The sequence below is a fragment of the Triturus cristatus genome, chromosome 1_2, assembly GCF_964204655.1.
Source record: "Triturus cristatus chromosome 1_2, aTriCri1.1, whole genome shotgun sequence".
Taxonomy (NCBI): domain Eukaryota; kingdom Metazoa; phylum Chordata; class Amphibia; order Caudata; family Salamandridae; genus Triturus; species Triturus cristatus.
The window spans coordinates 993,705,476-993,777,564 of NC_140580.1; positions in this window are offsets into that span (position 1 = coordinate 993,705,476).

A 72,089-nucleotide genomic window follows, 5' to 3' on the forward strand; every position below is an offset into this window, starting at 1 on the left:
CGCCAACAGGCCTGCTTTCATCCACTAGGACCAGAGCAGGTAGCCACAGCTTTATTAATCTACTGTTTTCTGTGTGGTCTGTTGAATTTAGACTTCATTTAGGGCATGGATGGCATTGGATTGAGTTGGGGAAGTGTGCTTTTTGGGGGTGGCCTTTCTGATGTTGTTGGGCCTGGCCATGTGGCTGGTGGCCATTTTGAAGCCTAGGCCTGCAAGCTTGCCTGGCCTTGTCCACCAACAGGCCTGCTTTCATCCACTAGGACCAGAGCAGGTAGCCACAGCTTTATTAATCTACTGTTTTCTGTGTGGTCTGTTGAATTTAGACTTCATTTAGGGCATGGATGGCATTAGATTGAGTTGGGGAAGTGTGCTTTTTGGGGGTGGCCTTTTCGGTTGTTGTTGGGCCTGGCCATGTGGCTGGTGGGCATTTTGAAGCCTAGGCCTGCAGGCTTGCCTGGCCTTGTCCGGCAACAGGCCTGCTTTCATCCACTAGGACCAGAGCAGGTAGCCACAGCTTTATTAATCTACTGTTTTCTGTGTGGTCTTTTTAATTTAGACTTCATTTAGGGCATGGATGGCATTGGATTGAGTTGGGGAAGTGTGCTTTTTGGAGGCGGCCTTTCTGATGTTGTTGGGCCTGGCCATGTGGCTGGTGGCCATTTTGAAGCCTAGGCCTGCAAGCTTGCCTGGCCTTGTCCGCCAACAGGCCTGCTTTCATCCACTAGGACCAGAGCAGGTAGCCACAGCTTTATTAATCTACTGTTTTCTGTGTGGTCTGTTGAATTTAGACTTCATTTAGGGCATGGATGGCATTGGATTGAGTTGGGGAAGTGTGCTTTTTGGGGGTGGCCTTTCTGATGTTGTTGGGCCTGGCCATGTGGCTGGTGGCCATTTTGAAGCCTAGGCCTGCAAGCTTGCCTGGCCTTGTCCACCAACAGGCCTGCTTTCATCCACTAAGACCAGAGCAGGTAGCCACAGCTTTATTAATCTACTGTTTTCTGTGTGGTCTGTTGAATTTAGACTTCATTTAGGGTATGGATGGCATTGGATTGAGTTGGGGAAGTGTGCTTTTTGGGGATGGCCTTTCTGATGTTGTTGGGCCTGGCCATGTGGCTGGTGGCCATTTTGAAGCCTAGGCCTGCAAGCTTGCCTGGCCTTGTCCGCCAACAGGCCTGCTTTCATCCACTAGGACCAGAGCAGGTAGCCACAGCTTTATTAATATACTGTTTTCTGTGTGGTCTGTTGAATTTAGACTTCATTTAGGGCATGGATGGCATTGGATTGAGTTGGGGAAGTGTGCTTTTTGGGGGTGGCCTTTCTGATGTTGTTGGGCCTGGCCATGTGGCTGGTGGGCATTTTGAAGCCTAGGCCTGCAGGCTTGCCTGGCCTTGTCCGGCAACAGGCCTGCTTTCATCCACTAGGACCAGAGCAGGTAGCCACAGCTTTATTAATCTACTGTTTTCTGTGTGGTCTTTTTAATTTAGACTTCATTTAGGGCATGGATGGCATTGGATTGAGTTGGGGAAGTGTGCTTTTTGGAGGCGGCCTTTCTGATGTTGTTGGGCCTGGCCATGTGGCTGGTGGCCATTTTGAAGCCTAGGCCTGCAAGCTTGCCTGGCCTTGTCCACCAACAGGCCTGCTTTCATCCACTAGGACCAGAGCAGGTAGCCACAGCTTTATTAATCTACTGTTTTCTGTGTGGTCTGTTGAATTTAGACTTCATTTAGGGCATGGATGGCATTGGATTGAGTTGGGGAAGTGTGCTTTTTGGGGGTGGCCTTTTCGGTTGTTGTTGGGCCTGGCCATGTGGCTGGTGGGCATTTTGAAGCCTAGGCCTGCAGGCTTGCCTGGCCTTGTCCGGCAACAGGCCTGCTTTCATCCACTAGGACCAGAGCAGGTAGCCACAGCTTTATTAATCTACTGTTTTCTGTGTGGTCTTTTTAATTTAGACTTCATTTAGGGCATGGATGGCATTGGATTGAGTTGGGGAAGTGTGCTTTTTGGAGGCGGCCTTTCTGATGTTGTTGGGCCTGGCCAAGTGGCTGGTGGCCATTTTGAAGCCTAGGCCTGCAAGCTTGCCTGGCCTTGTCCGCCAACAGGCCTGCTTTCATCCACTAGGACCAGAGCAGGTAGCCACAGCTTTATTAATCTACTGTTTTCTGTGTGGTCTGTTGAATTTAGACTTCATTTAGGGCATGGATGGCATTGGATTGAGTTGGGGAAGTGTGCTTTTTGGAGGCGGCCTTTCTGATGTTGTTGGGCCTGGCCATGTGGCTGGTGGGCATTTTGAAGCCTAGGCCTGCAGGCTTGCCTGGCCTTGTCCGGCAACAGGCCTGCTTTCATCCACTAGGACCAGAGCAGGTAGCCACAGCTTTATTAATCTACTGTTTTCTGTGTGGTCTTTTTAATTTAGACTTCATTTAGGGCATGGATGGCATTGGATTGAGTTGGGGAAGTGTGCTTTTTGGAGGCGGCCTTTCTGATGTTGTTGGGCCTGGCCAAGTGGCTGGTGGCCATTTTGAAGCCTAGGCCTGCAAGCTTGCCTGGCCTTGTCCGCCAACAGGCCTGCTTTCATCCACTAGGACCAGAGCAGGTAGCCACAGCTTTATTAATCTACTGTTTTCTGTGTGGTCTGTTGAATTTAGACTTCATTTAGGGCATGGATGGCATTGGATTGAGTTGGGGAAGTGTGCTTTTTGGGGGTGGCCTTTCTGATGTTGTTGGGCCTGGCCATGTGGCTGGTGGCCATTTTGAAGCCTAGGCCTGCAAGCTTGCCTGGCCTTGTCCACCAACAGGCCTGCTTTCATCCACTAAGACCAGAGCAGGTAGCCACAGCTTTATTAATCTACTGTTTTCTGTGTGGTCTGTTGAATTTAGACTTCATTTATGGCATGGATGGCATTGGATTGAGTTGGGGAAGTGTGCTTTTTAGGGGTGGCCTTTCTGATGTTGTTGGGCCTGGCCATGTGGCTGCTCGCCATTTTGAAGCCTAGGCCTGCAAGCTTGCCTGGCCTTGTCCGCCAACAGGCCTGCTTTCATCCACTAGGACCAGAGCAGGTAGCCACAGCTTTATTAATCTACTGTTTTCTGTGTGGTCTGTTGAATTTAGACTTCATTTAGGGCATGGATGGCATTGGATTGAGTTGGGGAAGTGTGCTTTTTGGGGGTGGCCTTTTCGGTTGTTGTTGGGCCTGGCCATGTGGCTGGTGGGCATTTTGAAGCCTAGGCCTGCAGGCTTGCCTGGCCTTGTCCGGCAACTGGCCTGCTTTCATCCACTAGGACCAGAGCAGGTAGCCACAGCTTTATTAATCTACTGTTTTCTGTGTGGTCTTTTTAATTTAGACTTCATTTAGGGCATGGATGGCATTGGATTGAGTTGGGGAAGTGTGCTTTTTGGAGGCGGCCTTTCTGATGTTGTTGGGCCTGGCCATGTGGCTGGTGGCCATTTTGAAGCCTAGGCCTGCAAGCTTGCCTGGCCTTGTCCGCCAACAGGCCTGCTTTCATCCACTAGGACCAGAGCAGGTAGCCACAGCTTTATTAATCTACTGTTTTCTGTGTGGTCTGTTGAATTTAGACTTCATTTAGGGCATGGATGGCATTGGATTGAGTTGGGGAAGTGTGCTTTTTGGGGGTGGCCTTTCTGATGTTGTTGGGCCTGGCCATGTGGCTGGTGGCCATTTTGAAGCCTAGGCCTGCAAGCTTGCCTGGCCTTGTCCACCAACAGGCCTGCTTTCATCCACTAGGACCAGAGCAGGTAGCCACAGCTTTATTAATCTACTGTTTTCTGTGTGGTCTGTTGAATTTAGACTTCATTTAGGGCATGGATGGCATTGGATTGAGTTGGGGAAGTGTGCTTTTTGGGGGTGGCCTTTTCGGTTGTTGTTGGGCCTGGCCATGTGGCTGGTGGGCATTTTGAAGCCTAGGCCTGCAGGCTTGCCTGGCCTTGTCCGGCAACAGGCCTGCTTTCATCCACTAGGACCAGAGCAGGTAGCCACAGCTTTATTAATCTACTGTTTTCTGTGTGGTCTTTTTAATTTAGACTTCATTTAGGGCATGGATGGCATTGGATTGAGTTGGGGAAGTGTGCTTTTTGGAGGCGGCCTTTCTGATGTTGTTGGGCCTGGCCATGTGGCTGGTGGCCATTTTGAAGCCTAGGCCTGCAAGGAGAGGAAATGGAGGGCGTCCTATTCAGCTTCCTCTAAAGTGATTTACAAAGAAGAATTAAAACTTTATCATGCAAACTGCAAACGTGCTAAGGCCTCCTACACTGTTTCCGCAATCACTTCAGTGCAAAACTGTCCCCGAACTCTTTTTGCCACAGTTAAAAAACTCACAGGAGCTGATACTGTCCCCGCACTGCCGGCTTTAGATGCCACACAATGTAATGCCATTGCTGACTTTTTTGTATCTAAGGTTGAGGGCATCCATCAATCTCTTGCTTCCCTTCCCTCTCCAACTGATTTCTCTCTACACGGTTTGTATTGTAATACCTCCACCTTCCCCACTGAGTTTATTTACAACTGGACACCATTTGACGACTCTTCCTTCCTATCCTGCTTAAAAAGCATCAGGTCTGGATCTCCGCGGGACCCAGTCCCCATGAAGATACTCAAACAACTTGACCTTGAACCACGAAGATTCCTAATGAAGCTATTAAACGTCTCGCTCACCGAATCTCGAGTGGAACAGGATTGGAAACATGCCATGGTCGTCCCCCTGCTTAAAAAATCTGGTGCTGACATCACAAATCTTGCCAACTTCAGGCCTATATCCCTGCTGCCAGTCTGTTCTAAAATTCTAGAACGCCATGTTAACACCCAGCTTAATGAGTTTGTTGAAAACATGGGATATCTCCATCCGTCCCAATCAGGCTTTCGCGCCAATTACTCCACCGAATCCGCACTCCTAGGGGTAACTGAGCGACTCCGACACGGTATCGATGGCGGTGAGACCTTTGCGCTGATTCTTCTTGACTTAAGCGCTGCTTTCGATACCTTGTCCCACTCCATCCTATTGGAGTCTCTCGGTTCCCTCGGTGTTGCTGGATCTGCGCTCGCCTGGGTGTCCTCATTTCTTAATGAGCGCACCTTTCAAGTTTTCTCAAACAAAGCTGAATCTGCGATTCATTCCTCTGCCTTCGGCGTCCCCCAAGGGTCTATATTGAGCCCTCTGTTGTTTAATATTTACATCAGACCACTTGCTTCTATCGTAGAGGACGCCGGTCTGTCTATATACTCATACGCAGACGACACGCAGATTGTGTTCTCTTTGTCTAGCAGCAGAGCTCAGGACACCTCTGCCCTCAAAATCGGCCTCTCTCGCGTTGCAGCTTGGATGCAAATGCATCTGTTAAAGCTCAATGGAGACAAGACCGAGGTGATCATACTAGGCAAACAAAAAGATCTTTGGGGTCCACGACATTGGCCCAGTGACATGGGTCCTCTGCCTACCCCCGTGCCTGTTGCTCGCAACCTCGGTGTCCTAATCGACGACAAACTCTCGATGAGGCAGCAGGCAACTAAGGTTGCTGCGATCTGCTTTAACACTCTTCGCTGGTTGCAAAAGATCATATGGATGCTGCCTGAGTCCACTCGTAGAACTGTCGTACAGGCCCTTGTGATGTCCCATATCGACTATGGCAATGTGCTTTATCTAGGAGCAGATAAAGCTACAATCAATAAACTCCAGGTTGTACAGAACTCAGCCGCCCGCCTGTTGCGTAATGTCCCAAGGAGAATGTCCGCAATGCAGGCTCTATATGACCTCCATTGGTTAAAAATCTCGGATCGAGTGGCCTTCAAAACTTTGTGCATCCTCTTCAAAATTCGCCAAGGCTCCGCTCCGGCCTACTTGCACAATCTTGTGCAGCCATATCAGCCTGGCCGCCTTTTGAGGTCATCCAACAGTGGCAATCTTGTGATTCCCAGAATCCGACTGACAAAAATGGGAGGCCGTTCATTCGCATATCTGGGTCCCAAGATGTGGAATGCTCTCCCATTGGCGCTTAAAACAGAAACCAGTCTTCTGGTTTTCCGCAAAAAACTGAAGACCCTCCTGTTCTAGTTCCTGATTCCTCCGGTCTAGTGTCTCCCTTTTGCAATTACTTGTTTTTCGATTTCTCCTCCAGTCTATCCCTGGCGCCGGGAAACCCACTGCGGGTAGCTGCGCGCAATATAAGTTCAATAAAAAAAAAAAAAGCTTGCCTGGCCTTGTCCACCAACAGGCCTGCTTTCATCCACTAGGACCAGAGCAGGTAGCCACAGCTTTATTAATCTACTGTTTTCTGTGTGGTCTGTTGAATTTAGACTTCATTTAGGGCATGGATGGCATTGGATTGAGTTGGGGAAGTGTGCTTTTTGGGGGTGGCCTTTCTGATGTTGTTGGGCCTGGCCATGTGGCTGGTGGCCATTTTGAAGCCTAGGCCTGCAAGCTTGCCTGGCCTTGTCCACCAACAGGCCTGCTTTCATCCACTAAGACCAGAGCAGGTAGCCACAGCTTTATTAATCTACTGTTTTCTGTGTGGTCTGTTGAATTTAGACTTCATTTAGGGCATGGATGGCATTGGATTGAGTTGGGGAAGTGTGCTTTTTGGGGGTGGCCTTTTCGGTTGTTGTTGGGCCTGGCCATGTGGCTGGTGGGCATTTTGAAGCCTAGGCCTGCAAGCTTGCCTGGCCTTGTCCGCCAACAGGCCTGCTTTCATCCACTAGGACCAGAGCAGGTAGCCACAGCTTTATTAATCTACTGTTTTCTGTGTGGTCTGTTGATTTTAGACTTCATTTAGGGCATGGATGGCATTGGATTGAGTTGGGGAAGTGTGCTTTTTGGAGGCGGCCTTTCTGATGTTGTTGGGCCTGGCCATGTGGCTGGTGGCCATTTTGAAGCCTAGGCCTGCAAGCTTGCCTGGCCTTGTCCGCCAACAGGCCTGCTTTCATCCACTAGGGCCAGAGCAGGTAGCCACAGCTTTATTAATCTACTGTTTTCTGTGTGGTCTTTTTAATTTAGACTTCATTTAGGGCATGGATGGCATTGGATTGAGTTGGGGAAGTGTGCTTTTTGGAGGCGGCCTTTCTGATGTTGTTGGGCCTGGCCATGTGGCTGGTGGCCATTTTGAAGCCTAGGCCTGCAAGCTTGCCTGGCCTTGTCCGCCAACAGGCCTGCTTTCATCCACTAGGACCAGAGCAGGTAGCCACAGCTTTATTAATCTACTGTTTTCTGTGTGGTCTGTTGAATTTAGACTTCATTTAGGGCATTGATGGCATTGGATTGAGTTGGGGAAGTGTGCTTTTTGGGGGTGGCCTTTCTGATGTTGTTGGGCCTGGCCATGTGGCTGGTGGCCATTTTGAAGCCTAGGCCTGCAAGCTTGCCTGGCCTTGTCCACCAACAGGCCTGCTTTCATCCACTAGGACCAGAGCAGGTAGCCACAGCTTTATTAATCTACTGTTTTCTGTGTGGTCTGTTGAATTTAGACTTCATTTAGGGCATGGATGGCATTAGATTGAGTTGGGGAAGTGTGCTTTTTGGGGGTGGCCTTTTCGGTTGTTGTTGGGCCTGGCCATGTGGCTGGTGGGCATTTTGAAGCCTAGGCCTGCAGGCTTGCCTGGCCTTGTCCGGCAACAGGCCTGCTTTCATCCACTAGGACCAGAGCAGGTAGCCACAGCTTTATTAATCTACTGTTTTCTGTGTGGTCTTTTTAATTTAGACTTCATTTAGGGCATGGATGGCATTGGATTGAGTTGGGGAAGTGTGCTTTTTGGAGGCGGCCTTTCTGATGTTGTTGGGCCTGGCCATGTGGCTGGTGGCCATTTTGAAGCCTAGGCCTGCAAGCTTGCCTGGCCTTGTCCGCCAACAGGCCTGCTTTCATCCACTAGGACCAGAGCAGGTAGCCACAGCTTTATTAATCTACTGTTTTCTGTGTGGTCTGTTGAATTTAGACTTCATTTAGGGCATGGATGGCATTGGATTGAGTTGGGGAAGTGTGCTTTTTGGGGGTGGCCTTTCTGATGTTGTTGGGCCTGGCCATGTGGCTGGTGGCCATTTTGAAGCCTAGGCCTGCAAGCTTGCCTGGCCTTGTCCACCAACAGGCCTGCTTTCATCCACTAAGACCAGAGCAGGTAGCCACAGCTTTATTAATCTACTGTTTTCTGTGTGGTCTGTTGAATTTAGACTTCATTTAGGGTATGGATGGCATTGGATTGAGTTGGGGAAGTGTGCTTTTTGGGGGTGGCCTTTCTGATGTTGTTGGGCCTGGCCATGTGGCTGGTGGCCATTTTGAAGCCTAGGCCTGCAAGCTTGCCTGGCCTTGTCCGCCAACAGGCCTGCTTTCATCCACTAGGACCAGAGCAGGTAGCCACAGCTTTATTAATATACTGTTTTCTGTGTGGTCTGTTGAATTTAGACTTCATTTAGGGCATGGATGGCATTGGATTGAGTTGGGGAAGTGTGCTTTTTGGGGGTGGCCTTTCTGATGTTGTTGGGCCTGGCCATGTGGCTGGTGGCCATTTTGAAGCCTAGGGCTGCAAGCTTGCCTGGCCTTGTCCGCCAACAGGCCTGCTTTCATCCACTAGGACCAGAGCAGGTAGCCACAGCTTTATTAATCTACTCTTTTCTGTGTGGTCTGTTGAATTTAGACTTCATTTAGGGCATGGATGGCATTGGATTGAGTTGGGGAAGTGTGCTTTTTGGGGGTGGCCTTTTCGGTTGTTGTTGGGCCTGGCCATGTGGCTGGTGGGCATTTTGAAGCCTAGGCCTGCAGGCTTGCCTGGCCTTGTCCGGCAACAGGCCTGCTTTCATCCACTAGGACCAGAGCAGGTAGCCACAGCTTTATTAATCTACTGTTTTCTGTGTGGTCTTTTTAATTTAGACTTCATTTAGGGCATGGATGGCATTGGATTGAGTTGGGGAAGTGTGCTTTTTGGGGGTGGCCTTTCTGATGTTGTTGGGCCTGGCCATGTGGCTGGTGGCCATTTTGAAGCCTAGGCCTGCAAGCTTGCCTGGCCTTGTCCACCAACAGGCCTGCTTTCATCCACTAGGACCAGAGCAGGTAGCCACAGCTTTATTAATCTACTGTTTTCTGTGTGGTCTGTTGAATTTAGACTTCATTTAGGGCATGGATGGCATTGGATTGAGTTGGGGAAGTGTGCTTTTTGGGGGTGGCCTTTTCGGTTGTTGTTGGGCCTGGCCATGTGGCTGGTGGGCATTTTGAAGCCTAGGCCTGCAGGCTTGCCTGGCCTTGTCCGGCAACAGGCCTGCTTTCATCCACTAGGACCAGAGCAGGTAGCCACAGCTTTATTAATCTACTGTTTTCTGTGTGGTCTTTTTAATTTAGACTTCATTTAGGGCATGGATGGCATTGGATTGAGTTGGGGAAGTGTGCTTTTTGGAGGCGGCCTTTCTGATGTTGTTGGGCCTGGCCATGTGGCTGGTGGCCATTTTGAAGCCTAGGCCTGCAAGCTTGCCTGGCCTTGTCCGCCAACAGGCCTGCTTTCATCCACTAGGACCAGAGCAGGTAGCCACAGCTTTATTAATCTACTGTTTTCTGTGTGGTCTGTTGAATTTAGACTTCATTTAGGGCATGGATGGCATTGGATTGAGTTGGGGAAGTGTGCTTTTTGGGGGTGGCCTTTCTGATGTTGTTGGGCCTGGCCATGTGGCTGGTGGCCATTTTGAAGCCTAGGCCTGCAAGCTTGCCTGGCCTTGTCCACCAACAGGCCTGCTTTCATCCACTAGGACCAGAGCAGGTAGCCACAGCTTTATTAATCTACTGTTTTCTGTGTGGTCTGTTGAATTTAGACTTCATTTAGGGCATGGATGGCATTAGATTGAGTTGGGGAAGTGTGCTTTTTGGGGGTGGCCTTTTCGGTTGTTGTTGGGCCTGGCCATGTGGCTGGTGGGCATTTTGAAGCCTAGGCCTGCAGGCTTGCCTGGCCTTGTCCGGCAACAGGCCTGCTTTCATCCACTAGGACCAGAGCAGGTAGCCACAGCTTTATTAATCTACTGTTTTCTGTGTGGTCTTTTTAATTTAGACTTCATTTAGGGCATGGATGGCATTGGATTGAGTTGGGGAAGTGTGCTTTTTGGAGGCGGCCTTTCTGATGTTGTTGGGCCTGGCCATGTGGCTGGTGGCCATTTTGAAGCCTAGGCCTGCAAGCTTGCCTGGCCTTGTCCGCCAACAGGCCTGCTTTCATCCACTAGGACCAGAGCAGGTAGCCACAGCTTTATTAATCTACTGTTTTCTGTGTGGTCTGTTGAATTTAGACTTCATTTAGGGCATGGATGGCATTGGATTGAGTTGGGGAAGTGTGCTTTTTGGGGGTGGCCTTTCTGATGTTGTTGGGCCTGGCCATGTGGCTGGTGGCCATTTTGAAGCCTAGGCCTGCAAGCTTGCCTGGCCTTGTCCACCAACAGGCCTGCTTTCATCCACTAAGACCAGAGCAGGTAGCCACAGCTTTATTAATCTACTGTTTTCTGTGTGGTCTGTTGAATTTAGACTTCATTTAGGGTATGGATGGCATTGGATTGAGTTGGGGAAGTGTGCTTTTTGGGGATGGCCTTTCTGATGTTGTTGGGCCTGGCCATGTGGCTGGTGGCCATTTTGAAGCCTAGGCCTGCAAGCTTGCCTGGCCTTGTCCGCCAACAGGCCTGCTTTCATCCACTAGGACCAGAGCAGGTAGCCACAGCTTTATTAATATACTGTTTTCTGTGTGGTCTGTTGAATTTAGACTTCATTTAGGGCATGGATGGCATTGGATTGAGTTGGGGAAGTGTGCTTTTTGGGGGTGGCCTTTCTGATGTTGTTGGGCCTGGCCATGTGGCTGGTGGCCATTTTGAAGCCTAGGGCTGCAAGCTTGCCTGGCCTTGTCCGCCAACAGGCCTGCTTTCATCCACTAGGACCAGAGCAGGTAGCCACAGCTTTATTAATCTACTCTTTTCTGTGTGGTCTGTTGAATTTAGACTTCATTTAGGGCATGGATGGCATTGGATTGAGTTGGGGAAGTGTGCTTTTTGGGGGTGGCCTTTTCGGTTGTTGTTGGGCCTGGCCATGTGGCTGGTGGGCATTTTGAAGCCTAGGCCTGCAGGCTTGCCTGGCCTTGTCCGGCAACAGGCCTGCTTTCATCCACTAGGACCAGAGCAGGTAGCCACAGCTTTATTAATCTACTGTTTTCTGTGTGGTCTTTTTAATTTAGACTTCATTTAGGGCATGGATGGCATTGGATTGAGTTGGGGAAGTGTGCTTTTTGGAGGCGGCCTTTCTGATGTTGTTGGGCCTGGCCATGTGGCTGGTGGCCATTTTGAAGCCTAGGCCTGCAAGCTTGCCTGGCCTTGTCCACCAACAGGCCTGCTTTCATCCACTAGGACCAGAGCAGGTAGCCACAGCTTTATTAATCTACTGTTTTCTGTGTGGTCTGTTGAATTTAGACTTCATTTAGGGCATGGATGGCATTGGATTGAGTTGGGGAAGTGTGCTTTTTGGGGGTGGCCTTTTCGGTTGTTGTTGGGCCTGGCCATGTGGCTGGTGGGCATTTTGAAGCCTAGGCCTGCAGGCTTGCCTGGCCTTGTCCGGCAACAGGCCTGCTTTCATCCACTAGGACCAGAGCAGGTAGCCACAGCTTTATTAATCTACTGTTTTCTGTGTGGTCTTTTTAATTTAGACTTCATTTAGGGCATGGATGGCATTGGATTGAGTTGGGGAAGTGTGCTTTTTGGAGGCGGCCTTTCTGATGTTGTTGGGCCTGGCCAAGTGGCTGGTGGCCATTTGGAAGCCTAGGCCTGCAAGCTTGCCTGGCCTTGTCCGCCAACAGGCCTGCTTTCATCCACTAGGACCAGAGCAGGTAGCCACAGCTTTATTAATCTACTGTTTTCTGTGTGGTCTGTTGAATTTAGACTTCATTTAGGGCATGGATGGCATTGGATTGAGTTGGGGAAGTGTGCTTTTTGGGGGTGGCCTTTCTGATGTTGTTGGGCCTGGCCATGTGGCTGGTGGCCATTTTGAAGCCTAGGCCTGCAAGCTTGCCTGGCCTTGTCCACCAACAGGCCTGCTTTCATCCACTAAGACCAGAGCAGGTAGCCACAGCTTTATTAATCTACTGTTTTCTGTGTGGTCTGTTGAATTTAGACTTCATTTAGGGCATGGATGGCATTGGATTGAGTTGGGGAAGTGTGCTTTTTAGGGGTGGCCTTTCTGATGTTGTTGGGCCTGGCCATGTGGCTGCTCGCCATTTTGAAGCCTAGGCCTGCAAGCTTGCCTGGCCTTGTCCGCCAACAGGCCTGCTTTCATCCACTAGGACCAGAGCAGGTAGCCACAGCTTTATTAATCTACTGTTTTCTGTGTGGTCTGTTGAATTTAGACTTCATTTAGGGCATGGATGGCATTGGATTGAGTTGGGGAAGTGTGATTTTTGGGGGTGGCCTTTTCGGTTGTTGTTGGGCCTGGCCATGTGGCTGGTGGGCATTTTGAAGCCTAGGCCTGCAGGCTTGCCTGGCCTTGTCCGGCAACAGGCCTGCTTTCATCCACTAGGACCAGAGCAGGTAGCCACAGCTTTATTAATCTACTGTTTTCTGTGTGGTCTTTTTAATTTAGACTTCATTTAGGGCATGGATGGCATTGGATTGAGTTGGGGAAGTGTGCTTTTTGGAGGCGGCCTTTCTGATGTTGTTGGGCCTGGCCATGTGGCTGGTGGCCATTTTGAAGCCTAGGCCTGCAAGCTTGCCTGGCCTTGTCCGCCAACAGGCCTGCTTTCATCCACTAGGACCAGAGCAGGTAGCCACAGCTTTATTAATCTACTGTTTTCTGTGTGGTCTGTTGAATTTAGACTTCATTTAGGGCATGGATGGCATTGGATTGAGTTGGGGAAGTGTGCTTTTTGGGGGTGGCCTTTCTGATGTTGTTGGGCCTGGCCATGTGGCTGGTGGCCATTTTGAAGCCTAGGCCTGCAAGCTTGCCTGGCCTTGTCCACCAACAGGCCTGCTTTCATCCACTAGGACCAGAGCAGGTAGCCACAGCTTTATTAATCTACTGTTTTCTGTGTGGTCTGTTGAATGTAGACTTCATTTAGGGCATGGATGGCATTGGATTGAGTTGGGGAAGTGTGCTTTTTGGGGGTGGCCTTTTCGGTTGTTGTTGGGCCTGGCCATGTGGCTGGTGGGCATTTTGAAGCCTAGGCCTGCAGGCTTGCCTGGCCTTGTCCGGCAACAGGCCTGCTTTCATCCACTAGGACCAGAGCAGGTAGCCACAGCTTTATTAATCTACTGTTTTCTGTGTGGTCTTTTTAATTTAGACTTCATTTAGGGCATGGATGGCATTGGATTGAGTTGGGGAAGTGTGCTTTTTGGAGGCGGCCTTTCTGATGTTGTTGGGCCTGGCCATGTGGCTGGTGGCCATTTTGAAGCCTAGGCCTGCAAGCTTGCCTGGCCTTGTCCGCCAACAGGCCTGCTTTCATCCACTAGGACCAGAGCAGGTAGCCACAGCTTTATTAATCTACTGTTTTCTGTGTGGTCTGTTGAATTTAGACTTCATTTAGGGCATGGATGGCATTGGATTGAGTTGGGGAAGTGTGCTTTTTGGGGGTGGCCTTTCTGATGTTGTTGGGCCTGGCCATGTGGCTGGTGGCCATTTTGAAGCCTAGGCCTGCAAGCTTGCCTGGCCTTGTCCACCAACAGGCCTGCTTTCATCCACTAAGACCAGAGCAGGTAGCCACAGCTTTATTAATCTACTGTTTTCTGTGTGGTCTGTTGAATTTAGACTTCATTTAGGGCATGGATGGCATTGGATTGAGTTGGGGAAGTGTGCTTTTTGGGGGTGGCCTTTTCGGTTGTTGTTGGGCCTGGCCATGTGGCTGGTGGGCATTTTGAAGCCTAGGCCTGCAAGCTTGCCTGGCCTTGTCCGCCAACAGGCCTGCTTTCATCCACTAGGACCAGAGCAGGTAGCCACAGCTTTATTAATCTACTGTTTTCTGTGTGGTCTGTTGATTTTAGACTTCATTTAGGGCATGGATGGCATTGGATTGAGTTGGGGAAGTGTGCTTTTTAGGGGTGGCCTTTCTGATGTTGTTGGGCCTGGCCATGTGGCTGGTGGCCATTTTGAAGCCTAGGCCTGCAAGCTTGCCTGGCCTTCTCCGCCAACAGGCCTGCTTTTATCCACTAGGACCAGAGCAGGTAGCCACAGCTTTATTAATCTACTGTTTTCTGTGTGGTCTGTTGAATTTAGACTTCATTTAGGGCATGGATGGCATTGGATTGAGTTGGGGAAGTGTGCTTTTTGGGGGTGGCCTTTTCGGTTGTTGTTGGGCCTGGCCATGTGGCTCGTGGCCATTTTGAAGCCTAGGCCTGCAGGCTTGCCTGGCCTTGTCCGCCAACAGGCCTACTTTCATCCACTAGGACCAGAGCAGGTAGCCACAGCTTTATTAATCTACTGTTTTCTGTGTGGTCTGTTGAATTTAGACTTCATTTAGGGCATGGATGGCATTGGATTGAGTTGGGGAAGTGTACTTTTTAGGGGTGGCCTTTCTGATGTTGTTGGGCCTGGCCATGTGGCTGGTGGCCATTTTTAAGCCTAGGCCTGCAAGCTTGCCTGGCCTTGTCCGCCAACAGGCCTGCTTTCATCCACTAGGACCAGAGCAGGTAGCCACAGCTTTATTAATCTACTGTTTCCTGTGTGGTCTGTTGAATTTAGACTTCATTTAGGGCATGGATGGCATTGGATTGAGTTGGGGAAGTGTGCTTTTTGGGGGTGGCCTTTCTGATGTTGTTGGGCCTGGCCATGTGGCTGGTGGCCATTTTGAAGCCTAGGCCTGCAAGCTTGCCTGGCCTTGTCCGCCAACAGGCCTGCTTTCATCCACTAGGACCAGAGCAGGTAGCCACAGCTTTATTAATCTACTGTTTTCTGTGTGGTCTGTTGAATTTAGACTTCATTTAGGGCATGGATGGCATTGGATTGAGTTGGGGAAGTGTGCTTTTTAGGGGTGGCCTTTCTGATGTTGTTGGGCCTGGCCATGTGGCTGGTGGCCATTTTAAAGCCTAGGCCTGCAAGCTTGCCTGGCCTTGTCCGCCAACAGGCCTGCTTTCATCCACTAGGACCAGAGCAGGTAGCCACAGCTTTATTAATCTACTGTTTTCTGTGTGGTCTGTTGAATTTAGACTTCATTTAGGGCATGGATGGCATTGGATTGAGTTGGGGAAGTGTGCTTTTTGGGGGTGGCCTTTTCGGTTGTTGTTGGGCCTGGCCATGTGGCTGGTGGGCATTTTGAAGCCTAGGCCTGCAGGCTTGCCTGGCCTTGTCCGGCAACAGGCCTGCTTTCATCCACTAGGACCAGAGCAGGTAGCCACAGCTTTATTAATCTACTGTTTTCTGTGTGGTCTTTTTAATTTAGACTTCATTTAGGGCATGGATGGCATTGGATTGAGTTGGGGAAGTGTGCTTTTTGGAGGCGGCCTTTCTGATGTTGTTGGGCCTGGCCATGTGGCTGGTGGCCATTTTGAAGCCTAGGCCTGCAAGCTTGCCTGGCCTTGTCCGTCAACAGGCCTGCTTTCATCCACTAGGACCAGAGCAGGTAGCCACAGCTTTATTAATTTACTGTTTTCTGTGTGGTCTGTTGAATTTAGACTTCATTTAGGGCATGGATGGCATTGGATTGAGTTGGGGAAGTGTGCTTTTTGGGGGTGGCCTTTCTGATGTTGTTGGGCCTGGCCATGTGGCTGGTGGCCATTTTGAAGCCTAGGCCTGCAAGCTTGCCTGGCCTTGTCCACCAACAGGCCTGCATTCATCCACTAGGACCAGAGCAGGTAGCCACAGCTTTATTAATCTACTGTTTTCTGTGTGGTCTGTTGAATTTAGACTTCATTTAGGGCATGGATGGCATTGGATTGAGTTGGGGAAGTGTGCTTTTTGGGGGTGGCCTTTTCGGTTGTTGTTGGGCCTGGCCATGTGGCTGGTGGGCATTTTGAAGCCTAGGCCTGCAGGCTTGCCTGGCCTTGTCCGGCAACAGGCCTGCTTTCATCCACTAGGACCAGAGCAGGTAGCCACAGCTTTATTAATCTACTGTTTTCTGTGTGGTCTTTTTAATTTAGACTTCATTTAGGGCATGGATGGCATTGGATTGAGTTGGGGAAGTGTGCTTTTTGGAGGCGGCCTTTCTGATGTTGTTGGGCCTGGCCATGTGGCTGGTGGCCATTTTGAAGCCTAGGCCTGCAAGCTTGCCTGGCCTTGTCCGCCAACAGGCCTGCTTTCATCCACTAGGACCAGAGCAGGTAGCCACAGCTTTATTAATCTACTGTTTTCTGTGTGGTCTGTTGAATTTAGACTTCATTTAGGGCATGGATGGCATTGGATTGAGTTGGGGAAGTGTGCTTTTTGGGGGTGGCCTTTCTGATGTTGTTGGGCCTGGCCATGTGGCTGGTGGCCATTTTGAAGCCTAGGCCTGCAAGCTTGCCTGGCCTTGTCCACCAACAGGCCTGCTTTCATCCACTAGGACCAGAGCAGGTAGCCACAGCTTTATTAATCTACTGTTTTCTGTGTGGTCTGTTGAATTTAGACTTCATTTAGGGCATGGATGGCATTGGATTGAGTTGGGGAAGTGTGCTTTTTGGGGGTGGCCTTTTCGGTTGTTGTTGGGCCTGGCCATGTGGCTGGTGGGCATTTTGAAGCCTAGGCCTGCAGGCTTGCCTGGCCTTGTCCGGCAACAGGCCTGCTTTCATCCACTAGGGCCAGAGCAGGTAGCCACAGCTTTATTAATCTACTGTTTTCTGTGTGGTCTTTTTAATTTAGACTTCATTTAGGGCATGGATGGCATTGGATTGAGTTGGGGAAGTGTGCTTTTTGGAGGCGGCCTTTCTGATGTTGTTGGGCCTGGCCATGTGGCTGGTGGCCATTTTGAAGCCTAGGCCTGCAAGCTTGCCTGGCCTTGTCCGCCAACAGGCCTGCTTTCATCCACTAGGACCAGAGCAGGTAGCCACAGCTTTATTAATCTACTGTTTTCTGTGTGGTCTGTTGAATTTAGACTTCATTTAGGGCATGGATGGCATTGGATTGAGTTGGGGAAGTGTGCTTTTTGGGGGTGGCCTTTCTGATGTTGTTGGGCCTGGCCATGTGGCTGGTGGCCATTTTGAAGCCTAGGCCTGCAAGCTTGCCTGGCCTTGTCCACCAACAGGCCTGCTTTCATCCACTAAGACCAGAGCAGGTAGCCACAGCTTTATTAATCTACTGTTTTCTGTGTGGTCTGTTGAATTTAGACTTCATTTAGGGTATGGATGGCATTGGATTGAGTTGGGGAAGTATGCTTTTTGGGGGTGGCCTTTCTGATGTTGTTGGGCCTGGCCATGTGGCTGGTGGCCATTTTGAAGCCTAGGCCTGCAAGCTTGCCTGGCCTTGTCCGCCAACAGGCCTGCTTTCATCCACTAGGACCAGAGCAGGTAGCCACAGCTTTATTAATATACTGTTTTCTGTGTGGTCTGTTGAATTTAGACTTCATTTAGGGCATGGATGGCATTGGATTGAGTTGGGGAAGTGTGCTTTTTGGGGGTGGCCTTTCTGATGTTGTTGGGCCTGGCCATGTGGCTGGTGGCCATTTTGAAGCCTAGGGCTGCAAGCTTGCCTGGCCTTGTCCGCCAACAGGCCTGCTTTCATCCACTAGGACCAGAGCAGGTAGCCACAGCTTTATTAATCTACTCTTTTCTGTGTGGTCTGTTGAATTTAGACTTCATTTAGGGCATGGATGGCATTGGATTGAGTTGGGGAAGTGTGCTTTTTGGGGGTGGCCTTTTCGGTTGTTGTTGGGCCTGGCCATGTGGCTGGTGGGCATTTTGAAGCCTAGGCCTGCAGGCTTGCCTGGCCTTGTCCGGCAACAGGCCTGCTTTCATCCACTAGGACCAGAGCAGGTAGCCACAGCTTTATTAATCTACTGTTTTCTGTGTGGTCTTTTTAATTTAGACTTCATTTAGGGCATGGATGGCATTGGATTGAGTTGGGGAAGTGTGCTTTTTGGAGGCGGCCTTTCTGATGTTGTTGGGCCTGGCCATGTGGCTGGTGGCCATTTTGAAGCCTAGGCCTGCAAGCTTGCCTGGCCTTGTCCGCCAACAGGCCTGCTTTCATCCACTAGGACCAGAGCAGGTAGCCACAGCTTTATTAATCTACTGTTTTCTGTGTGGTCTGTTGAATTTAGACTTCATTTAGGGCATGGATGGCATTGGATTGAGTTGGGGAAGTGTGCTTTTTGGGGGTGGCCTTTCTGATGTTGTTGGGCCTGGCCATGTGGCTGGTGGCCATTTTGAAGCCTAGGCCTGCAAGCTTGCCTGGCCTTGTCCACCAACAGGCCTGCTTTCATCCACTAGGACCAGAGCAGGTAGCCACAGCTTTATTAATCTACTGTTTTCTGTGTGGTCTGTTGAATTTAGACTTCATTTAGGGCATGGATGGCATTGGATTGAGTTGGGGAAGTGTGCTTTTTGGGGGTGGCCTTTTCGGTTGTTGTTGGGCCTGGCCATGTGGCTGGTGGGCATTTTGAAGCCTAGGCCTGCAGGCTTGCCTGGCCTTGTCCGGCAACAGGCCTGCTTTCATCCACTAGGACCAGAGCAGGTAGCCACAGCTTTATTAATCTACTGTTTTCTGTGTGGTCTTTTTAATTTAGACTTCATTTAGGGCATGGATGGCATTGGATTGAGTTGGGGAAGTGTGCTTTTTGGAGGCGGCCTTTCTGATGTTGTTGGGCCTGGCCATGTGGCTGGTGGCCATTTTGAAGCCTAGGCCTGCAAGCTTGCCTGGCCTTGTCCGCCAACAGGCCTGCTTTCATCCACTAGGACCAGAGCAGGTAGCCACAGCTTTATTAATCTACTGTTTTCTGTGTGGTCTTTTTAATTTAGACTTCATTTAGGGCATGGATGGCATTGGATTGAGTTGGGGAAGTGTGCTTTTTGGGGGTGGCCTTTCTGATGTTGTTGGGCCTGGCCATGTGGCTGGTGGCCATTTTGAAGCCTAGGCCTGCAAGCTTGCCTGGCCTTGTCCACCAACAGGCCTGCTTTCATCCACTAGGACCAGAGCAGGTAGCCACAGCTTTATTAATCTACTGTTTTCTGTGTGGTCTGTTGAATTTAGACTTCATTTAGGGCATGGATGGCATTGGATTGAGTTGGGGAAGTGTGCTTTTTGGGGGTGGCCTTTTCGGTTGTTGTTGGGCCTGGCCATGTGGCTGGTGGGCATTTTGAAGCCTAGGCCTGCAGGCTTGCCTGGCCTTGTCCGGCAACAGGCCTGCTTTCATCCACTAGGACCAGAGCAGGTAGCCACAGCTTTATTAATCTACTGTTTTCTGTGTGGTCTTTTTAATTTAGACTTCATTTAGGGCATGGATGGCATTGGATTGAGTTGGGGAAGTGTGCTTTTTGGAGGCGGCCTTTCTGATGTTGTTGGGCCTGGCCATGTGGCTGGTGGCCATTTTGAAGCCTAGGCCTGCACGCTTGCCTGGCCTTGTCCGCCAACAGGCCTGCTTTCATCCACTAGGACCAGAGCAGGTAGCCACAGCTTTATTAATCTACTGTTTTCTGTGTGGTCTGTTGAATTTAGACTTCATTTAGGGCATGGATGGCATTGGATTGAGTTGGGGAAGTGTGCTTTTTGGGGGTGGCCTTTCTGATGTTGTTGGGCCTGGCCATGTGGCTGGTGGCCATTTTGAAGCCTAGGCCTGCAAGCTTGCCTGGCCTTGTCCACCAACAGGCCTGCTTTCATCCACTAGGACCAGAGCAGGTAGCCACAGCTTTATTAATCTACTGTTTTCTGTGTGGTCTGTTGAATTTAGACTTCATTTAGGGCATGGATGGCATTAGATTGAGTTGGGGAAGTGTGCTTTTTGGGGGTGGCCTTTTCGGTTGTTGTTGGGCCTGGCCATGTGGCTGGTGGGCATTTTGAAGCCTAGGCCTGCAGGCTTGCCTGGCCTTGTCCGGCAACAGGCCTGCTTTCATCCACTAGGACCAGAGCAGGTAGCCACAGCTTTATTAATCTACTGTTTTCTGTGTGGTCTTTTTAATTTAGACTTCATTTAGGGCATGGATGGCATTGGATTGAGTTGGGGAAGTGTGCTTTTTGGAGGCGGCCTTTCTGATGTTGTTGGGCCTGGCCATGTGGCTGGTGGCCATTTTGAAGCCTAGGCCTGCAAGCTTGCCTGGCCTTGTCCGCCAACAGGCCTGCTTTCATCCACTAGGACCAGAGCAGGTAGCCACAGCTTTATTAATATACTGTTTTCTGTGTGGTCTGTTGAATTTAGACTTCATTTAGGGCATGGATGGCATTGGATTGAGTTGGGGAAGTGTGCTTTTTGGGGGTGGCCTTTTCGGTTGTTGTTGGGCCTGGCCATGTGGCTGGTGGCCATTTTGAAGCCTAGGGCTGCAAGCTTGCCTGGCCTTGTCCGCCAACAGGCCTGCTTTCATCCACTAGGACCAGAGCAGGTAGCCACAGCTTTATTAATCTACTCTTTTCTGTGTGGTCTGTTGAATTTAGACTTCATTTAGGGCATGAATGGCATTGGATTGAGTTGGGGAAGTGTGCTTTTTGGGGGTGGCCTTTTCGGTTGTTGTTGGGCCTGGCCATGTGGCTGGTGGGCATTTTGAAGCCTAGGCCTGCAGGCTTGCCTGGCCTTGTCCGGCAACAGGCCTGCTTTCATCCACTAGGACCAGAGCAGGTAGCCACAGCTTTATTAATCTACTGTTTTCTGTGTGGTCTTTTTAATTTAGACTTCATTTAGGGCATGGATGGCATTGGATTGAGTTGGGGAAGTGTGCTTTTTGGAGGCGGCCTTTCTGATGTTGTTGGGCCTGGCCATGTGGCTGGTGGCCATTTTGAAGCTTAGGCCTGCAAGCTTGCCTGGCCTTGTCCACCAACAGGCCTGCTTTCATCCACTAGGACCAGAGCAGGTAGCCACAGCTTTATTAATCTACTGTTTTCTGTGTGGTCTGTTGAATTTAGACTTCATTTAGGGCATGGATGGCATTGGATTGAGTTGGGGAAGTGTGCTTTTTGGGGGTGGCCTTTTCGGTTGTTGTTGGGCCTGGCCATGTGGCTGGTGGGCATTTTGAAGCCTAGGCCTGCAGGCTTGCCTGGCCTTGTCCGGCAACAGGCCTGCTTTCATCCACTAGGACCAGAGCAGGTAGCCACAGCTTTATTAATCTACTGTTTTCTGTGTGGTCTTTTTAATTTAGACTTCATTTAGGGCATGGATGGCATTGGATTGAGTTGGGGAAGTGTGCTTTTTGGAGGCGGCCTTTCTGATGTTGTTGGGCCTGGCCAAGTGACTGGTGGCCATTTTGAAGCCTAGGCCTGCAAGCTTGCCTGGCCTTGTCCGCCAACAGGCCTGCTTTCATCCACTAGGACCAGAGCAGGTAGCCACAGCTTTATTAATCTACTGTTTTCTGTGTGGTCTGTTGAATTTAGACTTCATTTAGGGCATGGATGGCATTGGATTGAGTTGGGGAAGTGTGCTTTTTGGGGGTGGCCTTTCTGATGTTGTTGGGCCTGGCCATGTGGCTGGTGGCCATTTTGAAGCCTAGGCCTGCAAGCTTGCCTGGCCTTGTCCACCAACAGGCCTGCTTTCATCCACTAAGACCAGAGCAGGTAGCCACAGCTTTATTAATCTACTGTTTTCTGTGTGGTCTGTTGAATTTAGACTTCATTTAGGGTATGGATGGCATTGGATTGAGTTGGGGAAGTGTGCTTTTTGGGGATGGCCTTTCTGATGTTGTTGGGCCTGGCCATGTGGCTGGTGGCCATTTTGAAGCCTAGGCCTGCAAGCTTGCCTGGCCTTGTCCGCCAACAGGCCTGCTTTCATCCACTAGGACCAGAGCAGGTAGCCACAGCTTTATTAATATACTGTTTTCTGTGTGGTCTGTTGAATTTAGACTTCATTTAGGGCATGGATGGCATTGGATTGAGTTGGGGAAGTGTGCTTTTTGGGGGTGGCCTTTCTGATGTTGTTGGGCCTGGCCATGTGGCTGGTGGGCATTTTGAAGCCTAGGCCTGCAGGCTTGCCTGGCCTTGTCCGGCAACAGGCCTGCTTTCATCCACTAGGACCAGAGCAGGTAGCCACAGCTTTATTAATCTACTGTTTTCTGTGTGGTCTTTTTAATTTAGACTTCATTTAGGGCATGGATGGCATTGGATTGAGTTGGGGAAGTGTGCTTTTTGGAGGCGGCCTTTCTGATGTTGTTGGGCCTGGCCATGTGGCTGGTGGCCATTTTGAAGCCTAGGCCTGCAAGCTTGCCTGGCCTTGTCCGCCAACAGGCCTGCTTTCATCCACTAGGACCAGAGCAGGTAGCCACAGCTTTATTAATCTACTGTTTTCTGTGTGGTCTGTTGAATTTAGACTTCATTTAGGGCATGGATGGCATTGGATTGAGTTGGGGAAGTGTGCTTTTTGGGGGTGGCCTTTCTGATGTTGTTGGGCCTGGCCATGTGGCTGGTGGCCATTTTGAAGCCTAGGCCTGCAAGCTTGCCTGGTCTTGTCCACCAACAGGCCTGCTTTCATCCACTAGGACCAGAGCAGGTAGCCACAGCTTTATTAATCTACTGTTTTCTGTGTGGTCTGTTGAATTTAGACTTCATTTAGGGCATGGATGGCATTGGATTGAGTTGGGGAAGTGTGCTTTTTGGGGGTGGCCTTTTCGGTTGTTGTTGGGCCTGGCCATGTGGCTGGTGGGCATTTTGAAGCCTAGGCCTGCAGGCTTGCCTGGCCTTGTCCGGCAACAGGCCTGCTTTCATCCACTAGGACCAGAACAGGTAGCCACAGCTTTATTAATCTACTGTTTTCTGTGTGGTCTTTTTAATTTAGACTTCATTTAGGGCATGGATGGCATTGGATTGAGTTGGGGAAGTGTGCTTTTTGGAGGCGGCCTTTCTGATGTTGTTGGGCCTGGCCATGTGGCTGGTGGCCATTTTGAAGCCTAGGCCTGCAAGCTTGCCTGGCCTTGTCCACCAACAGGCCTGCTTTCATCCACTAGGACCAGAGCAGGTAGCCACAGCTTTATTAATCTACTGTTTTCTGTGTGGTCTGTTGAATTTAGACTTCATTTAGGGCATGGATGGCATTGGATTGAGTTGGGGAAGTGTGCTTTTTGGGGGTGGCCTTTTCGGTTGTTGTTGGGCCTGGCCATGTGGCTGGTGGGCATTTTGAAGCCTAGGCCTGCAGGCTTGCCTGGCCTTGTCCGGCAACAGGCCTGCTTTCATCCACTAGGACCAGAGCAGGTAGCCACAGCTTTATTAATCTACTGTTTTCTGTGTGGTCTTTTTAATTTAGACTTCATTTAGGGCATGGATGGCATTGGATTGAGTTGGGGAAGTGTGCTTTTTGGAGGCGGCCTTTCTGATATTGTTGGGCCTGGCCAAGTGGCTGGTGGCCATTTTGAAGCCTAGGCCTGCAAGCTTGCCTGGCCTTGTCCGCCAACAGGCCTGCTTTCATCCACTAGGACCAGAGCAGGTAGCCACAGCTTTATTAATCTACTGTTTTCTGTGTGGTCTGTTGAATTTAGACTTCATTTAGGGCATGGATGGCATTGGATTGAGTTGGGGAAGTGTGCTTTTTGGGGGTGGCCTTTCTGATGTTGTTGGGCCTGGCCATGTGGCTGGTGGCCATTTTGAAGCCTAGGCCTGCAAGCTTGCCTGGCCTTGTCCACCAACAGGCCTGCTTTCATCCACTAAGACCAGAGCAGGTAGCCACAGCTTTATTAATCTACTGTTTTCTGTGTGGTCTGTTGAATTTAGACTTCATTTAGGGCATGGATGGCATTGGATTGAGTTGGGGAAGTGTGCTTTTTAGGGGTGGCCTTTCTGATGTTGTTGGGCCTGGCCATGTGGCTGCTCGCCATTTTGAAGCCTAGGCCTGCAAGCTTGCCTGGCCTTGTCCGCCAACAGGCCTGCTTTCATCCACTAGGACCAGAGCAGGTAGCCACAGCTTTATTAATCTACTGTTTTCTGTGTGGTCTGTTGAATTTAGACTTCATTTAGGGCATGGATGGCATTGGATTGAGTTGGGGAAGTGTGCTTTTTGGGGGTGGCCTTTTCGGTTGTTGTTGGGCCTGGCCATGTGGCTGGTGGGCATTTTGAAGCCTAGGCCTGCAGGCTTGCCTGGCCTTGTCCGGCAACAGGCCTGCTTTCATCCACTAGGACCAGAGCAGGTAGCCACAGCTTTATTAATCTACTGTTTTCTGTGTGGTCTTTTTAATTTAGACTTCATTTAGGGCATGGATGGCATTGGATTGAGTTGGGGAAGTGTGCTTTTTGGAGGCGGCCTTTCTGATGTTGTTGGGCCTGGCCATGTGGCTGGTGGCCATTTTGAAGCCTAGGCCTGCAAGCTTGCCTGGCCTTGTCCGCCAACAGGCCTGCTTTCATCCACTAGGACCAGAGCAGGTAGCCACAGCTTTATTAATCTACTGTTTTCTGTGTGGTCTGTTGAATTTAGACTTCATTTAGGGCATGGATGGCATTGGATTGAGTTGGGGAAGTGTGCTTTTTGGGGGTGGCCTTTCTGATGTTGTTGGGCCTGGCCATGTGGCTGGTGGCCATTTTGAAGCCTAGGCCTGCAAGCTTGCCTGGTCTTGTCCACCAACAGGCCTGCTTTCATCCACTAGGACCAGAGCAGGTAGCCACAGCTTTATTAATCTACTGTTTTCTGTGTGGTCTGTTGAATTTAGACTTCATTTAGGGCATGGATGGCATTGGATTGAGTTGGGGAAGTGTGCTTTTTGGGGGTGGCCTTTTCGGTTGTTGTTGGGCCTGGCCATGTGGCTGGTGGGCATTTTGAAGCCTAGGCCTGCAGGCTTGCCTGGCCTTGTCCGGCAACAGGCCTGCTTTCATCCACTAGGACCAGAGCAGGTAGCCACAGCTTTATTAATCTACTGTTTTCTGTGTGGTCTTTTTAATTTAGACTTCATTTAGGGCATGGATGGCATTGGATTGAGTTGGGGAAGTGTGCTTTTTGGAGGCGGCCTTTCTGATGTTGTTGGGCCTGGCCATGTGGCTGGTGGCCATTTTGAAGCCTAGGCCTGCAAGCTTGCCTGGCCTTGTCCGCCAACAGGCCTGCTTTCATCCACTAGGACCAGAGCAGGTAGCCACAGCTTTATTAATCTACTGTTTTCTGTGTGGTCTGTTGAATTTAGACTTCATTTAGGGCATGGATGGCATTGGATTGAGTTGGGGAAGTGTGCTTTTTGGGGGTGGCCTTTCTGATGTTGTTGGGCCTGGCCATGTGGCTGGTGGCCATTTTGAAGCCTAGGCCTGCAAGCTTGCCTGGCCTTGTCCACCAACAGGCCTGCTTTCATCCACTAAGACCAGAGCAGGTAGCCACAGCTTTATTAATCTACTGTTTTCTGTGTGGTCTGTTGAATTTAGACTTCATTTAGGGCATGGATGGCATTGGATTGAGTTGGGGAAGTGTGCTTTTTGGGGGTGGCCTTTTCGGTTGTTGTTGGGCCTGGCCATGTGGCTGGTGGGCATTTTGAAGCCTAGGCCTGCAAGCTTGCCTGGCCTTGTCCGCCAACAGGCCTGCTTTCATCCACTAGGACCAGAGCAGGTAGCCACAGCTTTATTAATCTACTGTTTTCTGTGTGGTCTGTTGATTTTAGACTTCATTTAGGGCATGGATGGCATTGGATTGAGTTGGGGAAGTGTGCTTTTTAGGGGTGGCCTTTCTGATGTTGTTGGGCCTGGCCATGTGGCTGGTGGCCATTTTGAAGCCTAGGCCTGCAAGCTTGCCTGGCCTTGTCCGCCAACAGGCCTGCTTTTATCCACTAGGACCAGAGCAGGTAGCCACAGCTTTATTAATCTACTGTTTTCTGTGTGGTCTGTTGAATTTAGACTTCATTTAGGGCATGGATGGCATTGGATTGAGTTGGGGAAGTGTGCTTTTTGGGGGTGGCCTTTTCGGTTGTTGTTGGGCCTGGCCATGTGGCTCGTGGCCATTTTGAAGCCTAGGCCTGCAGGCTTGCCTGGCCTTGTCCGCCAACAGGCCTACTTTCATCCACTAGGACCAGAGCAGGTAGCCACAGCTTTATTAATCTACTGTTTTCTGTGTGGTCTGTTGAATTTAGACTTCATTTAGGGCATGGATGGCATTGGATTGAGTTGGGGAAGTGTACTTTTTAGGGGTGGCCTTTCTGATGTTGTTGGGCCTGGCCATGTGGCTGGTGGCCATTTTTAAGCCTAGGCCTGCAAGCTTGCCTGGCCTTGTCCGCCAACAGGCCTGCTTTCATCCACTAGGACCAGAGCAGGTAGCCACAGCTTTATTAATCTACTGTTTCCTGTGTGGTCTGTTGAATTTAGACTTCATTTAGGGCATGGATGGCATTGGATTGAGTTGGGGAAGTGTGCTTTTTGGGGGTGGCCTTTCTGATGTTGTTGGGCCTGGCCATGTGGCTGGTGGCCATTTTGAAGCCTAGGCCTGCAAGCTTGCCTGGCCTTGTCCGCCAACAGGCCTGCTTTCATCCACTAGGACCAGAGCAGGTAGCCACAGCTTTATTAATCTACTGTTTTCTGTGTGGTCTGTTGAATTTAGACTTCATTTAGGGCATGGATGGCATTGGATTGAGTTGGGGAAGTGTGCTTTTTAGGGGTGGCCTTTCTGATGTTGTTGGGCCTGGCCATGTGGCTGGTGGCCATTTTGAAGCCTAGGCCTGCAAGCTTGCCTGGCCTTGTCCGCCAACAGGCCTGCTTTCATCCACTAGGACCAGAGCAGGTAGCCACAGCTTTATTAATCTACTGTTTTCTGTGTGGTCTGTTGAATTTAGACTTCATTTAGGGCATGGATGGCATTGGATTGAGTTGGGGAAGTGTGCTTTTTGGGGGTGGCCTTTTCGGTTGTTGTTGGGCCTGGCCATGTGGCTGGTGGGCATTTTGAAGCCTAGGCCTGCAGGCTTGCCTGGCCTTGTCCGGCAACAGGCCTGCTTTCATCCACTAGGACCAGAGCAGGTAGCCACAGCTTTATTAATCTACTGTTTTCTGTGTGGTCTTTTTAATTTAGACTTCATTTAGGGCATGGATGGCATTGGATTGAGTTGGGGAAGTGTGCTTTTTGGAGGCGGCCTTTCTGATGTTGTTGGGCCTGGCCATGTGGCTGGTGGCCATTTTGAAGCCTAGGCCTGCAAGCTTGCCTGGCCTTGTCCGTCAACAGGCCTGCTTTCATCCACTAGGACCAGAGCAGGTAGCCACAGCTTTATTAATCTACTGTTTTCTGTGTGGTCTGTTGAATTTAGACTTCATTTAGGGCATGGATGGCATTGGATTGAGTTGGGGAAGTGTGCTTTTTGGGGGTGGCCTTTCTGATGTTGTTGGGCCTGGCCATGTGGCTGGTGGCCATTTTGAAGCCTAGGCCTGCAAGCTTGCCTGGCCTTGTCCACCAACAGGCCTGCATTCATCCACTAGGACCAGAGCAGGTCGCCACAGCTTTATTAATCTACTGTTTTCTGTGTGGTCTGTTGAATTTAGACTTCATTTAGGGCATGGATGGCATTGGATTGAGTTGGGGAAGTGTGCTTTTTGGGGGTGGCCTTTTCGGTTCTTGTTGGGCCTGGCCATGTGGCTGGTGGGCATTTTGAAGCCTAGGCCTGCAGGCTTGCCTGGCCTTGTCCGGCAACAGGCCTGCTTTCATCCACTAGGACCAGAGCAGGTAGCCACAGCTTTATTAATCTACTGTTTTCTGTGTGGTCTTTTTAATTTAGACTTCATTTAGGGCATGGATGGCATTGGATTGAGTTGGGGAAGTGTGCTTTTTGGAGGCGGCCTTTCTGATGTTGTTGGGCCTGGCCATGTGGCTGGTGGCCATTTTGAAGCCTAGGCCTGCAAGCTTGCCTGGCCTTGTCCGCCAACAGGCCTGCTTTCATCCACTAGGACCAGAGCAGGTAGCCACAGCTTTATTAATCTACTGTTTTCTGTGTGGTCTGTTGAATTTAGACTTCATTTAGGGCATGGATGGCATTGGATTGAGTTGGGGAAGTGTGCTTTTTGGGGGTGGCCTTTCTGATGTTGTTGGGCCTGGCCATGTGGCTGGTGGCCATTTTGAAGCCTAGGCCTGCAAGCTTGCCTCGCCTTGTCCACCAACAGGCCTGCTTTCATCCACTAGGACCAGAGCAGGTAGCCACAGCTTTATTAATCTACTGTTTTCTGTGTGGTCTGTTGAATTTAGACTTCATTTAGGGCATGGATGGCATTGGATTGAGTTGGGGAAGTGTGCTTTTTGGGGGTGGCCTTTTCGGTTGTTGTTGGGCCTGGCCATGTGGCTGGTGGGCATTTTGAAGCCTAGGCCTGCAGGCTTGCCTGGCCTTGTCCGGCAACAGGCCTGCTTTCATCCACTAGGACCAGAGCAGGTAGCCACAGCTTTATTAATCTACTGTTTTCTGTGTGGTCTTTTTAATTTAGACTTCATTTAGGGCATGGATGGCATTGGATTGAGTTGGGGAAGTGTGCTTTTTGGAGGCGGCCTTTCTGATGTTGTTGGGCCTGGCCATGTGGCTGGTGGCCATTTTGAAGCCTAGGCCTGCAAGCTTGCCTGGCCTTGTCCGCCAACAGGCCTGCTTTCATCCACTAGGACCAGAGCAGGTAGCCACAGCTTTATTAATCTACTGTTTTCTGTGTGGTCTGTTGAATTTAGACTTCATTTAGGGCATGGATGGCATTGGATTGAGTTGGGGAAGTGTGCTTTTTGGGGGTGGCCTTTCTGATGTTGTTGGGCCTGGCCATGTGGCTGGTGGCCATTTTGAAGCCTAGGCCTGCAAGCTTGCCTGGCCTTGTCCACCAACAGGCCTGCTTTCATCCACTAAGACCAGAGCAGGTAGCCACAGCTTTATTAATCTACTGTTTTCTGTGTGGTCTGTTGAATTTAGACTTCATTTAGGGTATGGATGGCATTGGATTGAGTTGGGGAAGTATGCTTTTTGGGGGTGGCCTTTCTGATGTTGTTGGGCCTGGCCATGTGGCTGGTGGCCATTTTGAAGCCTAGGCCTGCAAGCTTGCCTGGCCTTGTCCGCCAACAGGCCTGCTTTCATCCACTAGGACCAGAGCAGGTAGCCACAGCTTTATTAATATACTGTTTTCTGTGTGGTCTGTTGAATTTAGACTTCATTTAGGGCATGGATGGCATTGGATTGAGTTGGGGAAGTGTGCTTTTTGGGGGTGGCCTTTCTGATGTTGTTGGGCCTGGCCATGTGGCTGGTGGCCATTTTGAAGCCTAGGGCTGCAAGCTTGCCTGGCCTTGTCCGCCAACAGGCCTGCTTTCATCCACTAGGACCAGAGCAGGTAGCCACAGCTTTATTAATCTACTCTTTTCTGTGTGGTCTGTTGAATTTAGACTTCATTTAGGGCATGGATGGCATTGGATTGAGTTGGGGAAGTGTGCTTTTTGGGGGTGGCCTTTTCGGTTGTTGTTGGGCCTGGCCATGTGGCTGGTGGGCATTTTGAAGCCTAGGCCTGCAGGCTTGCCTGGCCTTGTCCGGCAACAGGCCTGCTTTCATCCACTAGGACCAGAGCAGGTAGCCACAGCTTTATTAATCTACTGTTTTCTGTGTGGTCTTTTTAATTTAGACTTCATTTAGGGCATGGATGGCATTGGATTGAGTTGGGGAAGTGTGCTTTTTGGAGGCGGCCTTTCTGATGTTGTTGGGCCTGGCCATGTGGCTGGTGGCCATTTTGAAGCCTAGGCCTTCAAGCTTGCCTGGCCTTGTCCGCCAACAGGCCTGCTTTCATCCACTAGGACCAGAGCAGGTAGCCACAGCTTTATTAATCTACTGTTTTCTGTGTGGTCTGTTGAATTTAGACTTCATTTAGGGCATGGATGGCATTGGATTGAGTTGGGGAAGTGTGCTTTTTGGGGGTGGCCTTTCTGATGTTGTTGGGCCTGGCCATGTGGCTGGTGGCCATTTTGAAGCCTAGGCCTGCAAGCTTGCCTGGCCTTGTCCACCAACAGGCCTGCTTTCATCCACTAGGACCAGAGCAGGTAGCCACAGCTTTATTAATCTACTGTTTTCTGTGTGGTCTGTTGAATTTAGACTTCATTTAGGGCATGGATGGCATTGGATTGAGTTGGGGAAGTGTGCTTTTTGGGGGTGGCCTTTTCGGTTGTTGTTGGGCCTGGCCATGTGGCTGGTGGGCATTTTGAAGCCTAGGCCTGCAGGCTTGCCTGGCCTTGTCCGGCAACAGGCCTGCTTTCATCCACTAGGACCAGAGCAGGTAGCCACAGCTTTATTAATCTACTGTTTTCTGTGTGGTCTTTTTAATTTAGACTTCATTTAGGGCATGGATGGCATTGGATTGAGTTGGGGAAGTGTGCTTTTTGGAGGCGGCCTTTCTGATGTTGTTGGGCCTGGCCATGTGGCTGGTGGCCATTTTGAAGCCTAGGCCTGCAAGCTTGCCTATCCTTGTCCGCCAACAGGCCTGCTTTCATCCACTAGGACCAGAGCAGGTAGCCACAGCTTTATTAATCTACTGTTTTCTGTGTGGTCTGTTAAATTTAGACTTCATTTAGGGCATGGATGGCATTGGATTGAGTTGGGGAAGTGTGCTTTTTGGGGGTGGCCTTTCTGATGTTGTTGGGCCTGGCCATGTGGCTGGTGGCCATTTTGAAGCCTAGGCCTGCAAGCTTGCCTGGCCTTGTCCACCAACAGGCCTGCTTTCATCCACTAGGACCAGAGCAGGTAGCCACAGCTTTATTAATCTACTGTTTTCTGTGTGGTCTGTTGAATTTAGACTTCATTTAGGGCATGGATGGCATTGGATTGAGTTGGGGAAGTGTGCTTTTTGGGGGTGGCCTTTTCGGTTGTTGTTGGGCCTGGCCATGTGGCTGGTGGGCATTTTGAAGCCTAGGCCTGCAGGCTTGCCTGGCCTTGTCCGGCAACAGGCCTGCTTTCATCCACTAGGACCAGAGCAGGTAGCCACAGCTTTATTAATCTACTGTTTTCTGTGTGGTCTTTTTAACTTAGACTTCATTTAGGGCATGGATGGCATTGGATTGAGTTGGGGAAGTGTGCTTTTTGGAGGCGGCCTTTCTGATGTTGTTGGGCCTGGCCAAGTGGCTGGTGGCCATTTTGAAGCCTAGGCCTGCAAGCTTGCCTGGCCTTGTCCGCCAACAGGCCTACTTTCATCCACTAGGACCAGAGCAGGTAGCCACAGCTTTATTAATCTACTGTTTTCTGTGTGGTCTGTTGAATTTAGACTTCATTTAGGGCATGGATGGCATTGGATTGAGTTGGGGAAGTGTGCTTTTTGGGGGTGGCCTTTCTGATGTTGTTGGGCCTGGCCATGTGGCTGGTGGCCATTTTGAAGCCTAGGCCTGCAAGCTTGCCTGGCCTTGTCCACCAACAGGCCTGCTTTCATCCACTAAGACCAGAGCAGGTAGCCACAGCTTTATTAATCTACTGTTTTCTGTGTGGTCTGTTGAATTTAGACTTCATTTAGGGCATGGATGGCATTGGATTGAGTTGGGGAAGTGTGCTTTTTGGGGGTGGCCTTTTCGGTTGTTGTTGGGCCTGGCCATGTGGCTGGTGGGCATTTTGAAGCCTAGGCCTGCAAGCTTGCCTGGCCTTGTCCGCCAACAGGCCTGCTTTCATCCACTAGGACCAGAGCAGGTAGCCACAGCTTTATTAATCTACTGTTTTCTGTGTGGTCTGTTGATTTTAGACTTCATTTAGGGCATGGATGGCATTGGATTGAGTTGGGGAAGTGTGCTTTTTGGGGGTGGCCTTTCTGATGTTGGTTGTCTTAAAGACATGCTTTTTTTATGTGTCTGGTCAATGGTGTGTTGGTGTGCAATGCATGCACCCTGCAGAGCTTTTTGGGGCCTGTGAATGTTCGTATTTACATTTTGTTGCATTAAAAAGGTAGAGCAGTGTGCTTTAGCAGGCATCCTTTACCTGGCTTTTATAGGCCTTTTATCAGCTCCTGGTGTTACCCAGGCCCCCGGCTTGTTTGTGAGTTGTGTGTGTCCATGTGGGTGGTGGCCTTTTTTGGTGTTTGGACTGTGAGTTATTAGTGTCCTGCTTTTGCCATAGGCCTGCATGGTTTTCCTAATGGCTCTTTGGCTTACTGCTTCCATCCATCCACCCCCTTTGCCAGCAGCAGCTCCATGGATGCTGAGATGCTCAAATAATGCAATGGTCCACCCCACTTCCATTACATTTTTATTTTGTTGTTTATTATTAACTTTCCTATCCTTCCTGAGAGTGTAGTGTGTGGCTGTACACAGTACTAGTAGTATAACATAGCTCTAGTTAAAAAAAAAAGTCATAAATAGCTAGACTATCTTTTGTTTGCACTAGTACAGTACTAAGTAACTGAACCACAACAACAAATGCAACATTTCACTGATGTTCTTCTCCTGTCTTATTTGCTTTTAGGTTCACAAAAGACAGAGTAGGAGGTGTCATCAGCATCACCCGGCTACCCGTTGTACTGCCAGCCAGACAGAAGTCCTGCTGCGCATCACGTCCACGTGTGACCAGAACTTGTTGTGCATCTGCATCCTGCCTGACATCTGAAGAAGATGGCCCCAAAGAAAGGTACCAGGTCCAGTACCAAGAAAGTTGCCGGTGAGAAGAAGGAACAGAAAAAGGAAGTGCCATTAACCACGACTGGTGGTGTGCCGGCCAATGTTTTTTTTGGCACCAAAGCGTTGTCCGGGAACCAAGCTGGGAGCAGCACAGCGGTCCAACCCCACCAACCTAGGCCCAAGGGCTTTAGTGTCGCAGAGGTAGCCAGTCTACTAACGAGCAGCGATGTTGAAGAAATGTCATTACCGCAAAGTAGTACACAATCAAGTTCAACGCAGGCGCAAACTCAGCAGATCAGTGTCAAGCTGCCGCAACAAGAACAGCAGCAGCCGCCGCAACAAGAACAGCAGCAGCCGCCGCAACAAGAACAGCAGCAGCCGCCGCAACAAGAACAGCAGCAGCCGCCTCAACAAGAACAGCAGCAGCCGCCGCAACAAGAACAGCAGCAGCCGCCGCAACAGCTCACCATAGTAGTTGTTGCTCCTGACGTAGGGGCATTTCAGGAAATCGAGCTTCCTGCAGACAAAGTGGAGCAAAGTCAAACCACTGTTTCAGAAGATCCTTTGTCTTCCAGACCACCAGCAAGGAAAAGGAGGCTTAGTCCATCATCTTCTTCTTCAAGCCCCGCTTCTGATGATCGTGATGACACTTAGGTCCCACCAGCTCGGTCTGAGAGTGATATACGCCACAAGACAATGCTTCTGAAAAGGAAGGTCCCAGAAAAACTTAGAGTTATGGAGGTAGATGTAGAAGAGGGGGGTGATGATGTTGATGAAGACGAGCCAGTCATCACGCACATTCTCCCGCCCCAAAGGGATTGGAGACCGACATTCTCACCCTATCCAGAAAGGCTGCTACTGAGCGGGATGTACAGGGAGGTGGACAGGGTCACATATTTTCAAGCACCCCCTCAAGTTCATCTGGTGTTGAAAGTGGCACATCCAGCAGTGCCAGAAAGTTCTCCTCCCCAGTTTGGGACTTCTTTTCTGTTAGCGCCAAGGAGGAGAACGTTGCTATATGCTCAATTTGTCGGCAAGGTGTTCGGCGTGGTAAGCTTGGTACAAACTATGGTACCGGAGGACAAGCAAGTCATCTAAAAATACACCACACTATCGTGTGGGAGGATCACCTACTTAAGTTAAAAGAAAGTAGAAAAACTAAACCCATTGAAGTTGGTCAGGAATCAGGGAGTGATATTATTGTGGTGGCAGGTGAAGAACAGGGAGGCATTTCTAGCCCTGTCTCCAGTAGTGCAGTCACTGCAGTGGTAACGCCCACATCCTCCTCAGTAACATCAGAGTGGCACCGCAGTAAGAGCCATACTCAGAGTCTGGGTGAGACACCAAGGCGACCGGCGAGTACCTCAATGAGACAATCTGTGTCGTTGAGCCTTAGTGGGTTAATGAAAACAGCACCACTAAGGAAAGTAAGCCACCCTACCATTGAGAGCATGTTTAGGTTGGAGGGGCAGTTCCAACGCAACCACCCAACGGCACGATTGTACAATGCGAAGCTGGCTAAAATGTTAGCGCTGGACCTTCTTCCTTTTTCATTTGTGGAAGGGGTGGGTTTCCTTGAATTTGTGTCTGCCATCTGCCCGAAATGGAAAGTTCCCAGCCGGTCCTATTTCGCAAGAATTGCTGTTCCGGCACTACATCATGATGTGCTGGAATTGGTTGGTCAAGGTTTGCAGCAGAGTGCTGTGCACAATATCCACCTGACAACAGACATGTGGAGCATTTGCCAAGCCACAGATTACATGTGCATCACTGCACACTGGATCTCTTTTGTGGGGGTTAGAGATAAACTATCTGCACAAGGTGTTGTTGACACAGCTGCGATTTTTGAAGGTACTCGGAAACATGCAACTGTAGCCATGTTCGCCATGGAGAAATCTCATATGGCTGAAAACATTTTAGAAGAGTTTCGCACCAAGGTTTTGGAATGGCTGCGGCCCAGAGGGCTTGGTATTGGTTTTGTTGCCACAGACAATGGCAGTAATGTATTTAAGGCCTTGGAACTTGGTTCCTATTTCAGGGTTCCGTGTTTGGCACACTGCATAAACATTATAGTGCAAGACTTTCTGAAAAAAGAACCCATAGTCAGCAATTTACTGGCCATCTGCCGAAGAATATGCACTCATTTCAGCCATTCTTTTAAAGCTCGGAAGCAGCTGAGGATCATCCAACGTGAATTTAGGATGCCAGTCAAGGCTCTCATCCAGGAGGTGGCAACACGTTGGAACTCAACGTATTACATGCTTGATCGTCTATACGAACAGCACAGGTCACTCCATGAATATGTCTGGTACAGAAGCAGGGATGCTAGTGTTAAAGGCATGACCCTTGAGAGGGAGCAATGGACCCTAATTAAATGCCTGACTGACATGCTGTCTCCTTTTGAGGTCTTCACATGTGAAGTCAGCAAGGAGGACTGTACAATGGGCCAAGCTATCCCATTGTTGCAAATGCTAGAGCATGAGCTGAATAATGTGTCTGAATCCTACAAAGGTGTAGAGGACAGAAGGCAAGCCCATGACTTGGTGGAGAGCTTATCCAGGCGCTTAACTGAAAATGTAAGGATACAAAATAAAATTTTGTCACAAGAACATTACATTTGTGCCACAATTCTGGATCCACATGCAAAATTAGGACTAGTGAAGACATTCCTTGCTTTTTCCGACAATGATGTTGCCCGCTACAAAAGTTGTATAGCTGAAGCAGCCATTAAGTTTGAAAACGAAGGGCTGCTAATTAAAAGCCCTCCACATCAACCCACAACAAGTACTGATACTGAAGCAGGCCATGCAGAATCAAGTGCAACTTCGTCGGCTGAGGGCAGTGCGGTTTGCTCAGAGTCACAATCACAACACTCACCATCACTATCGACTACAGAAACAATAACTGGATCATTAGGCCGAGTACAATCATTACAGGATTGATATGTAAAGATGGGCCTTTGTAAGCACAGTGCTGATGCACAGAAAAAACAGCACAAAAGCTTACCAGCAGCAACCCTGACCATTGAGCGGATGGTGCAGGCCTATCTGGACGACCCAACAGAGGTGTACGTTGATCAAAACCCATTGCAGTATTGGTATAGGAAAAGGTCTGAATGGCCACAGCTCAGCAGGCTGGCGATAAGCTATCTGGCTTGCCCTGTCGCAAGTGTCTCTTCCGAACGTGTTTTCAGTGCTGCTGGTTCCATTGTAACATTGAGAAGGACCGGACTATCTCCAAAAAACGTGGTGAGGTTAACAATGATCAAAATGAATCAGCACTTCATACCACCGAATTACACAATACATGAATCAACAGAGGAAGATGAGGACAGCGGCTCAGGTGACGGAAGTATTGTGTCAGATGATTACCTACTACTGGAAGAACCCCCAGAGTTTGAGGATGAGCTATACTTCCCTGACAATTAGGCTCGCACTGTCTTCCTCCCTTTTTTCCCCCTTTGTTTATGTGTCTGTCGTTCCGGTTATAAACTTGTGAATCGCAACAAATCCATTATCACCGTCTTCTACTCTTCTAATTTAATATACAAGTTTCAGGTGTCTGCTATTTGACAGTACAATCCTCCGAATCCAGCTCCTCCGCTCCATCATACTGAATCTCCTGCTCAATTCCATTTCCCTCATGAATGATGATTGGATGATGGTAACAACAAATTCAAACTTTCCTCGTCCTTCCAAAAGAAGTGTACCATGAATCAGATGACTACTATAGCTATCCTCCTTTCAGATCCGAGAGAGACTGGCCATTAACTGAAAATAAGATGGAACAGGTAATGATTGATGCCATGCATTGGACGCAGAGTCGCAGACTGAATGATTTAGATTTTGTTGTGTTTGTTGTGCATGAATTTGTGTAATTGTGCACTGCCACTAATCAACTTCCTACAGAACACACTATATTTCCCCTTCTTGCAAATAAGAAATTTGTACTTCTCCTGCAGCTTGGTGATACAGTGCTTTTAATTCAATACAGAAAGGGGACTCACTCAATCTGCGCAATGCCTATGACTGTGACACAACAGCACCGTCCATGATGATGATGGCGAAATAGACAGCCCGTTAACAAGATGAGATGGAACAGGTAATAATTGATGCCATGCATTGGCCGCAGAGTCGCAGACTGAATGATGTAGATTTTGTTGTGTTTGTTGCGCATGAATTTATGTAATTGTGTACTGCCACTAATCAACTTTCTACAGAACACACTAATTTTCCCCTTCTTGCAAATAAGAAATTTGTACTTCTCCTGCATCTTGGTGATACATTGCTTTTAATTCAATACAGGAAGGGGACTCACTCAATCTGCGCAATGCGTATGACTGTGGCACAACAGCACCGTCCATGATGATGATGGCGAAATAGACGGCCCGTTAACAAGATGAGATGGAACAGGTAATGATTGATGCCATGCATTGGCCGCAGAGTCGCAGACTGAATGATGTAGATTTTGTTGTGTTTGTTGCGCATGAATTTATGTAATTGTGCACTGCCACTAATCAACTTTACAGAACACACTAAACTTAACTCAAGGTGAATTCAATTTTCCCCTTCTTGCAAATAAGAAATTTGTACTTCTCCTGCATCTTGGTGATACATTGCTTTTAATTCAATACAGGAAGGGGACTCACTCAATCTGCGCAATGCAAATGACTGTGACACAACAGCACCGTCCATCATGATGATGGCGAAAAAGATGGCCCGTTGACTTAGGATGAGAAGGAACAGGTAATGAATGATGACAATTAATGGCATGCATTGGACACCTGACTCTGAGCTATTGGTCTTTGTGTTTGCGTTGTTTGTTTGTTGTGCACAAAGTGATGTCAAAGTGTATTAGTAGTAATCTATCTTTCTGTACACAATAAAGAATGACTCAAGTCAGTAATATTTATATTTCTACTCTTGTTGTGTCATAAAAATTTTACTTATACTGCAGGCCGATCTTCACAGTCAGTCAGTAAAAGTATCAGAGATGATGATGAAGTCAGGAGGATGTTTCAGGAGTGGCATAAAACGGAAAAGCCTAAAGGTAAACACGTCAACAACAACCACAGCAGACCCAAATGTCTGTGTAGAAGTTGAATAGAGTGTAGCGGTGGGATGACTGCAGTGCATTGATTTTACTAACTTAAACTGTAAAATGCTATGTTTGGAATGGATAATGTGCTTTGCGTTTGTCCAACTCTTTGAGAGAAAAAAAAAGGACTCTAAAGTGTTAACGTAGGATGTGCTAATGCTAAGCACTGTGGGCCAGCTCTCTCCTGTTACTGTTGAAGGTCAATGCTGGAAACAGACTAGAGTAGAGATGATGCATACATGCCACCTCGGAAAGTGTTCTTGTTGCACTACACCATCACTTGTGCATTTGTTTTAACTTTCTTTCTCAATATCCCCTTTGGTTTTCCATCTACAATTACAGGCCGGGCCTTGCCCTAAACTTTGTAAAACATTACAATGCATATTAATTACCTTACCAATCCATCAACTTTTTTTTGTCCAGCCGGGCAGTGGTGAGGCGACACACCCAAGATTGATGGACGAGAGGAGCAAGAGGAATGCCAAGATGCAAATCCAGTCCACATTTTTGACCAGAATAAGACAGTAACAGTATCCACTTTTATCTTCTTTTAAATAATTTGATTAATATCTTGTATACAATCTTTACAACAGTGTGTTCTTGGAGTTGTTATAATCATTAGGTTTGCTCTGTGTTTACGTTTCTTCCCTACCAATATTTAAAATTTCTATTTGCTATGTGTTAAAGTATTAAGGCCGGAACAACAGAACAAGAACTAGAAGTGTATGTATTCCGGGTCTCTCATCATCATGCATGCATTGCCTTTTTCTCCCTTAACATATGAATATGGTAGTCTTCAATGATTGTCGTTTGTTTGTCTATGTATGCATACTGTTTTTCTATGTCAAACCTTTCCCAAAAACCCCCTTCCCATCCATTCAACAAACCCTAACCCTCTTCCCCCGGGCTGTGTGACTTATTGTCGAGGTGTAACTAAATTAAATGTACACCAATACTTAATCACACACTTGCTGGGGCGGATGTGGTGAAAGCAACACTACTTCAATTTCAAGGCATAGTCAAGTGACTCGACACAACTATAGTTTGTAACTCTGTCTAGTAGGCTATCCTCCTAACCACCATTCAGTTTTTTTCTCAAATATTTGAGCATATTATTGTTGCTCGGTAAGTTCTGTACTGTACTTCATTCAACTACTCCTCTAACAGTCTCTCAAAGGCGATTGACTGTCTCCTTTTCTTTTTTTGGAAATGCTGCCGCCCTGCCAGTGTCTACTACTACTACTACTATACTACCACCACCACCACCACCACCCCAATCATGGCATGTATGAAAAAGGAAACCATCTTAACCATCCAGCCAGTGCTGTGACACAGTTGGACATAAACATCAAGCACCGGTAAGAGACAAGTTTGGGGGAGGCAGAATTAATAATGGACATGTCAATGATTTCGTTTTCACACACCAGTACAAAGAATGCATAGACGAGAGGACAGACTGAAAGTACTAGAAGGACCAGTCAATGAGTGAGGTGAGTCTCTCATCTATCTGTTTGTGTCTTATACAGTCAGCCAATTATTGAAATCAAACACAGGCTATGGGCGGCCATGCACCAGCAAGGAAACAGTGTGATGTTAAACAGTTACCCCACCTACAAAACATTAACAACATTGCATGTAACATAGAAAAATATATTTAACCCCTTGTGTGCCCCGCCCTTTCCACGCCCTGTGCCGGGCGTTTCATTAGCGGGCGGGGCTCATGACGAGATAGTCTCGTCATGGGCACAGCGCAACCGCGGCCCATGACGAGACCATCTCGTCATGGGCACTCAAGGGGTTAATTTACCCTAACAAAAATAAACTAAACCCACAAAAGCTGACCCACCCCCCTCCCTAACCCCAACCACTGTCCATAGTAGAAAAAAGTCTGTAACGCCCAAACGAGTTAAGAACAAGAATTAAAAAAGGGGCAGAACAGGATGACAGGGACTAACTGGTGGTGCGGGACTCGAGGAGGACACGCATCTGGCGCATCTCGCCCTCTAAACGGGCGACGCGGCGTGTAAGGGTGCGGCAGTTGCAGCCACAGTGGGGGGGGCACCGCAGATGGCATGGTGGCGGCGGGCAGCCGCCAGACGGTGGCGCCGTACCGCTGGAGGGTGGTGGCTGGGGCCCGGGCCACTGGAGGAGGCTTCCACAATTGCAGCCGCAGTCTCTTCCTCCTCCTCGGCTAAGACCACCAGCCGCCGGTATTCTCGCTGGATTGCCTCCAGCTTCCGGCGCCATGCCTTGGCGGCCAACTCCCTTCGATTTAGTTTAGGAGTAGCTGTGTATCAAAAAGAAAAAAACAAGACAATTGTAAAATATACTCTTAGAAAAACAGTAAGACAAGTTAATTATTTATACACATAGTGGCATGGTAGAGTAGCACTATAAAGCACAGTAGTACATAACATTTTAAATCGCACCCATCCTTCTTCCTTCCACCCGTCTTTCACTTTTTAGTTGAACAGTGCACCAGGTGCTCTTCTCCATAAAACTTTCAAAGCGGAGTTGAAATTAGATAGATGAGGCCATTGGTTACTCAATACTCCCGCGTTCACACTTCAAACATTCACAACAACTCATACTTACTACTTACGACATCCTCACGCTAAAAAGGGTGGGGGTCCCGTGGGGACAATTAATTAGGATGATGCGCCCGGCACAGTGGCTGGCGCATCCTGTTTTTTTTACATTCTGGTTGGCGGTGCCGAAAGCAATGCTACAAATACATGTTGTGCTGCTTTTCCAAGCACAACATGACGGGCCCCGCACGGAGCCTGTCACGTTTTGCTTGGAAAGGCGGGGGGTACCATAGCATAGGTAGGTACCCTCCATGGTTCATCTCTCTCCCCTCTTCTGTTTAATCTATATATCGCCCCTCTTATCTTTTCTCTCCAACAGATGGAGGTCGCCGTATTTAACTATGCGGATGACCTCCAGCTGGTCTTTGATCTTTCCTCTCCTTCTGCTGTCCTCAACTTTCAAACTGTCATGTTTCACATCAGGGACTGGATGAGCCACAATCACCTCAAACTTAACCCGGACAAAACCGAGTTGGTATTGACGGGCGGCTCATCCAGCCCCTGGTCCCCCCTTTGCTGGCCTCCCTCTCTTGGTTCTCCTCCTGCCCCCTCCTCCTCTGTTAAAACACTAGGCATTAAGCTCAATTCCCAACTCACCCTCCACTCCCAGGTTAGCTCTGTGGTATCTTCTTCTTTCCTCTCACTGCGTACTATTCGCAAGGTGTCCCGCTTCTTTACTTTTTCCGCTCTCAAACTTATTATTCTGGCCATGGTGGTGTCCCGCCTGGACTACGGGAACGCTATGTATGCCGGTATTCCTGCATACAGTTTGCGCCGCCTTCAACAGATCCAAAACCAGGCGGCCCGCCTAGCCTTCAACCTTCCCAAATTCCACCACTCCACCCCACTTCTGAAATCTCTCCACTGGCTCCCAGTGCGGGCTAGAATTCAATTCAAACTCGCATCCATCACTTTCCTGGCCCGATTGGACCTGGCACCTGCCTTCATCTCCTCTGAGATTATTCCCTATGTCCCCTCTAGGGACCTACGTTCTTCTTCTCAGTCCCTCCTCACCATCCCTCGCTTCCGGAGAAAGAAGTGGGGCGGCTCCAAATTTGCCATTCTAGCACCAACCCTTTGGAATTCCCTTCCCCTCCATCTTCGTGCCATCACCCTCTATCCCCAATTCCGCAAAAATCTTAAAACCTACCTATTCACAAAATCCTTTGAATAAATGCCCATTCCTCTCTCCCTGCTCTTAACCCTCAGTCCCCACTAGCTACAGCGCCAAGAAACCGCCGGTATACGTGCGCTTTAAAAGTGCTTTTAAACTCAAACTCAAACTCAAACTCATGGGGGCACCCAAGCATACTCTGCAATGTCTGCATGCCTTTCCGTGGCGGATGGCAATGCCGCCACGTAAAGGCATTCCAAAATGCAGATTATATGGCTGGCGGTGTGTTCAGAGAGAAACCACCGGCATATTGAACCCTTTTCCGCCTGGTCGACATGTGGGGGGGTCTGAATAATTTCTACAGGGATGGCGGAGGTTTGCCCCTGCGGTGTCGGCAGTGAATTCCAGCCGGCCCGGCGGGGGCAATACGCCCACCATCCTAATGGGGCCCTAAGTCACAACTGTACAGTATACATATACATACAGTACACCCTTGCAGTGAGTGTGCTGTCAAGTTCAACAATAGTTAAGGATTATGAATCTAACTTACCACCGCCTGCGACTGGTGCTGCCACTCCCCCTACCGCTCCATCGTCGGTATCGGCAGCAACTGCCGCATCCTCGCCCTCCGTGTCGCCTTGTTCGTTGGCCCCGGCACTGGTGGTCGGTAGTGCGCCTAGAAAACATTACACATTTATTAGGCGTCATATACACCTCCCCCCTATTGATCAGTTGCAAGGTTGAAAAATGAGTTAATACTAACATACATCACTAGTACAAATCAGGTAGTAGTAGAGTAGACACTAATAGTTATCTATGATCATTGTAGCCTTTGCTTAATTAGCCCTAGCCATGGTACCATTTTACCTTTGTGGCTTTTATTTTTGCACATGTGACGTTGCCTTTACCTTGCAGCTTCTTAAGACACCTTTGAGCCCACATGACCTGCCTCACACTGCTACTGTCTAGTCTACGCGCTGCGTACAAGCGGTCCACAAACATTAACAAGCCACTTTTTTAGGAAGTACTGGTGTACTACTGTTACTGTTAGTCCATATTGCTTATCCATAGATGCTACACTTTTTGGCACGGCTGAGAAATGCTTGCAAGTTGCAATATACTAACGCACACCATTTCTTTTTTCGCATTACAGACGCAAGGTTCCCTTCTACGAACCAGAGCTTCTGAATGATGCAACAACTACCAGTACTAGGTTCTTCTAAGGTGAGGGGTCCCTTCACTCACATCTTCTTTTATAAATTTATATAAACTAAATTGCTGTGGGATGGTGGTGCTGCCTTCCACCACTGTTCAGTTATCATGATTTAATTCCCAACTGTATAAGTGTAACAATGTATATTGTTTTAATGTTATTGATTTTCCGGTTGGTGCTGCTAAGAAAACAGTGTACAGACCTTCTCAAATTGAAATAAACATTTTGAACTTACATAGACTTGGTGGTATTTGGTGTGGACTAACTTACACGAGTGAGCAAATTAAAGTAAGGGTGTGCATGTGAATTGCTTCCACGACTGAGAGGTTGAGTGTGTTATGTTCTGGGTTGTCTACTTGTTGGGTATCTTGGGGGGAGGGTTCCGAGACCTAATAGTTATGACAAGACAGTACTATAGTCAAGCAGTGGAATTGTGGTGGGTGCGGAATTTCTGATTGAGGTGTGCAAGGAAGGTCCAACCTACCATCACCAACATCCTATTTTCTGGTGCAAATGTATGTGCAAGATCCCTACAACAGTAGTATGTCCTATAGGGTATCATATCAAAATAGTAATAAATCTGGTAGGGCTGTTGTTGCTGTGAATTTTCAAAGCCTCAAGATCAATAAGAGTAAAAGTAGTACAAGACGACGACCCAACGGATTGGACTCAATGGCTCGAGCTACTGGTGAATATGAGTTTTATATTACAACCTTTCACAAAGAGTGGCACTGGCCAACTGGGCAAGACTAGCTACTACAGTACAGACAGACTGATAGTATGTAGTAGTAGTAGTACTCAGAGTCATCATAGCGGAGGCAGGGATAAGGTTTTTGAAACCGTACAGATCGAAGGATAATTGGTGGTAAAAAAAATAGCATTTGGAAACAAACAATAGTTCGGGAAAAATATGGGGCAGTAAAAGATATGGAATAAGAAATATTATTAAAAACAAGAAGACTTACTGGGGCCAGCAGAGGAGCCCTCAGCGGTGTCCTCCTGGTGGTGTTGTTCCTGTCCCGCCGACTGCCCAGTCCCTGTCGGTCTGCCCCAGAGATGCGCGACACTGCCCGGCGCACCTTGCCCCACCGCTGCCGACGCTCCCGGAGGCCGTACCCGGACCCAGGCCTGCCACCTGCTTCCAGGGTTGAGGGGAGTTGGCGCTGCACAAAGAAAATTAGTGCAGACAACTACTCCTCCCCAAATAAGGCCCGTGCCAGCACCCCTTGTGGGCGCCGCCTTCCGCAAGGAAGGCGGTCGCGGCTCTGGCTGCGCCGGCGAACAGCCCTACCCTTGAACATGGTTCTGGGGACGGGGCGGGAAAGAAAAGGTAAAATAAATAAAGGAGTAAAGGAAATAAATAGCAGGCAATAGAAAGAGAAAAAGTAGCTAAAAAACAAAAAAAAAGTAGACAAAAACCAAAAATATAGAAGCAGGAAAATAGTTAGAGAAATAATAAGTAATAAAGATCCAAAAAAAAGTGGCTATAAACAAAGGATTGAAAAGATTTTGGGAGGATTGAAAATCAGGCCCCAGAACCATGCAATAGAGTGAAAAACAAGATGGCTGCACCCATTGCGACCACGTGCGCAAGTTCGCGCGATATTTTCTCCCCGAGCAAGCAAAAAGCAACGCGATCAAGTAAAAGCGGTCACGAACAGGAAATATCGACCGCGAACGGGCGCGAACATGCATTGCGCGACCCGGAACAGGAAGTAAGCATCGCGAGAGGGCGGGACAAGTGAAAACAAGATGGCCGCGCCCTTGAGCAACCGCATGGGTAAGTTGGTGACCCACGATCACGCAAAAAATACCGCAAACAGGCGTGAAAAAAACATCCGCGTCTTCGCGATATTTCCGGCGTGTTTGCGGAGATTTTCAGCATTTTCGCGATAATTTGCGAAAGTTAATTTCGCAAATTCTGCCCACCCCTAATTCAGATCTGGAAGTGTAACTTCTTCTAAAGTACAACGCCAGCGTTGCACCCCTCTCTGGCACTACTCTCCTCGGGTGTCCCTCTTCCTCAATCCCTCTAGCTGAAATGATTATTGATCCATATCTCGAACTCTCGGGCAGAGTTTCTGGTAGCAGAAGGGTTTGAGACAGTGTCTCGGACAATAACTGGAGCAGCATACGCGTTGGGTCAGTGACGAGTTGGAATGACAGATCTGACAAGTCGGACGAGGTCTACTAGCTATCTTACCTCAATTATACTGTTCTTGATTCATGTACCCCCCCCCCCATGTATCAATTCTTATGTTTTCCCTTATTCTGATTGGTCAGGATGAGGAGGTGAGTTCATCACACCACTTAGAATTTAAGATTTTCTCTATGAGCCATTGTTAATGTGCCCGCCCCTTAATTTTCTTTTCCCATAGCTTTATTCCCACAAGCATTTCACATTACTCAGTAAATTAAACATTTTATTCAACATTGTTGCTCTCGCTGGGGTCATCAGTTGATCTTCTCAGGCTTCTTCATTCAAGGTGGCCTTGGCTGAGTGACACGGGAGCCATCATTGTTTCCGGCCAATCTCTATGCGCATGCGCGTAGTTTCATGTGAGGTAGGGATTCACCCTCCGAGGCCCAAATAAGAACTAACAATAAAGTCAGAAAAAGATACGTTAGAACACAGAAACAAATGATTTCACTGTATAATATATTTCTACTCCATCCCCATTTACTTATTTAATCTTTTGCATTAGTGTTTAAAAAAACTTCTGAGGTTTAGTTTAGCAGTAGCAGGTGCATTAGCATGTGAGTTCAAAGCGGCCATTTTTAGAGCCGTTGCGCAGCTGCAAAAGTTTCCCACCAAAAGCGACAGAGTCATACTACGTAGATGCAGTAGACGCATGCGCAATAGAAATCCAGCGTTTTGTCGGCCATTTTAGAACATTCATGTTACGGGTTAGTAATGCACATGGAAAAGCTTCCCCTAGACAAAAATGTTCGTGATGTATTGCGGTTTTAGTTTTCACAAAACAAATTGATTACATTATTACACATTATTTGAGAGGATTGAATCCAAGCAAGTCTTTTTTACGAATCCTTGCTCCATCAATAGTACGGCTCTAGGGGCATTAAGCTTAAAGTCAATGGGGCTGGGCGTGAGGGTGTCTGGTAACAATGCACAAGTTGTTTAGCCTTCCGTATATCACTATGATTTTCGCTGATCAGATGTAGCTGTCACTGCAGAAAAGGTTGCAGACCCCTGGTACAGTGCAAGCATATCACTAACATAAAATGGGGCAGCAAGGGACTATTATACCCTGTAGCCCGTTCCTACTGAGAGCTGTGCGGCTGCTAGTGGAGGTGCCCTGGCATGGGCAGAGGTGTAGCCTGTGGGTCATGGGCTCTAGAGCAAGCAATGAAACTAGGTCCCCAATCAGTATCAAAATTGTGCTATGAATGAGGTGTACAGTGCACATAACGCCCCGGACCTTGGTTCCACTGCACCTGCTACACTAATGCAATTTATGGGTCTTCAAGTTCATCATTCTACTCATCTTTCCTTCTCGACACCTTATCTCCACCCCATTCTCCTCACATCTCCTTCATCTACTCAATGCTCTCCTCTCTATCCCTTTCCTCAGTCTCTTTCTTTCCTCTCTCTGTCTCTCAATCATCCTCATCTCCTTCCGCCCTTCTCTCCTTACTTCTGTTTCCATCCCTTCCTTTTCCATTGTCCACTTGGTTCATCCCTAACTTATTACTCTTTTTCAATCACCCATATTTCCTTCTCCCAACCTGTTACCTTTTCCTGCTTTCCTCCCATTCTTTCACCTTCTCTTTTTTTCCATCTCTTTCTTCTCACTTCTTTTTGTTCCCTCATCCTCTACTCCCTCTGTACCCCCTCCCCTGAAAGCTTAACACAGCCAAACTCCTGGCATGCACTGTGTTAGGTGCAGGGCACTGGGGCTCCAACGCTCCACCCACCTCTGAACCCCGGTGCCCTGCACCTGCCGCAACAATGCTAGCTACATCCCTGAACGGGCTGCCTGTTTCCACACCTCTGGCTGTCAATGCTGGAATAGAGTGGGAACCCGACGGATTCCGGGTCCAATAGAAACGTTTGTGTGAGAACCGGAATGCTGGCTGTGCACAGGGAAGCATCCAACCGCGTCTGAGACCATATCATTCCTTGTGTGATGGTGGGGGCGGGGCCAAGCTGGGCGCAGCTGAAGGTCACCCCAGGAATGTCATACTTAGCTCCCACGGGCAGCAGCGCATCAGTGAAACATATATACACTCTGCAGTGCCACTTTAATGCGCTGCCAAGAAATATACGACATTGAAACATAATATTAACTTTCTCAGGATCTGTGCCACTGTTAGATGTGTAAGTCCACGTGCTATCAGAGTCCATTCACATTATATCGAGATATTTATTGAGTTCTTTCTTTTACAAAATACAGCCACACAGTGCATAATAATGTATACAAATAACATGTCGGAAACAGAAGTGGCGGCTTCTTTCATGTTGGCTGGGATTTTTTCTAAGGCTTATAAACAAGAAGATGAATTAAAGCGCGCAAAGGTCAGATTTTATGATTAAAAATATCAATTAAATAGTGTGAAAGAGGCAGTGTACACCTGTGAAGGGTGAGGAACATGTCAATGATGAAGCTTAAAAGTGAATAATTCTTCATGTAGAAGACCAGTCAAACTGACTTGTTTGATACCTAATAAATGTGTATTACTCCCCATGGATACCTATAAACTTTATAACAAAAGACTTAGCAAAACCTTGCAAACTTTCACTCTAATTCTTTGCAGCTCATACAATCTGTTTGACGCGGGGCATTGCTCAGTGGGTTATTTCACCAGCACTGCCGTGTTACTAGCAAATATCACATTGATCTCTGCAACAAAAGCGTTATATCTTCCATACTATCTATCAGTAACATACACATACAGAATATGCTCTGCAGTAAGCGCATTAACAAGCTGAGCTATTCTTCTGATGATTCAAGCCTGTGACCAACAGCTGTAAACAGATCTCCCCGGTAAATGCACTGGCCACCATCTATCTTACCAATATTATACCACAAAACTTGCTGCACACACATGGATCTGTGCAGATGGGTATTTCAATACCCAAGCTAACAAAAGAACATGCAGCGAGATTGTGACCAATTCAGTAACGCAAAACATAATTACAATCAAATGTTAATTTCTCACCCATATCTTTGGGGCCAGAGTATGTAAAGAAAGAGGCACAAACTGACTGTTGTTGACACCATTCTTCATGACGCTGTAGGCGCGCTGTACCCAGGGCACAAGTCCTAAAAAAAGAAGTGGGGGGACTCTCCAAGGTAGGCGTGGTCACAGGAAGTGACATCACGACAGGAAGTGACATCACGACAGGAAGTGACATCACAACAGGAAGTGACATCACGACAGGAAGTGACATCACGTGTAAGGCAGATCTATCATTTGCATATATTGCAACAAAAGTAGAATTGGTGTGTTGAAAAAAGCAGAAGAAAAGCACATACTAGAAACTACAATAGTGATTATCAAAACTATAAAATTTATTACGCTACCTAGAACACGACATTTACATTTATTAACAAGTAGAATACACTGACCATGAGAGAAAAAAATGCAAGGTGCACACTTACAGTTAAAGCCTTATACTCTCTACATCTGTTATTTCAGACATTATGGGACATGTTATATTGCCACAGGATGTCTGGCCATGGAAAAATGTGAGACAGCTTATAGCATTGTAAGCTATCAATTAAAAAACGACCATGCTTCCGCATATCTTTTATTGTGCTGGGCTGTAGGATCAACCTTTCTAGATTGATTATCATCTGCATGACGATGAGCAATCAACCACCTGTTCACATATGGCACTGGATTCCAAAGAGGAAGAGGAGGACCCATGAGGTTGATGAACATTAATGATGAAAGGCGTCCGATACCAAGGCAGTTTCGTATGGGTGACATTACCAAGTTCATTGTGCTGAAACCCCTTTCGCAGTCACTTGAACTCACAGGAAGTGTGTTTATCGCCCTCAAAACAGGTTGCAGTTGCTCTGGAATGTCATTACCACCATTATCAATATAGTCTCTGAAGCCTTCAGATACGCCTTTGTGATTAAGACAGAATCTCCTGCACAGGTTTTGTAGTTTCTCCTCACCTTCAAACCATGGGCATTTTACAAGTCGAGGGTATTTAGAACATAGCCTCTCCAAAACACCAGAGTTTCTCCCAAGCATTACACTGGCACCATCACTGCACACCCCTATCCAATTGTCAGCAAGGAACGTGTTGGAAAACCCATGTTTTTCCAGACATTTCAAGAGTGAGGACTCAATGCACTCTGCATCGCCCCTAGGCAACTCAAGCAAGTCAAGGAAAAAGGTTAGGGGCTCTTTTCCATTGAATGCAGCACGAACATAAATAATTAAAACAGTCAATGAAGAATGGGTTGTTGACTCATCAATATAAACAGATATTTTTGGAGCCTGTTCAACAATGCCTATGCAAAGCTTTCTCCGCATTTCCTCAGCAATGCAATCAGTTATCTGTGCTGCAGTGAATTCGCTGTGTAGAATCGAGCCCATATCTGACTGATTAGCAACCTGCAAAGCTACTAGACCTGGAAAGTCTGAAAAGGGGAGATTATTTTTTGCACAAAAGTAAAGAGTGCGAAACACCTTAACCGTTGAAGCATGAAAATGCCTCTGCTGCTCCAGGAACGTTGACGGCAGTACCTCCTTCTTGGATGCATCTTGGATAGCACATGCATTACAATGTGCTTCAGAAAGTTTATGCTTATGAATTTTTTTCCGCAGTGAGCCTAACTGGCTAGCTTTTGTTGGGCCAGATGCAGCAATGCTCCCAGTGACCCATTCTCTTGACAAACTCACACCCTGTGATGCTCCAAGTAGCTTAACCTCACTGCATATGTTGCAGCCAAGGCGGCCATTTTCACAACTTAGCCATGTATACTTTTCTTAAAATTGAGCCCACTGATTGTGGTCCCAACACTCTGGCAAGGTGGTATCCCTTTCAAAAGTGGTGCCCACATCTTGAATCTTTGTTGAAGAGTCTTCCAGTGGAGAAGGTGGAATCGATCCTTGGCTTGACATCAATTTCTCCGAATCTTGTGCAGGTACATCTTTCAAGCACGCACCGGGTTGTACTAGGCTACTTTCCGAATCAAACCGCGATCTATTATTCGCATTCACAAAGAAATCCATTATGCTGGATTTGCGTTTGCTTATTTCTGTAGAAAGCAGAAAGCATTGGGTCAGTTTTATATTTTGCATCTGTCACTCATTCACTGATGGTTGGCGAGGAGAAAAAATTGCTTGGCAAAAATATTTTCCGTATTACTTTTGGCACCTAGCTAAATGTTTGTGGCCCAATGAGCCACCCATCCTGGTTTGTGGTGGTATTATAATAAAAAAAAAAGAGAGAAAGTCACAAAATGCCCTTTTAAAAACAGAAAAATTCCCTCAATTCGCAATTGATGATCTTCGATTTTACCGGTGTGATATTGCTCATTTTGTTTCCCATGTCATGTATGAACATTACATTAAAAAGATTTGTGGTCATACATGAACAAAACATTTTCTGCCAAGGAGTATTCGCGCTTTTTACCTCTCTTGGCTACCACTGTTGCAGCATCCGTGTTCGGGGTACAAGGTAAAGTTTGCGGTCTGGCAGCAGCTGGCTGGGTTAATTCCTGGTGATCTGTGTTGTGTCCTGGGTGAGCATGGGACCCAACGCGGCCCTGTTGTGCTGCAGGATGAACCATTGCAGGTGTGAGCAGGACAAATGCAAGGCAGGGAGATCTTTTGAATAGGATGGCTCCCAAGATACTGTAAGCTGTAGTGTAAAAGAGATTCCACATTAGGCAACTGTCAAAATGTTCATAGTTGAAGGAATGGTGAGTCACCGCCAGTCATTCCTTACAAACGATTCTGAGGCATTCCATAGATGTACATCAAGCTTGAGCACCCACATTTTTATATTTGAAGAGGTTAAAGCGCTTTTGGATGTTGGCGACACAGCAGTTTGCCTTTAATGAATGCATGGAGACCTTTCAAAAGTGATCATTTTGAACCCTCAACTTAGAAACATCCATGCTTCCTTGCCCGGACGACAAGCACAAAATAAAAATGGAGAAATACAGATAAAATGGGCACAAGAAAATAGAGCCGTCGTTAATCTGAAAAATCATTGAGAAAGCAGTGTGCACCAACTTTTTACTTTCAAGCAGCCCGGGACAATTCCGGCCACTTCTTTGCAATGCAATAGGTCTTGCAATTTGCAAGACTTTAAGCTGTTTCGTCTGAGAGCTGCAGCATTACATTCCTCTTAATAATGACGGATTTATACACAATTTGAGTTCAAATATTTTTGCCGTTAATATTAAACTATATTTTGGGGTATTCACCTGCACAACGATAATTCAAAGGAATTAAATGACTGCATTTACTGTTTTAATGTTCACTTTTCAGCTAGTCGCTCACTGCCTGTTTAAACTTTAATTGAGCGCCGACTGCTGCTGCAACTCGGGAATGTGTCGGAACAAGCTGTGGTGCTGCTTTCGCTCAAATACACGTTTTGAAAATGCCTAGCTTGCTGTTTGAACCCCGGAGCTAGCCAAGGCGAATCCAGTGACACTCCAAGTGGAATATTCATGACGTCTTTAAAACTTCAGTCTCACTTGCAGTAATTTATGATTACATTTCAAATGGTTGAGTGCTCCACCTGGTATTGGGACGCTCGATCTTTAATAACTCGAAGGAATTAAACTGAGGCAAGGCCTGCGGAAGCTCTAAAGAATATAACTTAACTACGTACATTTATCCGCCCCTATTTAGGGAATCTGTTCTTGGCGTCTTGATCGTATGTTATGGAATGGTTCTAGATATTACATTTAATTTTGTAATATACAGTCACAAACGCAAAAAAATGTGGAAACAGCAACACACAAGTATACATCATAGTACTTACTCGAGTCAAATTAAATCCGTAGCAGCAGGCGAGGCCGGGAGAGGGCAGCAGGCGAGGGCGGGAGGGGGCACCAGGCGAGGGCGGGAGGGGGCACCAGGCGAGGGCGGGAAAGGGCAGCAGGCGAGGCCGGGAGGGGGCACCGCACCAGGCGAGGGCGGGAGGGGGCACCAGGTGAGGGCGGGAGGGGGCACCAGGCGAGCGAGGCCGGGACTGGAGAGGGCAGCAGGCGAGGCCGGAAGTCTGGTGCAGGAAGCGGCGGCAGGTCAGGCAGCAGGCAAAGGGGTCACGTCACTCGCTCCAAAAAAGCAAAGGAGCTCATTGAAGGAAAGCGCGAAAAATAAAGGGCATGTTGCGGGTGGGCGGGACTGCCGAGTTGCAGACCCACCCATTCATTGGGTGAGGTCGGAATCGGATCCTTGGCGTCTATTGGGTACCCTGCCAACGGTGCACCTGGTAGGTGCAGGGGTGTGGTAACCGGCGTGCTTGGACCCGGAAATGGTTTGTTTACTTTGTGCCTCGGCCTCCCGTTTTGTAAGGTATGATGGACGGCGCGGTTTTGAAGTAGCAGGGTGGACGGCGTCCACCCTGAAAAACCCGCGGAAATAAGTGGGGGGATGCCGTCCACCCGCGTGGTACCCCGACTCGTGCCCTGGCTGTACCCTTAAAAGATCAATAATTCAATAGTGCGTGCCAATGTTGGTTGGATCGGGCTCGGGGATGGTGTTAACCTTTAATCATGAGACAATGTGTCCCACAGGAAAGGTTCAAAGCAGCACTTCAAAGTACAGTCAATAAAGAAAGGACTGACTCAGTTTTTGGAGTCTGGAGACTTGCCTGGAGTGGAGGTGTGGAATGGCCCACCGTGATCAAACCCTGTTCTATCAGCTGCTTTTGTTGAGTCAGTATCATCCCGTCCCCATTGTGAAAGGGAGAACAGAATTTTCATCCTACGCCTTGTGATAGCGTTCCTTTGGCCAACCAGTCATCCTGATTTCAGAAATAAACTGAATAGCTCACTAGTCCTTATGCCTCAGGAGATGTCCCAGTTTTCAGACGGGACCAGATGCTAACCCTAACCCTAATTCAAGTGCCATAGTTGCTTCTAGGAACTGGTGCGACCAGTGGGTGCCCAGACAACTGAAAAGTCTAACCATGAGTAGCCATTAATAAATGCAGACAGCTAATGTTTGTTGCCACCAGTGGGCCTTGGTATAAGTTCTACCTCATTACCACCCCCTTGCTTGAAATTTGACATTGGAGGCTACTTGGCCCTCTAACTGGTACACATCGGGCCCCATTGATTCCTCTGTCCATGAGACCCTGCCCTCTGGTGGCTGCTGTTTCCTCACTACATGTGCCACCTTCCCACAATGTGATGCCACATGCTGAGACTGGGAGCCAGATGGGTGAAGTCAAAGACGTCCCAAGGATTGATACATTTCAGACAATGGTCACTTGGCTCAAGCTCCTCCTCACCTGAAGGCTTACACCCTTACGTCCTTCCATGATCCACCCCTCAGGCCACACAATCCCCAGGTTCTGCTCTCGCTTTGCATCAGTCTGAGCACATTGTCCTTGCAATGCTCTTGTCCTGGGAAAAGCTTTGCACCATGTGTACATGTCTTTCTGGGTCTGTGGGCTTAATTCTTCCCTGAATCTTGTAATTCCTGCACCGATACAATGCTGCTGACCACCATCACTGCCAAGTCCCTCCCAACTCAGGCTTGTGCACAGGTGTTGCATCTGATATCACCCTGGTCTACGGCTGATCCCTAGTTCCTCGCTTATCCCCTGATCAGAGGGGCACCTGATCCCTTACTGCCTTGCCTACATTATCCAATCTCAAAAGCTGTCCTCCTACCCTTGATACAATGTCAGTTACAAGGACATGCATTGCATATAATCACTTCTTACTCTGTGTACCCTGGATCTACTACCCCGGGGCATTTCCCCTTTCCCTACACCACCACCACTACTGTGTCTCCTCTCACCCACTTGCAAGGCACCTGTTATTCCCTCTCTCTTCCATAGTGACCAACCTTGAGGTCCCTCCCTGACCTTCCCACACCCTCTACTTCCTCGGGGACATCCTTCAAAACAGTGCCCCGTCGACCACTGTGGAACCAGTAACTATATTACCTTCACACTGTCCCAGGATCCTTGGACCATTACCTTTTGGTACGCTAAACCCATCATTTTTCAGTGAGTGGCAAAGGCCTGGCAATCATTAGTGAGGCAGGTACAGTGGCACCTTCCATCTGCTTGTCCACTTGAGATGTTGCTGCCGAGTTTGTGCTGTTGGTGTCTGTGAGCGGGATGAATCAGTGAGGTCCACAACAAGAGAGGTTTCAATGGGATTTATTTTCTATACACGTTCCATTGTTTGTGCCAGGATTGTCCTTCGTAATTACTGTCCTTATTCACCACTTCTTGGGCTTTTACAGTTTCCACGAATCCTGGTACAGTTGCAAGAATGCCGTCTTGCTTCAGAGCTTTCCTCAAAGGAAATAAATACCGAAAACAAAAAAAAGATGGTGTGAGATTTTGTATTCTCTTTCACACCGTCACCATAGGGGAAAAGGATTGAGGAGACACCCAGTGCTCTTTCACTGGGGATGGTGTATGAGTGAAGGGAAGGGGTTATCGGGTTGGTGGTAGAGTGTAGTATCTTCATATAAGGTTTACTGTTCTCCTGTATATTGTAACTAGCTGCTCAGCCAGTGTGAGTGTTCCATGTGGAATGATGACCTGACTAGAATGTTGGTGTGTGAGAGAGACAGTTGAGAGGATGGGCTGAGCAGCTAGCAGGCTGCTCCTGGTGGGGCTATACTATAGACTTAACTATCTTAATAAATACACTTAAGACATATCCTGGCTACGTCTGCTGTGTCACATCATCCTATGGAACCAGGTCACTTCAATTGGCGACGAGTTGGACTAAAGAAACCGTGCGTGTAACCTCAACAGACTGGTGTGTAACTAAACTGGTGTGTCTTGAAGAAATTTGGACTGAAGAAAAGAAACTCCTCATTTGGCGAAACTACCTGGCACTGTGAGCCCCACCAGTGACCACAACACCGGTCGCCCAAACCTCCATGTGCCAGTTGGGGTGAGGAGTGGAGCTGCAAGCTGTTCCCTAGCGCAGCACAGAGGTTTGCCTCAGTCCAGTTTTTACTTCGAGGTGTTGTGTCAAAGAGCCTCCTTGTGGATGTCTTCGCGACCAAGATTGGTGTCTTTTGAAGGCTGCTGGCCCCTGTGACAGTCGTGTAGGAGAAGTACCTGCAGTCTCTTTGTGTTGGACTGTGGAGGGCCACTTGATGATCGTGAAGTAAGTGTTTGGGGAGCTGTCACCGGAAGAGGTGTTTCTGGTGAGGAGTGCTACTAACCCCAGATCCCTGTGTGGTACTGTTTGTCCTATATTGCGGACAGCCCCAACAACAGCGTGCTGTACCGTTTGGTTGTGCGTACACCCACAAGTCCTGCGCCTGCATGGAAAGTCTAGTACTTGGATGTGGCTTTCCACATGTCTGCAAGCTACATGGGCGCAGCACACGTCAAGACTCACATGGACAGCTGTCCTGCGATAAACCTGTCTACTGCCAGGTGTTGGCGCGACTTTGGAGGTGCCTGAAGAATGACTGTGTATGATACAGGTTTTTACAGGCTGTGCAAGGTATTATATCGAGATGTGGGCACAACGTAGAAAATGTCTACATTTTGTCTCTTTCTGCTCCCTCCCATCAAGGTGTGGACTATGTCTACTTCAGGCGCAGAGATTAGTAAACATGGCCCTGCACTTCAAATGAAGCAAGTCTGGTATGGTAACTGTTTGGTGTATTTTTGTCACTCAATCATTCTTGTTGCGGTTGTATTAGTGGACTTCTTATTTTTTTTTACTCATATTTTGGGCCCCAGCCGTCTCCCACACTTTTGGAAGTTCAACCGTCCTGTTGGTGTTTAAAATAACAAAGTGCGCCATGCTCAGCGCGTGCACTCACCTTCTTGTGGATTCTCTGACTTTCAGTGTTCAGTGACGCATAAGAATTCTCCTCCGTCTCTGCCTTACTAAGCAGCAATGTTGGGCGCACTTTCTCGCCTACAACCACCCAGCACGGCGTCATCTAACGTTGTATGCAACAGGGTTATTTGGAGCCTGAAGCCTGACGGGAATATCGTTTTCAAAGTGAATTAGGATGAGGCTGGTTTTTTTTTCTACACCGGCCGTGAGTGAAAGTTGTTTTATTTTCAAGGTGACTACCATCTGGTTCCAGGATATTATTTTTCTTCTTCGCGTTCCACACCAGGATTTCAAGATACTGCCACATGAAACTGCCACATGAAGAAATCTCTTTATCGAAATGTGGAGAACAAACTTGGAAGGGTTATCGGAGCTCTTATTTTCTCGAGTGCAGCGTAGGATTGTACTTAATGGTGTAATCTTGTTTTCAGGTATTTTCTTGTATTCACTGCCCAGTGTTACGCTGCCACCTAGTGCCAAGTTTGATTTTGACTGCAATGTTCTTTTGTTTTCAGTCCGAGTGAAGTTTATCCACACTTTTCTGTTCCTGTACTTGGAGTCTGATGGTGGAAGCTTCGTTTTTTATTGTATTACTATGCAATATGTGTGTGGCAATTTTTAATATTCTTGTGTACATTTAACTGTGGGTGTGCATTTTTGCAATGCTTGTTTATGCTTTCCTTCTTTACTGAGCCTGGTTGTTGTCACTTGGAACCAATTTACTGTCAGTTAAATATGTATGCAAAGTTTTTTACTTTGATGCTATCTAATGGAAAATTCATGTTTGGGTGCACTATGTGAGAGTGTGAGAGTGTGAGAGATCGCTCACCGGCGGGTCACAGTTTAATATTGCACTACTAGTGGGAATGGTTTTGGTCACAGTTTATTACTGCACTTCTAGTGAGAATGTTTGTGCATACTTAGGGTGGTGTTCTGATTTTGTACCATTTTCATTTTTTGTGTTGGTCGTGTAGTGTGTATTAGTCACTTTGTGATGCGCATTGTCTACTATTCTGTGTGTTGGTCATGCTGTGACTCTCTTGTTGGTGCATAGGGGGTGTTAGTCCCACCTATTATATTAGTAATGGGTGTTAGTCCCATATACTTAGTGTTTAGGGGGTGTTAGTCCCACCTATTAAGTTAGTAATGGGTGTTAGTCCCATATACTTCGTGTTTAGGGGGTGTTAGTCCCACCTAGTATTCAGTGTTTAGGGGGTAATAGTCCCACCTACGTTTTAGTGTTGGGTTAATCCCATTAACTACTCAGTGTATAGGGGGGTTGGGTCCACCTATGTAAGTCGTATTGGGTTCCAATACATTTTATAGTTTGTTTTAGGGTTTTTCTCCTTTATGTATCTTATGTGGTGCTTTTTCTATCTCCGTCTGGTAGTTTAACGTTTTTTTTGTGTCTCATTAAAGGAGGAGGTTGGGGATTGTGTGTGAGTTTAATGTTTTCTTTAAATTCTTAATATAAGAGGAGGATGGTGATAGTTCATTCTTATTATTCATCCTTTTCTTATCCTTTTCCTTTCGTTTTATAGTCTGGTTCCCTTTTGTGGTATGTTTAATTCATCTTACCCTTGGGATTTGGACTATTTATCTTTTGTTTATATTTTGTGTTTAGTTACTATCTACTTTTAGTGTTCTTTATTTAGTGTCAATTGGAAAGAAGGGAGATATTGTAGTATCTTCATATAAGGTTTACTGTTCTCCTGTATATTGTAACTAGCTGCTCAGCCAGTGTGAGTGTTCCATGTGGAATGATGACCTGACTAGAATATTGGTGTGTGAGAGAGACAGTTGAGAGGATGGGCTGAGCAGCTAGCAGGCTGCTCCTGGTGGGGCTATACTATGGACTTAACTATCTTAATAAATACACTTAAGACATATCCTGGCTACGTCTGCTGTGTCACATCATCCTATGGAACCAGGTCACTTCATAGAGCTATGGGGTTTTAGCCTGGTTTCTCACCGCCGATCTTCGCTCGCCGCCCAGCCCACCCCACAATCCGTGCACACATCTGGGAGAGCCACACTCCTCCTGGAGTGTGGCTAGATGATGTGCGGATACGTTGGTCTCCTGGTTCTTCCGCCGTTTCGGTGGTCCCTTGTTTGGCAGTCAACACTGGAGTCGGGGTGCCTTCTTCCTTTCCCGGCATTCATGTTTTATCCCAGTATGATCAACGGTAAGGGGGAATTCGTGACAGTGTCTTGCAGAAGAGTGTTCAGATGGGCTGTGAATGGTTCATCTCTGTGGCTTGCTACAGTGTTGTCATTTCACAAAGATCACAGTGATAGTGGAAGTTACATACTATGGTTTCAGAACTCCTGATGACATCACAGGAAGTGGCACCACATGTACTCTGATCGGAACAACATTGTAATTTTACCTTTTTTAAAAACATTTTAATTCAAAACATGATTAAAACTGGTACAAACTCCTGTCTACTAAAGCTACCAGAAGTCAAAAGAGAGGGTTACTCAGACCCACCTCTAAATGAACTTACTGGATTGCTACTCCGAAAGGCGCACATACAATGTGAGGAATTTGTATCCCTTTTCTTGCGATTATTGAAAATATTGACATACGTGCTTGTTGTAAAGAAGAGACATATTAAGAATGGGGAATGAATCTATCATTTATATTTTTTTAATGTACGAACAACTTTAACAAAAACACAAACACAAAGTTAAATGCATTTCCCATTTAGGCCCTCCTGAGAGGCCCTGTAAGCTGCTGGTGCCAGGGGCTACAGTTACTCGCCCCATCAGGATTACACAATGGAGTATTTCACACTGAGACTTCGGCTGCTGATAGCAGTAACCAGCTACCCAGGAACTACTAGGACAAAGACATGCTGGAATCAATGAGGGAACACAGATGCCTGCATGGTATTTCCCCAATCGGGTAACTGCAGTATTTCCGCCTCCCCAGATATTCCGATGCCTCTGGTTTAGGTAACTCTTGGGAGAGAAGTGTTGAGGTGAATAATTCCAGGCAGAAATCCCCCAACTTGAATTGCAGCTTTTAGTTGGTGGAATAAGCATCTTTTGCAAGGATGTTTTCCCCCTGAATCTAAGGACATGCAGATATGTGCATCTGGGCGCATGTTAACCAAGTAATACAGACTTTTTGCTTTGCTGGTTATAAGAATTGCACCCAAGTCCATTTTTGCCCTAAACTATTTAGTCCTAGTGTCTCAGGTTTTATGCGAACAGATTTTTTGTAGAAAACTAATAAAATAGGTAGGATCTGCAGGAGCATCAAAAATATGATAAAAGCAATTCATTGAGTCAACAGAACTAGTAGTGCGACTACGGAAATAAGGGTACTCAACGAAGTCTACTAAACTAACCCTTGCCATGAGCTGCTGAACTAGCAAACCACCTGTATCCAACCCAAATCCTGGAAACCCACCTTCACCTCACTTTTATATTCCCCTGGAGCATCCTACTTAAGAAAAAACAAGAAACGTTAGTCTAGGAAAACACTGTTCCCTATTGTTTAGATCACTCTTTACCAGATTCACAAGGAAAATCACAAACATAGGCTTACAGGCAAATGTACATTTTTTAGGCCTGCCAGGAATCCACAGAGGAATTCCATGTGAGTGTAATTACATCAATGCAGAAATAATCCAAACTTGTAAATCCCACTCAAGAAGTTGAAATGGGACTTTCCAAGGTGTGGGTTGCCTTAGAAGTTAAGGAACGCTCCTAAAATATTTTTATGGCTATTTCCAAACTGAAATCAACCATTTTCCACCCTCAAAATAGTCTGTGATTTACTCCATACAACGACTAGACCTAGAATTAAAAAAGTAGAGAGAAAAAGGATGTGCTGGTGCAGAGGGCTCCATTTCCCTTGTGAGAACTTCTCGACTATGGAGAATTCCATACAATGGGAAGAGGAGCACTTGAGAATAGTCACTTGACATTCCCAGAGCTAACGTAGATCTGGAAACGTGCTCCTGGTGCATTTTTCCAGCCATACTTCTGGAAATGTTTGTGAATTATAAAATCTGCACACACAAGTAAAGATATATTTATCGGTGCTAGTTTACTACTGTTTCTTGAATTAGGTCAAATTATGTTGGCACTTGGGCCAGATTGACAAAGGAAATTTACAGCTTTGTGTAATTTACACTTTTGAGTCACTTTACTTCCACATGGTAAAGTATAGGGAAAAATAAAAAAAGTTTATTTAAAAAGAAAAGAAATATAACAAATATTTTATGTTAAATATTAATGTAATAATTCATAATATATATTTATTTTAAACATAAAACAAAATGCAACGTAATTTTGAAAAAAATCTTTGATTAATGGAAATATGTCAAATTAAACTAAAAGTATTTTTAAGAAGCTTAAATTAAAAAAAACAATTGCCACGTAAAGAACAACAAATTGTATGTATTATTATTTATTAAATGGGATGCACACATTGGTATTAGTAAAATGAATGTAGTTATTTTTTAATCAAAATTGTTACATTAATTTTTAAATATTAAGGTATTAAAATATTACATGTACTACATATATGTATATATCTATCTCTCGCTCTCTCTCTCTCTCTCTATATATATATATATATATATGAGCTACTATGGGATACGGATGATACCTCCAGATGAACGAGGAGGAAACAGAATGAAAAAACTACGGCAAACTGAATCCCGGTTAATCATAAGATTAAAGACAAAAAACCCGAGAGGGATGAACTTTGATGAGAAACTTTTTGTACATTTGGATTGAGGAAATTAATATCCATATATTGATTTACAATGCCTTTTTCGCATAAGATTTCAATTGCTTGCGCGGTGGTACAAAAATATTGATGGGGGTACTAGACCCAACAAAATGTTTTACATAACTAACATAAGCTTGATAATTGACTTGTATATGAAGTGGATGGATACTATATCCTTGTTTTTGCTTTGTTTTTTTGTGTTTGATTCTCTATCTTGCGCTCTATAGTCCTGGCAATACACATAATGTAAAGAGGCAAACGTAACTGATTGGTACTATACCATAAAAACAGTCAAAGGTGAAATCTAGTGTAAAACATTACAGGATGCATAATGTTAATGACATATGATTTATGAATTGCATGGCAAACGGGCAAAATTATCTGTTAAGCTGTTTTTTTGTAAATATAATTCACACTACAATTCCCAGAATGCCACATTGAGGCAAAAATGGGATAAATGGTGGAAAGCAATGATGTCTCACTTACCGTGAAAAAAGCCAAGTGAAGGCTGAAACGCGTCAGGCTGAGCTGTTGATACGAGATTAAATTCTGAAAATAATCAAGTCTTGAGTGCCGCGTCCCTTGTTTGTTAAATTTAAATTGGGCCAGGATCCGGCCCCTACGCAGAGCACCCGTTCTTTGGAGCGCATGGAAGGCTAAGGATCACATTGCTACAAAGGAATATATATATATATATATATATATATATATATATATATATATATATATATATTCACTGAAAAAACCATGGGTTTCACACACGTTATAGTTAGGAATTAGCATTTAAAAAACCTTAGAAATTCAATGAAAAAACCAAAGGTTTCACACATGTTATAGTTAGCTGGACATTTCACTCGTAAAAAACCATTGAAATTCCCCCGTTATAGTTAGTTCAGCTAACTATAACTCGCGCGCCCGCAATGCACTACTGATGACGTCACATATTACATCACTCATGACATGGTCACTGACATCACTCATGACATCACTGATGACATCTCAAATGACATCACTGATGACATCACTGATGACATCATCCTTGTGATAGAGTGGCAGACCTCCTCTCCCCCTAATATAACCATTGAAACACACATTCAAAAATAGAAACTAAAATGTTCAAAATAATGAACATATCAATATCAGTTACAACAACCTATTCAGTAATTCTAAGAACCACATACACATACAGTAATTCACCAACAGTCCTCTACAGTCACTCATACATGTACTCACTCATCATATGTACTCATACACCTGTACATCCCGTTACACAATGCCACTCATCCATAGAGTAACTCACACACATAGTCACTCATGCTAATAAAGAATCAATCATCCATTTACTTGCATATACAGTTATACACACACCACCACACTTACTTCTACAGAAACTTACATATACTTACTCTTTTAAACAATCACTTATAGAAACACATACTTATTCATACAGGAACTCTTCCAATCTCTCACTCTCACATATACTCACTTATATACACCAATAGTCATATATACTAGTTTAAAACATATGTAGTTACTCATAAAGACACTATTGAGACAGTCATTCACTCACTAACACACCCATGCACACACTCATCCACCCATACAGTCCTGCACACATGCTGTATTCAACACATACAAACAGTGAGTCACTCATTCATGCACCTATGCACTAAGTAATACCCCCCACCGAACCATACAGAAACTCAGACACTCATAGTGATAAAAAACCAACTAATAACCTATATAGACACTCATGTAGCTACTCACCAACCCATGCAGCCACTTATACACAAAGTAAGAAACTGATACAGATATTTAAATATTTAAAGATTACTCAGTAAGCCATGTATTCACTATGATACACTTAAACAGTCAGTTACACAAAAAAAATTCCAAAAAAAGTATCCATTTAGACACTTATATACCCATTTATTCTTCCTTTGACCTTGAGATATACATAAATATAAAAAATATATAATTTTCATAAAAACACACAATCACTGGATGATGTCATCAGTGATGTCATCAGTGATGTCATTTGAGATGTCATCAGTGATGTCATGAGTGATGTCAGTGACCATGTCATGAGTGATGTAATATGTGACGTCATCAGTAGTGCATTGCGGGCGCGCGAGTTATAGTTAGCTGAACTAACTATAACGGGGGAATTTCAATGGTTTTTTACGAGTGAAATGTCCAGCTAACTATAACATGTGTGAAACCTTTGGTTTTTTCATTGAATTTCTAAGGTTTTTTAAATGCTAATTCCTAACTATAACGTGTGTGAAACCCATGGTTTTTTCAGTGAATTTCAAAGGTTTTTTAAATGCTAATTTCTAACTATGCCTACAGAGATAGGACATGTGAAGAAAGAAGAAAAAATGCACAGAAAGAAACAAAAGAAGTGCAGAAAGAAGCAACAGAAGTCCTCAAATACGAAGATAAGTGCAGGAAGAAGGATAACGTGCAGAAAGAACAAAAAGAAGAGCAGAAAGAAGCCTTGTTGCAAAATCATCCTGTACCCTCAACTTTTTCAGACGGATACTGGTGGTAACTGAGTCTGACTAACCAGTCCTAGAGCCAGTGCTATGTTAAAAGACACTTAGAATACAGTGAAAACACCTACATACACTAGGGAACATTATGCGTTGGGGTCCCCCTGTGATTAGCATGACCTCCTCTGTAAGCCCCTAGTGTATAATAGGGCATGGGGATTAAATCTACCTCTTAAAACAGGCCACAGGGCGTTTTTGCACACATTAACTCAGGCCCCGTCCCCTCCCTTCACCACTGTGTAAACACGCCCTGTGTCCATTTTTAGTTGGGAGATTAAGTTCATTTGAATCCTGAGGGTCCCTAGGGTCCAACTAGCCCACTAGGTACCTCCAGTAAGTGCCACAGAGCTGCGTTGCAGAGAGGTGTAAAAAGTGGCACGGCCTGGACCACCTCTCTGCAATGCAGCTCAGTGGCGCTTACTGGAAGCACTTGGTGGGCTAGTTAGCCCCCAGGGGCCCTCAGTATTGAAGGGAAATTATATCCCCAATTTAAAACATGCCATAGTGCGTGTTTGCACACGTCACCTCAGGCCCCGTCCCCTCCCTTCACCACTGTGTAAACGCGCCCTGTGGCTGTTCTAAGTTGAGAGTCCCCCTGAATCCTAAGGGTCCCTAGGGTCAAACTAGACCACTAGGTACCTCCAGTAAGCGCCACAGAGCTGCGTTGCAGAGAGGTGTAAAAAGGGGCTTGGCCCCAGAACACCTGGCTGCAGCGCAGCTCCCTGGCGCATACTGGAGATGCCTGTTGGGGGCGCGTTTGCAGAGTGCTGCACGGAGGGGGCATGGCCTCCGGCACGATGCCAGTCTTTTATTTATTTTAGTTTTTTAAGAAGGGGGGCTGTTTGGTTCCCCTTCTTATTCTAATTTATTGGCCCTGATGACCCCATCCCCCAGGGCCAGTCTCCTAATTATATTTTTTTGACCCCAATCCCCAGGGCCGGCCACTGTTTTTTATTATTTTTAAAAAATATATATTTATAGACACACCTAGGACATGCTGGACAAACCGTACGTACCTATCACCATGATGATTTGCGTGATATTCATTAAAAGGCGACTATGCATGCAATGAATCCACGTGGAATGTATTTACACCACTAGTGAAGCTCTGACATGTCTGATGCCCTACCGTGCCTAATCCTGGTAGACACCCGTGTCGTTTATTTATACAAACATGGGTAGCTATTGACGGGCACATTTAATACACATGCACACCAAGCCATTCAAAGGGGATTCGACAAAAATTCGACCAAAACTATGCAAGAAACCCCCCTCACGGTTAATAAAACACACATCCACTGCCGGATGTGTAATACTTTTTATTTTACTCTCTGGAAAGGGGACGAACATCACTTGAGAGTCACAGCGTGCTCCTGACAGAGCCCAATGCTGTGTTACACCCACCATTGCCTGCCGAGTGCCACACACCTCTGTGTTGTATTCCACTAGCTAGTGCATATGCTATGACACTCTCTAGCCCATGTGCACTGTAACACCACCCCGTGAATATGTCATGTCACACTTGTCTTCGCACGGGTTTTCTTGCCCCATCTAACATGCCTTTCTCGATGCCTATGTTATAACGCACAGTGCTATGCCATACATATTACAATCTGGGATCCATATATTTGTCACAGTGCATATGCAACGTTACACTCCCCAGCACATATTTTATATTACAACTTTAGAGACTAGTTAGGTTACACAACACTGCCCTGTGCATATTACACTCCAAGGCGCATATCGCATAGCACGCGCTAGTGCCTGTGCTATCTCGCGCTCTCCAATGAATCTGTCATTGCGCACAATGTATTGCAAATTATATTTCACGCCCGGTTCATCTTATATCACACTTTTTGGTGCATAGTTTATACCATACACTATATCTAGTTTTCATTTTCAATCGTGCTCTCAGGACTATGTTCTATATAACACTGTGTTCACCTACCCTTTTCACGGGCATTACATTTTGCGATAGGGGGTGGAGGGTCAGGGGGTGTTTCTGCCAAGTGAGCCCGGAGTCACAGTCACAAACGTCCTCTTCTTCCTGAATAAAAGTGAGATTATGCTGCATACTTGTTCATATTTTAAGTAGTTCGCACAGACACAATGATTTAAAAACAATAAAGTTCCTAATACCCGCCTTCTCTGAACAGTTAGCTTGCTGCCCCATCCCCTTCCTCCCTATCCTCTGTTGTGTGAATCCATGGACTAGCCTCCTCCCTCCTGCCATGCATGGTCTGATGTGCTGCCACTGCCCTCAATTTAGTATGATGTACCAGTCCAGTCCTCCTGCCCTCCATTGCCCAATTCTATGCCCCATCATTGACCTCCTGCTTAAACTCTGTGCTTAGCTTGCTGCCCCTATTCTCCTTCCCCCTGCCCTCCGATGTCTTTGTGCATGCCCCTGCTCCATCCTTTTTGCCCAACATGTCCCATGGACCTGCCACTCCTATCTACTCTGAGTGTTCTGTTGAGCTGCCACTCCCCTCCCACCTGCCTAGCATTGTCAGATGACTGTAACCTGTCCCTGCCACCTCCACCCTGCCTGTCCACATGCCATGCCCCTATCCTCTTCCTCCTGTCCTACATGGTCCATTGTACTGCCACACCCTTCTGCCCTCCCTGGTCTGTTGTGCTGCAACTGCTCCTCCTGCCTGCCCCGTGTGGTCTGTTGTGAGGTCCCTTCCCCTGAACTTTCTTGTCTGTGCACAGGTCCTGACCCTCCCTTCTATCCTCCATTGTCCTTTGTGCATGCCCCTCCACCCTCCTTCTTGCCCATCATAGCCATTGTGCTGCCACTAACCCTCCCACTTGCCATGCATGGTCTTCTGTGCTGCCATGGCCCCTCCCACCTTCCCTGTGTGGTCAGTTAGCTGCCCCTGACCCCCTCCCACCTTCCCTCCATGGTCTGTGTGTATGCCATCACAGTCTCACTGTTGCTCTTCATGGTGTGTCTTGCTTCTAGTGCCCATCCTGCCTGACCTCCATGGCTATCTTGCTGCTCCTGCCCTGCCCCCTTGCCCCCAGCCCTACTCCCTCCCTCCTGGCTTGTCTGTTCCATTGTAATGCCCCTGATCCGTCCCTCCTGCCCTTTATGGTCTGTTATGCTGTAGCTTTCTCTCCTGTCTGTCCATTATGGTCAGCTAGCTACCATTGCCTCTTGCCCCTCTGTTCTCTGTTGTCCATGTGCATGGTCCTGTCCCCTCCCTCTTGCTTTCTATGGATTGTTGTGCTGCACTCCCGTCCTCCATGCCCTGTGTGGTGTATTGTGCTGCTGCAAACCCTGATGCCTGCCCTGCAGGGTCAGTTTGGTGCACCTCTCCATGTCCCTCCTGTCCTCTGTTATCCAAGTCCATGTCCCTATCCCATTTCCTTCCATGATCCAATGTACCATACTTGCGAACATTTTGAACTTGGTAAGAGGGAGATTTTGAAAAAAAACTGGGGTATTGATTTTCCCCTTTGAGTTACATTGAAAAAGAGGATATTGTAGACAGGAGACAGATAAAATAAAGCCCATTTGAGCTTAAAAACATTGGACGTTTCCTGGCTGAATCGGGTCTGTTGGCATGTATGGTTGTACTACCATTGCCTCTTCCTTCTGCCCACAATGGTCTATTACATTGCCACAGCCTTGAAGGAGGGTAGATTTTGTATCACAGGGGGCCCCTGGCCCGTTCTGTCCACACCTGAAGTATGAGACCCTTGTCCTTGCCCTGCCAGCTGCATTTGTAGGCCGTATTAAATTGACCAGCGGGTCCTGTATTGCTATATAATTATCCTGAGACATCCTTACCACTCAGCCAGCATAAAACCCCTGTGTAGGCCCTTCTGTTCAATATGTAGGCCTCTTTGTTAAATTGACCATAGCTCTGCAATTTTAGTGTATAGCAGTCTGAAGGCAGGTCTGCGAGGCCTTCTGATCCAAACTAGTAGCCCCCACCCTACCCGAGTGCTCCGTGCTCGGTATCAAAGTTCAACATCCCCCTGAAGCTGTCGACATACAGTAGGCTGCATCCTGGACTGGTACTTGCTTCCTGGGCAGGTTTCCCGCTTTTAAGGAAGTGGCAACCGCAGAGCGTCAAGTTAGGAGAACTGAGGAGATTTTATACATGAATATATTGAATTCCCGTACAATACCCATTATTTTCTGCTTGCTCTATGGAACTTACGATAAGCGATTGGCCTGAGAGACTGACCTTTTCACCCAGTCCATTGTCAGCATTAAGTGGGTAAATGATGAAATGTCTGGTAAAATCTGCAGTCGAAGCTTTTGGGTAGCATACGTAGGTAGATGTAGCGTGCAAAGGAGCCCACAAAATGATATAAAAAGGGAGCACCCACAGATATCGACGGACTACCTCGCCGTCTGTATGTAGGTTAACAGGCAGTGCAGGTTTTCCCCAAGAGCTGGGAGCTCTTGTCTTCCTTTGCTTAAAATGTCTTGCTCTGCTTTGCTTGAAGTATCTTATTCTATTTTACCTATATGAAATGTCATGTTATGTTTAACCATTGTTCTCTTTACTTTTGCATTTAAAAGATTTTGTATTGTAATTGCAGGAATGCTTGCTCTAAGAGTAAACGTGAGTGTTCCTAGGTAACATTTTCCTTGGTGTAACTTGTTTCTCATGATGCATTTATAGATGTGTTTTCTCTCTCTCTCTGTCAGTACATTAATTGAGATACAGAGAATATTATGACAGCTGTATGATTATCTGGATTCTGTTTTTTGTACTTTATGTCTCTATTCTGCAGTTTCTTTGAAGTTGCATCTTCTCATTAAACTGCCATTGTATTCTGCCTCCAATTCCATGTCTCATATGTCTGTTTTCTTCATTTTTGGAGCAAGCGTTCCTAGGCACCCCGGCTCAAATTAAGGTGCCCCTTTTGTCCCTGACTCACTCTCCTGCTCAGTTCTGTGGTGGCTCCCGGGGATCTGGGGACCGCCCCTAGCTTCCTTGACCCGTAATAGATCTTCCCTCCAACAGCCTCTCTTGCAAGTCCTGTATTGTTGGTTTGTTGCCCCTGCCCCCCTTTCCACTGCCCTCCATAGTCTGTTGTGCTTCCACGGCCCTTCCTGCCTGCTCAGTGTGGTTAAATTGTTGCCTTTGCACCCTCCTACCTGCCTTCAATTTTCAGAGTCCGTGCCCCTGGCCTCTGCCTCTCAACAGTATCCTAATGAACAACTAGATTGCTAACATTCTATATTTATTACAAAAGTGTGGAACGCCTGACATCATCTTGATGTAATCAAAACTGTAATACCTAGAGCATTTCCTTTAGAAATTACATATATGAGAGGGTCTTATTGGCATCAAAATTATGGTTAGTGCTCTAAAAGACTAAAATAAGGACATATTTGCTGAGTTTTCAAATAGCGACAAAGCACTTTTAAATTATTTGTTATCTTTATGTTTTTTTATCCAGTTGACCACTTGATTAAATGTTGCACTTAGGGGAGAGGATGTGGTGTTACTTCCAGAACTGCAGACTTTGCAACTGGGGAACCAGGTTGAAGTTTCTGCTTCAGCTCGACATTCTGTGATTCTGGTCAAATCACTTAGTCTCCCCATGTCTACAACCAAAATGAATTTGTTCTTGTGTGATGTAACCAATGCTCATGTAAAGCACTCCAATACCTGACAAGTCTGCACTATATAACACTGCAAAAACACAAAATAATAAGTGTTTTGCACACTTCTGTCATTGGGCTATATTTGGGCTACATCTGGTTGATTTTGGGCTACATTTGGGCTCTTTTGTCTCCGGTGGCCATCTTGGGAGATTTATTTGTTATGAAGTTTCCTAATTTCCTCATGTACTGCAGTCTCCTCAGTAGGAAATGCTTTCAGTTTTTTACTTTGATTCCATCATGAAGGTATTCAGATATGTCACACATTTGCCATAAATTCTGAATGTTAGCACTCTAGTTGCTCATTAGATCACTGTAGTAAAACTACTCCACCATGGAAGTCTGCTCCTGGTATTAAAAGTGCATGTTTCATTCTGCATGTCAGAATTTTTTAATGAAATAGAAGAGGATTTGAGAAGTCACTCAAAATGTGCCCTCATTTTCTTCAGTATTAATCATAATTTCTATGGCAAAATGAACCTCCTCATTGTGTTCCTTTTTAAATTAAATGTTTTAAGTGTTACCAGTTTATTCCAATCAAGATGGCTTCAGGTGTGCCATACTTTTGTCATAATGAAGACAGTAAGCGCTCTAGTTGTTTTTAAGAACATTCTGGGACATTCTGTCATTGGGCTATACTTGGGCTACATCTGGGTGATATTTGGGCTACATTTGGGCTCTTTTGTCTCTGGTGGCCATCTTGGGAGACTTATTTGTTATGAAGTTTCCTAATTTCCTCATTTACTGCAGTCTCCTCAGTAGGAAATATTTTCAGTTTTTTACTTTGATTCCATCAAGAAGGCATTCAGATGTGTCACACATTTGCCATAAATTCAGAATGTTAGCACTCTTTTTGCTCATTAGATCACTGTAGTAAAGCTACTGCTCACCAGGGAAAACTGCTGCTGGTATTGAAAGTGCATGTTTCAGTCTGCATGTCAGAATTTTTTAATGAAATATAAGAGGATTTGAGAAGTCACTCAAAATGTGCCCTAATTTTTCTTTCTGCAGCACTAATCATACTTTTTATGGAAAAATGAACCCCCTCATTTTGTTCCTTTTTAAATTAAATGTTTTAAGAGTTACCACTTTAATCCAAGCAAGATGGCTTCAGGTGTGCCATACGTTTATCATAAGTAGGACTGTTAGCGCTCTAGTAGTTCTTTGGAACACTCTGGGAAGCTGCAGTAGAACACAAAGGAATCAACTGACAGTCTCTGCCCTTGTTGGATGTACATGTTTTACTGAGAATATCAGACTTCATTCTCACATGACTGAGAAAGATAATGTGAATTTACAAAAAATAAGCTCTCAGTTTAGCCTATAGATCACCTTCCAAACCTCTGTGGTAAAAGCATGAGAAAATATTTTTCTCTCAATCATGATATCCCAGCAGAAGGCTTTTTCACATGGTGAAATCACCTTAGAACATACCACAATTCCTAAAATGAGTATGGTACCATCAACAAATGATTTATAATGTAACTAAAGTCTTAAAACCTTCTATTAACTGCAATGCTTTTTAATGAGGTGCTATCATGTATATTTGTCCCAAGATGGCTGCCAACACTTCTTGGATGAAGTGCTGACAGCCAATCAGATCTCAGGATGAGATGTGTGGTTAGGCTCCGCCCACATATATATATGCTTTTAAATGCTATTTACTCAGGAAATACTGAACAGATTTACACCAGACCTGCAAAAGGCACTTCCTTGACCTCATGGCTACCTCTCTGCCAAATGTCTAGTAATTCTGTTCAGCCGTTCGGGCTGTAGCTCGTTCTAAAGGTCCTATGGAAAAATGCATGGGAAAAACGCGTTTTGGGACCCCCCGTATTATCTCAGCCCCCGCTTGACGAATCCCCCCGAGACTTTCAGGGTAGGAGCGGAGCGTAGCGCCCCACCTATTTTGAGAAATTTGCGAGGATTCATCGACCGGCGCCAAAGTTATTCAAAATAGAATGTTGCGGATTTCCTATGGAAAAGGGGTCCTAACTATAACTACCTACTGGCGACCGCCAGTAGGTAATATATATATATATATATATATATATATATATTCACTTAAAAAACCATAGGTTTCACACTTGTTATAGTTAGCTGGACATTTCACTCATAAAAAACCAATGAAATTCCCCCGTTATAGTTACTGCAGGCAACTATAACTCACGCGACCGTAATCCTCTGCTGATGCTAATACTGTATTTAGACACTTATTTACCCATGTCTTCTTCCATTAATCTTTAGCTATACATATATTACAAATATTTATTTTTCAGAAAGACACATATGTCATCAGTGATGTAATATCTGACGTCATCAGCAGAGGATTGCGGTCGCGTGAGTTATAGTTGCCTGCAGTAACTATAACGGGGGAATTTCATTGGTTTTTTATGAGTGAAATGTCCAGCTAACTATAACAAGTGTGAAACCTATGGTTTTTTAAGTGAATTTGCAAGGTTTTTTAAATGCTAATTCCTAACTATAACGTGTGTGAAACCTATGGTTTTTTCAGTGAATTTGTACGGTTTTTTAAATGCTAATTTATTTATGTATTATTTTTTTATATATTTATTTTACAATAAACTACGTATTAAAAATGATTCTTTTTTTTTTTTGGTTTTCACCCTGCGAATTATTATTTTTTTTTTGTAAAAAAAAAATCTTTTTTTTTGGTGTTTTTCAGGGTGCGCGCACTGTGCGCGCACCCCCGCGATTTTTAAAAAAAAATTATTTTTTTTGCCTTCGGGGTCCTTCAGGGATCCCCTGACAAAGGCTAGGGGGTCAGGAACTCTCTACCCTGCCCCCTTTTCACGTTCGCCACCTTCCTTTTTCACTCTCGCACTGAAAACAAACAAAATGGCGGCCGACACTTCCTGATTTCGACCGATTCGAACGTTGACTAACATGTAACCACCAATCAGAATTACGCTCGCGCACCTTTAGGGTGCTCGCACGGTGCTCGCACGGTGCGCGCACCCTGCGCGCATATAGATATATATATGCTTTTAAATGCTATTTTCTCCGGAAATACTGAACAGATTTACACCAGACCTGCAAAAGGCACTCCCTTGACCTTATGGCTACCTCTCTGCCAAATTTCAAGTAATTCTGTTCAGCCGTTCGGGCTGTAGCTGTCTAAAGGTCCTATGGAAAAATGCATGGGAAAAACGCGTTTTGGGACCCCCTTTTATCTCAGCCCCCGCTTGACGAATCCCCCCGAGACTTTCAGGGTAGGAGCGGAGCGTAGCGCCCCACCTATTTTGAAAAATTTGCGAGGATTCGTCAACCGGCGCCAAAGTTATTCAAAATAGAATGTTGATATATATATATATATATATTACCTACTGGCGGTCGCCAGTAGGTAGTTATAGTTAGGACCACGTTTCCATAGGAAATCCTCAACATTCTATTTTGAATAACTTTGGCGCCGGTTGACGAATCCTCGCAAATTTTTCAAAATAGGTGGGGCGCTACGCTCCGCTCCTACCCTGAAAGTCTCGGGGGGATTCGTCAAGCGGGGGCTGAGATAAAAGGGGGGTCCCAAAACGCGTTTTTCCCATGCATTTTTCCATAGGACCTTTAGACACAGCTACAGCCCGAACGGCTGAACAGAATTACTTGACATTTGGCAGAGAGGTAGT